The 72089-nt window shown below is 39.0% G+C and overlaps 1 protein-coding gene across 1 annotated transcript; it reads right to left on the reverse strand.

The window, feature by feature from the left end:
* Positions 1–39449: 39449 nt before the first annotated feature.
* On the reverse strand, positions 39450–40076 carry LOC133779753 (uncharacterized). The gene is made up of 2 exons (XM_062219670.1): positions 39873–40076; positions 39450–39821 (listed from the first exon to the last, which is right to left on the reverse strand). Exons 1-2 carry the CDS (start codon positions 40074–40076, stop codon positions 39450–39452), a joined length of 576 nt encoding a protein of 191 aa, XP_062075654.1.
* Positions 40077–72089: the final 32013 nt, after the last annotated feature.

Consider the following 72089-nt stretch of genomic DNA (forward strand, 5'->3'; position numbering starts at 1 on the left):
TTAAATATGTTGTTTAAATCTCTGGGCCCACCACCTCGTTCTTTTCGCTGCGCACATGGTAAATTAGTTACCAACAACGCGTCGCTTGCTAGGGTTTGAGAAACCCTAAGCATCAGGCGATGATACGCCACTTGGGTGGTAATGCATCACCACCCTCTCTGTTTTTGGACCCCTCCAAAGTTCCTAAAATTGCTCCAAATGCTACAAAAATTTTTAGGGACCCTTAGATACCTCCGTGCATTACTTTGGACCCAAATACACATTTTTAAAGTAACTACAATTGAAATTCAAATTTCACATCTTCACTATGTGAAATTCACTAAGTATTTATACCTTGCTTGTATTTTAACACTTATCTTTTTCTATTTAACTATTCATAACAATATGTATTCTATGAAGGGACTGCATGGAGGACAATGATCCTAAGAACACCATAGCACATTTTCTGTTTTATGAAATACATTTATGGTATTTTTGTGGGACATATATTATTAAATTGCATGTTTTAGCATTATCTTTTTGGAAACTTGGATCCAAATTATTTATAAAGTTTACTGTCTTTCGCATTTGAAATGTTTATTCAAAGAATATGTCCTTGTTAAATTTGGTGTTACATATGGTATGAAGACATAACATACACAAGCAAAGAAAAAAAAGTGACTAATTGTGTGTTTTATTTTTTCATAGTTTCTCAAAGGGTTATACAAAGCTAAGCTTGGGTTGAGGAAGCCTGTTATTGATATGGGCTGCTTTCTCATTCCTTCAGCCCAAAATATGCACGACACATTCTTTGCATGTAACATACTTCGACAAGTCTCAACAAGGTGTTAATTCTTTCTTTCTGCTACAAAATTTTGATGTGGTGTATGCAGACACGTCAACTGATGACGTATCTTATACTTTTGTAAATATTGAGAAAATTCATCGGATGTATATTCTCCCTCATCATCAGTGTGCATGCATCAATTTTTTCTTCCTACTACTCCTTCTACTTGTTCTTTATATTCCTTAAACTTTTCTAGAGTATGAGATTTTTCTTTCATGAAGAAAATCCAGACATACATGTAGAATTCATCAATGAACATCACCATGTAGTGTATTCCTCTAATTGAAGATTGCTTGACTTGTCCAAAGACATCAGAATGAACTAGCTCCAAAGGGGCTGCAAACTTGAAGTTTGACTCCTTGTATGGCAACTGGTGCGCCTTCCCATATTGACAAACGGCACAAACAATATCACTTTTGACATTAAGTTGTAGAAGACAATTTAGCACCATTTTCTCCATCGTCTCCTTTAATTTGTGGTAACCAACAGTCCTAGTCTAGCGTGCCATAAGTTTGATGTGTCATTCTTCTGAACCTTGTCTACGTAAGCAGTCTCAGTTGACATAACGTAGATAGATTCCAATCGTCGCCCTTCTATACATTGTTCCCAAAAATCTTAAGATTCTTATAACTCTTGACATCATTAGGAACAAATATGACATAATTTCCTGATGATGCCAGTTGTGCTACGGATAGTAGATTTTTCTTCATTCCAGGCACATGATAAACATTTTGTATTTGAACTTGTTTAGAACTAGAGCTAGGTACAACATCTGACTTACCGATGTGAGTGATTGACAACCTTGAATTATTCGCAGTTATCACTACACATTCTCCTTTATATTCTGTCGCATCTCATAGTTTTTCCTTATCTTTAGTTATATGATTTGAGCATCCTGAATCAATAATCCATTGGGTTTTTAATTAATTTGTTTTGGGATGATTGCTACCAATGCCAATTCTTTAGAGCTTGCATCTTTCTTCTCGGATTCTGGTACTACAAAATATGCTTTGAAACCCCATTCTTCTTCAGTATCAATTGTCTTTTTGGAGGTTACTGCATTGCCTTCGACGAGATTCTTTAAATAACAATGCTTAGCAATGTCCTATTTTCTTCAACAATTATAGCATCAGAAGTTCTTTTGTTTACTCGTCCAACTACTCTTATCATGATTCTTTTGAGCTCCCGCAGATTGAGAGCTTTGATTGTGTTGTTTATGTGACTTTTCATTACTTCTAATGTTATTGTGTCACCTGGGTTGCCCTTGTCTTTTGTTGCTGAAGAGTGCTTAATCTTCTTCACTCTTTAGTGAAACTCCTGACATTTGCTTAGCCAATGATTCTTGATCGACTAGCAAATTATGAAACTCGGCATTAGTTGGCCAACCTTGTATTGCAGCAACAAAACTTCTATATTCGGGCCTTAACCCATGAATAATTACTCTTTTCATTCTTGTTTTTGGAATTTTAGAACTAGGCTTGAAATCAGAGATCTCACGGCAAAGGGATTTTACCTTGTTAAGATATTTGTTGATTATCATCTATTGTTGTGAGACTGACAAGAGCTCATTCTCCAGGAGCTATAGCCTTGCATCATTCTTCTTTGAGAAAAGTGTGACGAAAGTTTCCCAAGCCTATTTCGGTGATTCAGCACGCTTAATGTGCTCGAACATTCATCTTTGATCGTAGTATTGATTGCAAACATTATCTTTCAAGCTTTGATCTTCCATTTCTTCAAAGCTCCATCATCTTCAGGTGGGTTTACTTCAATACCACCGACGACTTCCCAAAAATCTTGGCCTTGGAGGTATGACTCCGTCAATGTTGATCAAGTGTTGTAATTCTAGTTGTTGAGCTTCTTCATACCACCAATTACTTGAGTGTCACTCATCGTGATTTGGCAAACAAATTACCAAACAAGCTTAACTCAACTAGTAAGCTTCACAAACTTATTGTGCACGATAACAAGAAGCTCCATGAACTTGACGAACCTAGCTCTAGTACCACTTGTAAAGTAGAAAATTACAAAACTTTTATTATTATTGAAGAGTAATATAAGCTTAGAACACTTTGGACAAAGGGAATCTCTTAGACACTCTTGTTTCTCACTTACCCTTTAGGCACACACAACACTTGTATTTATAGGCTACAAAGGAAACATCCAAATCTTTCTAGAATTTTATAACTTTCTTTTTTATTTAACTAATTTCCACTTTTCTCTAAATGATTATGGAACTCTCTATACATTGTCTAATTAGTTCTAAGTTTCTTCAAAACCTTTCTAGAATATTCTACGTTTCTCATAGTATATTCTAGAACATTGTAGATACAATAATGACTTTCAAGATCTTTCTAGAATGTACTAGACTTCTAGAATTCTATGTTCTTCCTAGTACATTCTAGAACATTCTAGAATTCTAGAGCATTCTAGAAACGATAATGACTTTTAACATCATAATGTGTTTCTAAAGCTAACATTATATACAATATAGATTTGTAACCAAATGGTAGTGTTGTTGGTCCCCACTAGTGGTGGTGGTTATGGTGCTACTGTCGCCACTCTTCATGGCAAGGGTCGACACTCCTTCTCCATAAGGTGTACATGTATGTCCTATGGTGGGTTGTGTCGGGTTGGGGATTGAAAATAAATTATGGGGATCATTAACATTTTTAGAGATGCAATGATGTACACAATATCGATAACATGTAATAAAAAATATCCATCCAAAATTTATGTTAAATAATTCATGTTCTGGAAAAAATCTCCAACCTATACATCTTTTGTACTTAGGTTCCCAACTTTCAATTCTAACATTAAATTTTTTTCCTACAAACAAAGATAACTTCAAATTATTAAAAAAAAAAAAATTTGTATAATTGTTTTAATCGATAAATATATGAGAATAATTATAATATTTAAACCATGATAAAACTTTATTTTTTAATGTATTTTTAGCATAGTGCAATAAATAGTTATTATTATAATTTATCTTAATTTCAATAATTACATTATAAAAAATTCAAAAATTTAAAAAGATGAAATTTTAAATATTTTTTGTTTTGAATTCATAATAAAGAAACCATAAAATTATATTATTATTATTAATTTTAGTGATTAGATTTCATAACAAAATATTAATGTTAAGGACTTAAGTTAAAAATGATGTATAGATTGGGAATTTTTACCATAAAATTTTAATTTTTTCATAAAAAAAACTATATGAAAAACTGAAAAAATGACTAATGATACTAACTTTTTAAGAGATTGGGGATTTAAATACGAAAAATTTTAGGTTGGAGACCTAGTGTAACGCCCTGGTTAGTCAAGACCGTTACAATGTGTATTTTAAATAGTGCTCAACTCTCTAAACGAGTCATTAGGCCATAAATGTGCATCTAAGTGTGATTATTGGTCCATGTTAAAATTTTTGGTTAGAAGGAATGGATGTTTCATTAAAAACATTAAACTGTACATGGGATCCCATAATAACGTTTATAGTTCCAAAAAGGCCATTACAATTCAAAAGTTACAACCCGCCGACCTAAGCAGAAAAAATAGGGTTACACCCTAGTTCCTCTGAGAAACCTTGGCCATGGTGGTCAAGCAGCCACATATGTACATATCGCCACCTATGTTCTCAAACCCATGGCTAGTCCAGCTTTCCTTTCCCTTTATCTGCTCCACGTAGCACCCGTGAGCCAAGGCCCAGCAAGAAAACATAATACAAGTGCATGAACAATATATATACAGATTCAGATGTATATCTAGTATGCTCAGAAGTAATAACCTACTCATGCATGCATACATGTACAAATAAATAATTATGGAATCATTCTAGGGATCGCAGCCATATTTTGATCACCATAGGTTCATCCCGAGGTCCTTTGCCCTGAATAGACGACAATAGAGTCAACCTAGGGTCCTTTTCCCTGAATAGATGACCATAGAGTCAACTTAGGGTCCTTTGCCCTAGCCATGTGACCATAAAGTCATCCTAGCTCTAAGTAACTAATCATAGAGCTAGTCAAGCGCTTTGGTTTTCTATGACCCTTGGGTCGAACGAGCGTGTAATGCTCTCTAATTAGATCTATTCATATTGACCAGAGCTCAACATGTTATTCTCGCCCTTGACTCATAAGTCAATGCTTTACGACCAATTCTCAATGCTATTTCCATCCTGGACTGATAAGTCAATGCTTTTCTGATATATATAATGCAAATGAGCATTCATCATATAAAAAATATACATATATAGAGCACTCAACTTGCTTCATCAATAATCACAGGCATAGCCATAATCATGCGCATTTACAGGGGCCAATGACTAATCAAAACAATATTCAACATTCAGGCCAAGCCCTATTCATGTACATCACATAATGGGTGCAATTTTCTTACATCAAGTCCAAGTGTAATGAAAAATAAGAACAACCCTCGAGCATGATCATGATCCTGAGCCCCTAGTAATAACATAGTCACAACCAAGTATAGAATCCCATCAATAATGTAACGCCTTGCGTTTCGGGTACCTTTAAATGACTCGGGTCGGGATTTTTTTTCCCGAGTTAAGAATATTATTTTAAATAATATTATATTTGTTTGGAATTTATTTCCATGAGTTATTCCTAGCCAAATTATGAATTTTGTGATTAAAATTCAAGATAAGACTTTCGGTCTTGGACCGACACAAAAACCCTAATCGGATAAAAACCTCGGAAAATGAAATGAAAAACTATGGCAAATATATTTTCACCATAAAATACATTCATAAAAATTAATTTTTGGAAAAAAATAATAAGCAGAAGAGGAAATGTAAACTTTAGGGCGTTTTGTGTTAAAATTTTTAATTTTACCGAATTGGGGAATTTTATTCCATAAATGGACCTTAGGTTAAATTTTATTGTGTGATTAATTAAATTAAATGTGAGAGACATTTAATTTAATTATTATATGTTAAGTTTCTTTTTAAACTTTATATGAGCGAAAAATGTTATAGAAAGTCATTTTGGATTTTTCTTCTTAGGAAATGTTTATTAACCTTTCTATAAATAATAATAACAATATAAATGCATAAAAGGAAAAGAGGTTGCCGGCCATGTTAGAGTTTTAAATTGTGTGAACCAAATTAATTAAGTTTTAATTCCCATTTAAATTAGGGTTAATTGCATCAAGTGGTTAAAGGTAAAAACACTTGAGTGTTTTAGATATTTTAGAGTAGTCTAAACTCTTCCACCCCCCACCCCCCCCCCCCCCCCCCCCCTAAATCACTCTCATCTTGTTAAAAAATTCTCTCTCAAGTTTTCTCTCCATTTTCAACCATCAAGAACACTAAGAAAGCTTGGAAGCTTAGGCTTTGGTTTAGGAAGAGTTTTCCTAAAGTAAAGTTTTAAAAAACTTGACTTTTGTACAAATTTTAACCATAGATCTTTCAATAGCTAACTATATATGTTGTTGGGGGGGGGGGGGGGGTTGGTTAAGGTTTTGAAAACATCAAAACGTAAAGCAAGAACAAGTGGTAAAAATTTTACTTTTTATGGTTGTTATTGTATGGTTTTTATTTTTTTAAGCATTATGTTGACGGTGAGAACTCGTCAACGATTGATGGTTAGAAAACTTCGATCTCTATACTATAGGAAGCTATGAATCAGATAGAAAGAGCTCTAAACAACAAGAGAAAACTTAGGCAACCATGAATACCAGAAACATATATTTCTTAAGTCTCGTTTTTACATTCAGTTTTCCAACCCCTTAGCCTGAGGGGTTGGAGCCTATTTATAAGGGGAGGCTCTATTGGCCCTGGATACAAACAAGTCCCGGACCACAGGGACGTACATAGGTACTCTGATAATGTAGTGGCTCAGGGCGTAGTGGTGTCTACCCTGATGGTGTCAGAGTCGTGGCCTTGGACATAGTACTGTCGGCTCTGGCGTATGGTCGGGGGTGTCCAAGTGGTACCACAACTCTTCGTACAGGTCCGTACCACCACTAAACCTCAGACACAGATCATAGGATCGTGCCTCTGTTCTTTCCATAACCGTACACCCCGTGTCAGCGCACGTGTTCCGTACTCGGTTTTCCTCATCAATTCCCGTTCAATGCTCCATGTTCGTTTGGCATATCAACAAGGTTCCCCCAAGTGATCTCGTGCCTATGCCAAGGAGGCTTCAACCTATGCATGTCCTGAGAAGTCAAGGTGCCAAGGGTCAGGGCCGGCCTATGCGGATCGCATAGACACGAGGCTAGCAGCAAGAGCGTCGTGGCAAGGCCACACCCTCGCATAGCGAGGCTGGCCCTTTTCCCTCAGGTATGGGCATGGCACGGGCGTCGCAACAAGGTAGCACCCTCGCATAGCAAGGCTGCCTCTCCTCCTTCCAGGTGCAGCGTCGCGAGGCTAGGAGCACGGATGCCACAACAAAGCCCCCACCCTCGCATGGCGAGGCTGACATTCTTCCTCCGAGTGTAGGCGAGGCTTGATGCCTGATGGAACGGGGCGCATGCGGACGACCAGTTGGGGACCCTCGCATAGCGAGGGTGAAGTTCGGATGGGCAAGTGGCCGAGGGCCCTCGCCTAGTGATGGTGTCTCATAGAATAGAGCTTCATCCGTGAATAGAATTCTCAAGGAGAAATTTCCACATTTACACTTCCCCCCGAGTCTATAAGTACACTTTTAAGTGTGTTTGTAGACTCTCTCCACTTCTCTTGCTTGACATGCACGACCAATCTTGGGGGATTTTGCCTTGGCAATTTTTCCAACGCCTTTTGAAGAAGCATGAGGTGAGGCTTGGGGTTGTGTTTCTTTTTAGTGTCCAAAGAAACACAAAAGTCACCCAACACTTGGGGGATCCATGAAAGATCCTAAGATTGCATAAGGACCAATCATCCTCCATCGCGGATCCCAAGGTTACCCATACTCTTGATCTCCACCATTTATAGGGAAATAGATCCAAGGGCTAGGGAGCATTGACTTTCCCTATAAATACTCCAAGGCTTGAAACCACTTCTCTACACAAAGACTTGCTTAGCCTAGTGGTATTCCCTCTAAGCCTCTTCCAAGAGCTCCAAGGTTCTATTCTCAATAGAAGCATTTTTGAGGTACCCCTTCTTTTATTTCCATTCTCCTTTCTTTTCTCTTTTTTTTTCTTTGTTTTGTTTTAATAAATTTTTTTTTCTTTTTAACTTCGTGGTGACGCTGGGCATTACCTCACTCCTACGGTCTTGCTCCTGCTCCTTCCTAAGTCTGTCCTTGCGTCCCCTCAGCTTCGTATTCCCACAGGTATGTCTCCTTCATCTCTTCTCCCTTTTGTTTTGCATTGATTATACGAGGGTAGAATTGATGGTTGCATGACACTCAACCTTCAGAGTTTAGCATTTTCTTCGCATAGCCTTTCCAGTACCCATACACCGACCCTTTTCTTATACCTTCACACTCGTGTTGTAGATATTGAGTCACCCTTATGCGTACACGCCCTCGAGTCTTAGCTTGTCCATGGCGTCTAGGCGATGTCCCGAAGGTCCGTCTAATGTTGAATTTATTGAGTTATCCTCCTCCGACTCGGAGATCGACGCATGTAAACCCTCTAACCGCAGGGGTGTGCGGGCGCTCTACCTCAGGAGACTATCTTACCTTAGACATAAGGCGTACTGTCTAGAGAGGGAGCTAGAATCCCATCCCAGGGACGCGGGTTCTGATCTCTTCCCCCGGCAAGCGACATACATTTCCCAGCTACAATCCACCCTCCAGGATTGCCTTTCCGAAATTGCTTGCCTAGAAGAAAACTTGCCCCCTGAGCCTTTTTCCTTTTGTTGTGACGAGTCTCCCGATTACGTGGATTCCTCCTTTGAAGGCGGTAGACATGAATTGGTTGAGCCGGAGTTCCTTTCCATGGTGCCGCCCGTGTTCCCTCTCCTATCCCCTGTCTTGCGCCCTAGGGTCAAGCAAAGAGCTGGTAGACATAGGACATGTGGGGGATCTTATAGGACCCTAAGAAAGTCTGTTGCTCATAAACTGCCTTACTTTGTCCAGGTACCCGAGATGCCGAAGAGAGTCTTGGACACTTCTGATGAAGTTGGAAGGTCTAACGTTACCCTGAAGAAATTGGGCAACATGCTGAAAGCCCATAAGTTACCCTTGAACCTCAAGTTCGTTATACCAGAGCGTAAGGAACGCGCGCCTGCACCGCAAAAGGGGTTCGTGGCATTTAGTGATGCCATAATCCGATCTGGTGGAGCTCTGCCACTCCACTCTTTCTTCATCAAAGTGCTGGACTACTTTGAATTGGCGCCACTACAATTGTCCCCCAACTCCTGGGTGATGCTCAGCTGTTTGTATGTGTTGTACCATCAGGTGTACTCTAGGGGGCCTTCCACAAGTGAGGTTCATTACTTCTTCACCCTGAGGGAGAATACATCAGCCCCCGGGTTCTACCAACTCCAGAAAGCCGCGGCCCTTAAAGGGAGTTCCCTCTTGGAGGGATCTATTTCCAATAGGGGGGCGTGGAAGTCAGACTACTTCTATACTTACAGTGGGCAGACCCGATATTCTAGCTTCAACACCCCACGTAAGGCTATCCTCACCTTGACCCCATATACCAGGAATTTCTCTTATTATTCGACCTCTCTTTTTCTTTTTTTATAGTCCTTGTAACTATGGTTATTTTCTTTCATTTGATGGCAGGTCTCTTGGGGGTCGTTGGTCCCAACTTGAAACGGGCGGCTCATGACTGGGTAATACAAATCCTGGCTATGTCGAAGGCATGCAAACAAGCCAGCGCCCTTTTCACAGAGAGCAATCTCCACTTATGCGGGCTACTGACCCCGGACCAGAAAGTTACCTTATGCTCCATCTCCCCTGAATCTGAGGATCCGCGCCCTGCGTCACCCGACTCTGTTGATTTACCCCCAGCGGCGCCCGTACTTGAGAGTCCGTGGGTATATGGTCATGATGAAAGGAATTATGATGAAGCGGCCGATAGGGACTATGTCTACTCCCCAGGTGACCATATGGACGTTGAGGAGACTATGGTGTCTGAGAACTACTCCTGCTTGTACTCTGTTGCTGGCAGGGCTAAGGGTATAGCCGATGATGGTCACATTGGATGTGCTACCTCTCGGATGTCGCCTTTAACGCCTGGCGGCGAGTTTGCCTTCGATGCCCCTGCCCCTTGCCCCTCTGTGCCTAGAAGGAATTTTGTCATTCCTTCTTTTGATGGGGTTCCTTCACCCCCGAGGGGGCCTCCTAGGTGGGCCTCCACAGGCGTCTCTTTACCCCAGGAAGCGACTCCACACTCTTCTGCCCCCCGCACTACTGCAGATGGGTCGGGGCCTTCCCGGTCCCCCTCCTTGCCAAAGCGGGCCTCGGCAGGTACTCACGCCTCTCCCGGCCCAGCTCATGTTTCTATTCCTGGAGATCATCCTCTGGCGAGCCAATATGGGGAAGCCATGAGCCATCACTTAGGAAACTTTCCCAAAGGTGAATGGGGGACGCTACACGATGTCCCTGAGGCTCAGCTAGAGAGCGCCTACATGCGAGCCTCCCTGCAGGTAATTGTCGCGATACTTGGTTTATTCATTTGTGCTGGCCATATATATACTTTTTATATTATTTCTGGCATATCGTCTAACCCTTGAGGCTTTGCTTTATATTCTCGCCCTCACACAGGCTTCCATTTTGAACCATCGACTGCTTGCCTCCCACTCTTCATCAACCCAACGGTTGCAACACGAGCTTGAGGAGGCACTGGGGAACCTATCGGTGGCTCAGACTGCAAAGGATACCTTGTCAAGTCAATTGGCCGAGGCGGTATGCCAGAGGGATACCGCCTTGGCCCGGGCTGCATCAACCTCTCATGCCAACATTCAGCTGGAGGCTACCGTCCAAACTCTGAACGGGAGGATCGCTGTGCTCAAAGCTGAGCTTATGACCGTTGAGGATCGCATAATCGATAAAACGGTGCATGCTGTTTGGAGGACTAATCCCACTATTGAATTATCTTCTTTTGGGGACTATGCCGTCGAGAGGATTTCTGAGTGGCAGGGTCGAGGTGGAGATTTGTAGGTCCCCTTGTACTCAGTCTATGTATGCCTTGGGTGTGTAATCCCTTGCACCACTTCTTCTCTTTTTTTTTTTTTTTTTTTATCAAATTTAAGGGGCTCTGGCAAGTCCCTCTTATTACTGTTGTTCGTGGGCTATATGTTTTTCTTTGATTTGATGAAGATAATCTTTCTGGTGCACCTTGATTATACTTGTAAGGACACGTTAACCCACTGGGCTGTTGTGGTCCTTTTATGTTCTTTGCGCGCGCTTATTACTTTTTTGCGAGAAGCGTCCTTCTCGTCCTTATACATAGTACTATTTTTTTCCAAGGGTCCCTTGTAAGACCCTTTTTGGGCTAGCCGGCTTAATGGCCGATCTAGACTTATCGGGTGATTCCCTCCTTACAGCCTCACCTCTTGGGGTGTCGGCCTTTCGTTGGGGGTTATTCTTTTTTAACTGCTCCCTTGATATTCATAAGGGTAGCTAATCCTTTTGAATATAAGAGATTTTTTTTTTTTTTTACTTTTGTCGTCCTACCCCCCAAGTACCTGGTGAGATTTATCTTGGCGGGGACTTTAGTTGATGCTTGCACAAAGAAGTAAGTAACATACGAAGCGGAAAACAGTTTCATTCATAGTAGTCAGATTACAACGATATATAAATAGATAAAAGGCTTACATCTACTTGGGAGGTTATCTAGGTAACCTCTTTGATTCTCGTCTACTAAAATAGCATACCCTGCAACAAACTAAACATAGCTACTACCTGCATCAGGCGTGGGAGCCTTACTGCTACCCGGTTGGGTCCTTCACGATTCTGGGATCTAGTTCCTGTGGGTCTGTGCCCCCATGCACCACCATCGTCATCGGTTCTCGCAGTTTCGCAGAAGTGTGAAGGGTGGTGTTATAACACTCTCTAGCCTCTCTTTGTTCTCCCTTCATGCCTGCTACCCCACCAGGAGTTGGGAACTTGACGGTGAGGTGATATATTGAAGTGATTGCTTTCAATTCTCTTAGGGATGGCCTCCCCAATACCGCATTGAAAGCCGAAGCACAGTCTACTACGACGAAGTTTGTCATGATCGTGGTCTGTCGGGGTTGTTCTCCCATGGTGAGTGCTAATTCGATCACCCCTAAGGGTTGCATCGAGTTTCCCGCGAACCCGTATAAGGTGGATTGACAAGGCTCCTCTCGTAGATCCACGGGCGTCCTCTTTGAGGTGACCTCGATGTCGTTGCGAGAGCCACCATTGTTCCCTTGCCTTGGCCCCTGGGGTGGCCTCGACGGTCCGGGACGCTCCTGCGGCTTCTCCCTGGGGGTGTTGCAGGTGGAGTGTCTGGTCCTCCCATTGTCTACTGGGACAGTGGTTTCCCGACCCTTCTCTTTCCTCTTGGGCAGGGTCATGTTCGACTTACCTTGCAACAGGCCATTCAGCACCTCCTGCATGTTCTCTAGGGTAGTCTCTAGTCTTTGGTTTTTACGGTGCAGTTCACGAATCTCCTCTTCATAGAAACGAGATTTGGAACTTGAGCTCACGGAATGGACCCGGGGTTGCTTATCGTGTCTACGCGTTGAGGGGCCCGGGTCTTGCCGGCCGGAGTTCGGTACTTTTGGTGGTTTGGGAGGAGGGAACTCGTTGGCATTCCCGGGTGGTGCAGTAGTTGTCCTTGGAGGACTTTCACCGTGTGGGATGGCCGGTGACGAGGCCTCCTTGTCATTCTCGTGAAACTCAGGGTCCCTTGGGGGCTCTACGTCCCGGGGTGGAGGTGGATCCTTCATGGAGGCCTTCAGCTGGACTCCGGTAAGGTGGACCTCCACCTCTTGAGGCTCCCTGAGTCGCTTCGAACGTCTTGGCATTTCTCCTTGCCGGAAGTAATGGCAGAACAGTAGCTTGGTGCTTACGTTCCCACAGACAGCGCCAAACTGTTGACGGTGAGAACTTGTCAACGATTGATGGTTAGAAAACTTCGATCTCTATACTATAGGAAGCTATGAATCAGATAGAAAGAACTCTAAACAACAGGAGAAAACTTAGGCAACCATGAATACTAGAAACATATATTTCTTAAGTCTCATTTTTACATTCTGTTTTCCAACCCCTTAGCCTGAGGGGTTGGAGCCTATTTATAAGGGGGGGCTCTATTGGCCCTGGATACAAACAAGTCCCGGACCACAGGGACGTACATAGGTACTCTGATAATGTAGTGGCTCAGGGCGTAGTGGTGTCTACCTTGATGGTGTCAGAGTCGTGGCCTTGGACATAGTACTGTCGGCTCTGGCGTATGGTCGGGGGTGTCCAAGTGGTACCACCACTCTTCGTACAGGTCCGTACCGCCACTACTCCTCAGACGCAGATCATAGGGTCGTGCCTCTGTTCTTTCCATAACCGTACACCCCGTGTCAGCGCACGTGTTCCGTACTCGGTTGTCCTCATCAATTCCCATTCAATGCTCCATGTTCGTTTAGCATATCAACAAGGTTCCCCCAAGTGATCTCGTGCCTATGCCAAGGAGGCTTCAACCTATGCATGTCCTGAGAAGTCAAGGTGCCAAGGGTCAGGGCCGGCCTATGCGGATCGCATAGACACGGGCTAGCAGCAAGAGCGTCGTGGCAAGGCCACACCCTCGCATAGCGAGGCTGGCCCTTTTCCCTCAGGTATGGGCATGGCACAGGCGTCGCAACAAGGTAGCACCCTCGCATAGCGAGGCTGCCTCTCCTCCTTCCAGGTGCAGCGTCGCGAGGCTAGGAGCACGGATGCCACAACAAAGCCCCAACCCTCGCATGGCGAGGCTGACATTCTTCCTCCGAGTGTAGGCGAGGCTTGATGCCTGATGTCACGGGGCGCATGCGGACGACCAGTTGGGGACCCTCGCATAGCGAGGGTGAAGTTCAGATGGGCAAGTGGCCGAGGGCCCTCGCCTAGTGAAGGTGTCTCGTAGTATAGAGCTTCATCCGTGAATAGAATTCTCAAGGAGAAATTTCCACATTTACACATTATTTTGTATATTTAAGGCTTAAAGTTTCCTATTGGTGATGTAATAAGGCTATGGTAGTTGATTTATAATTTTTATGATGCTTGTGTGTTGATTTTTGAAAATAGGGACCAAAATCCCTAAGGGGTTTTGTTGAAAACCCTAAAACAAAAATACAAGTTTTGAGCTGTGACTTCTAAGGGGTCAAGCATCCACTGTATAATTATTTTGTAACATTAAATTGTACTGTGATGTTGTTGAGATGGAGTACATAAAATTGAGCTTTTTAAACACTCAAAAACGTTTAGAAATGAGTGAGTTATGCTATTTCAAAGTTTAGGTAAAAAACTGTTTTTTTTTTTGTATTCTTAAAATCGGGACCAAATTTGGACAGCCACTGTATAGGTCAAATGAACCCAGTTTTTTCTAAAATTTGGTGGAAATATTCTTGGCATAATCTAGCATTCCACTGTAAAACTTGGTAACAAAATAATGAACGGTTTGAGAGTTATTAAGTGCCACAGGTTGGAAAAAATAAGGACTTGAAAATATGGTCATTTTTACCTCAATGTTTGGAAAATATTTTCACCAATAAAATATGCTCTTTTTTACCTAAGATTTTACAAAGACCTAAAAGGCATACAAAATATTGAATTGGGAAATTTTGGTAATAATTGGGTAAGTAAATTTCATGTTATGACCTAACAAAGTATGTAGTTAAAAATGGGGAAAATGAGGATCTCACACTTAGTGTAAAAATGAGATTTTGGAACTTAAGATAAAAAGTACATTTTTGCATATTGCAAGATAAAAACTTGGTAAGTCTTAAAAACATTTTCACCTAAAATACCACTTTAAGATTAGTGAGAATTATTTTTATTAAAGAAATTTTATTCTTTCTAAAAATAAAAGATTTAATTTATTGTTAAGTTGATAAATTAAAAGAGGGTTTAAAAGCCCTATATTTTGAGAAAATAATTAAGTAAATTATTTTTCTAGTAAGCAAACTTGATTAATTGACTTAGGATAATTAACTAGTCAAGATAAGAAATTATTAACGGTTTTCCCTAATTAAGTTAAAATTAGGTTATTTTCTTAAAACGATTTTTAGAGATTAAAACTTTAAGAAAAATAAAAGGAACATTAAGATGTTATTTTCTTGAAAAATAATTGAGGAATTTAATTAGTATTTTCTGGATATAATACTGGCTAAAATCTTCTATTTAACCGGCTTGTTGAAAGTGCGGGTAATAGCAATACTTTTAAAGAACAAGATTTTTAGCTGATTGTGAGAAAATACTATTGCGATACCTGAGCCTATGTATCGAGACCATAGGATAAGTCTCCCCAAGACTTAGGGTTTAGTCTCAAATTTTTTAGTATGAATTTCTTGAATGAGTTTAAAACCAAATAAGGATCATTAATCCTTAAAAATGATTTTTAAAATGACCAAACTTCCCAAAATAATAATAATGAATTATGAAGTGCCATAATTAATCCAAGTATACTGCATGGATAATTACAGTATTGGCTAAGCATAACTGGACTATACATTGGAGGGTGAAATCTTGCAAAGAGCAAAGGACTCCAAGTAAGTCAACTTCTATTGTGTTGCTACAAGATGAAACGACTATTGTATTGTATGTTAGTATAGAGACACATGCACATATATACACTGTCGTAGAAAGTTTGCATAAAGACGTTAGTCTAGTGGGTGTTGATTAAGAAAATATGACCGGTAGATATCCGTCATATTCTAGATGGCTGATCCTCATCACACTACTTGATTTTATTATGTCTGGTTCACTACCATGACGAGTGGCCAAGAGGTGAGGATTGCTTGTTTAAACCTAAAGGCACCAAAATGAATGGGACCTAGGGGCTCTCATGCGTACTTAATCAGTGAATGGTTAGAACCCGAGCAAGTACTATGATAAGTTATTCCCGGATAGTAACCATGAATATTGGCCATTCAGTGAGAGTGCCTAGAGATACTAGGGGTTTCCAAATTTGAGTGAGGTTGAACACCCTAGGGACAACTGCTCACCAGCACCACTGATTAACATATAAATCTCGGTAAACCTGTGTAACTTCGATTACACTCTTGGATAGTAGTAATGCCCTAGGTAACTTGATGGTTACCCTTGTGAGGGATTTACTCTTGGATAAGTAGCGATGCCCTAGGTAACTCGATAGTTACCCTTTATGGGGATATTTATTGGCTAGATCTTAGTGTTGAGACTTGGTTCTCTCTTACAGATTAGAATTTATGCTAGAGGGCGTGATACGCCCGAATTGTTGGAAATTGTTGAGCGTTGGTCTCAAATTATATTGTAATATATTATATCTGCTTGCTCTAGGATTTTCTGAGTGTACGGATTTATTTGTTTATATGAAATATGTTTTCATTGGTTATCAGGCATAACCATAAGTTTGCCAAGACGCTTTTGCGTTCTTGAAATTGATTGCGTAGGGTTCGGATGGATCCGGAACCCTAATCTTTGTGAGCTATTGTTATCTGGGGACAGTAACTTGGTCAATAACCACGTGTCTTCTCTGCATGCTTTTATTTTAAAGTTGAACTTACTAAGCGTTTTCACTTACTTAGTTGTTTCATGTTGTAGGTAAGAACAAGGGCAAAGTAGAGTAGTGAGCACTGGAGTCTACCTTGTGAATTATACATGTGGATCGACCTTTTGGAAAGTCGTTTTGTTTTTCTGGAAATGTTGTGTTATTTTCATAAACTTGGCTTACTATACTCTTCATAAACTATATTTGTATTAAATTTTAATTATGGCCATACGACTTTTAAAAAGTTTTTTTTATACGGGTTTTTGAGACATTTTGTTAAATGAAAACGTTTATATTTCTGCATTATCGAGTCTTAAAAATATGGGTCCTTACAAATAATGAATAAATAAACGCTTTCAAACTGAGTCCTAGCCTCCACAATGTCGAATCCTACCAAACCGGGTAATAGGATCGATCCAGAGCCCTTAGGTTTAAGTTCTCATCACTAAAAACCATTTTGGCCATTTTTCCCCTTTGGGTCGTGGCTAAAAAAACCCAAGCCGCAACCTGCTAAAGAACAGGGGCTAACCCCTTCTTTGTATGCGCCGCAGGCCACGGTCCAAGGTGCCCCAATAGTAAAAAACCAAATTTTTTTCAATCCTGGCCTATGATACAGAATAAAAGGGCCGCGATCCAACCACGAACACAACCCAAGAACTCTGTTTTCCCACTTTAAATCCTTCCAAAAACCTACCCAAACATACCCAAATCTCAAAAACAAAGTTCCCAATCATCTTAATGGACCAAAATCCTCAAAACCCAAGCTTCAAACAATTCAAAAACTCCTCAAAACATAAAATCCAAATTCAAAACTTAAGAAACTTTAGGAAATGGAAACTCAGAAATTCAAAGCTTAAATTACCTCTGATTATGTCGTTTCTCGCTAAATCCTCCAACTAATAAGCTTCTAATATTTCCTAGAATTGTTATGATTCGATCCTTGCTTGAATCCTAGTCCTAAAACTCGAGTTTCCTTCAAAAATTCGACGATCGGTAAAAAGGGATAACAGGAGAGAGAGAAACAATGTTTTGAATGTATATCTATTTATGTCAGGTTACTTCAAGCTTAAGTAACCTTAAGTAAGACCTAAGGCTTGGGGTCCCAAAAACGTCCCCGGGGGCCAAATAGTTAAAATTCGAAGCATTTCCTCCTAACCTCCCATATATCATCAAATATTCATTCCCATGACCCAACAACTGGGTAATGTGTTAAATAGCCAATATACACCTTGTCTCACCCTGAGTCAAGTATTGGTCCCATTGTGCCTTTCCCGCTAACTTGCTCCCTAAGATTGCCTCCTATCGAGTAACCCAAATATATCCACATAATAATGTGTTCCCTCACATATATCACATACATGCCAAATATACCCATAACGGGCACAATTACAAAATTTCCCATATAATAATAAACAAGCCCACATGCTTAATTAACACACCTAAACATGCATATCAAGTCATATTATAATATAACTCACATAATCACATAATTACATGCATATATAACACATAAACATGTAATTTCCATAATTTGCCATCATGGCCCCCTAATCAAGGCCCTAAGCCTTATTAGGTAATTTGGGACGTTACAACTATCTCCTCCTTATAGAAATTCCAACCTCGAAATTATACCTGAATAGCTGGGGATACTGATTCTGCATATCTAATTCTAGCTCCCAGGTGGCCTTTTTGACCTTGCTGTTCCTCCATAGTACCTTAACGAAAGGTATAGTTTTGTTTCTCAGGACCTTGTCCTTCCTATCAAGTATCTGGACTGGCTGTTCCTCACAAGAGAGATCTGCCTCAAGCACCAGATCCTCATAACTCAACACATGAGTCACGTCTAACACATATTTCCGAAAGGCTGAAATATGAAATACATTGTGTATGCCCGACAGTGCCGGTGGTAAGGCCAACTTATAGGCCACCTGACCAATCCTTTTATGGATCTCAAATGGTCCTACAAATCTAGGGCTTAGCTTGCCCTTCTTCCAAAATCTCCTCACCCTTTCCATGGTGAGACTCTAAGGAAGACATAATCTCCCACTTGGAACTCCACATTCCTGCATTTGGGATCAACATAACTTTTCTGTCTGCTCTGAGAAGCGAGCATCTGAGCTCTGATCTTCTCAATAGTTGGTCTTCTGTACCGCCTCAGCACCCAAGTATTTCCTTTCTCCTGTCTCGTCCCAATGAATGGGAGACCTGTATTTCCTACCATACAACATCTCATAAGGAGCCACCCCAATGGTTGACTTACAACTGTTATTATAGGAAAACTCAAGCAAAAAGAAAATACTTACTCCAGGACCCACCAAAGTCCAGCACACATGCTCGCAGCATGTCTTCTAATAACTGGATCATCCTCTCAGATTGTCCATCTGTCTGAGGATGATAAGCAATACTGAACTTCAAATGTGCATCCATGGCCCTCTGCAAACTTCCCCATAACTTGGAAGTAATTGTGGGGTCTCGATTTGACACGATTGACCGCAGAGCCCCATGAAGGTCAACTGCATACGTTGTTCTTACTGGCAAGAAGTGAGCTGATTTGGTGTATCAATCCACAATAACCCACACCGAATCATGTTGACCCACAGTCCTGGGTAACCCCACCACGAAATCCATCATGATGTCCTCCCATTTCCACTATGGGATGTCTAGAGGCTGTAATAGCCTTGCTAGTCTTTGATGCTCAGCCTTGAAATGTTGACATGTCAAGCACTTAGCCACATATTCTATCACATTCCTCTTCATCCCAGGCCACCAATACAACGATCTCACATCCTGATACATCTTCGCGGTGCCTAGATGCAAAGAGTAAGGAGTAGTATGAGATTCATCCAGAATCTCCCGTCTGATAACAACGACCACCGAAACACAGATCTGACCCATGTATCTCAACAAGCCTATATCTGACACTGTATAATCCCTAGACACTCAAGCTAGTACGTCCTCTCTGATCTTTTACAGTTGTGGATCACCCAGCTGACCTTCCTTTATTCTTTCCAACAGTGTAGCCTGTAGCGTAATGTTGGTAAACTAGCCCACCAATAACTCTATACTAGCTCTGGTCATATTCTCTGCTAACTCTCTGGATATTAGTCTCGCACTGTATATCTTTCTTGGACCCTTCAGGCTTAAGGCATCTGCTACCATGTTGGCCTTTTCTAGGTGATACATGATTTCATAATCATAATCCTTCACCAACTCCATCCAACGCCTTGTCTCATGTTCAGGTCTTTCTGTGTGAAAAAGTACTTCAGGCTCTTGTGGTCAGTGTATATCTCACACTTCTCCCCATAAAGGTAATGCCTCCACACCTTTAATGCAAAGACCACTGCTACCAACTCTAAACCATGAGTTGGGTATCTCTGCTCATACTCTTTCAACTAACGTGATGCATATGCAATCACTTTCCCTGACTGCATAAGAACACAACCCAAACCCTAATGTGAGGCATCACAGTGAATCATAAACTTCTGATCTGTAGGGAGACTCAAAACTGGAGCCGTGATCAATCTCTTCCTCAATTCTTGGAAGTTGTTCTCACACTTATCTGACCACACAAACTTCTTATTCTTGTGTTTCAGTTCATTCAATGAAGTAGCAATCTTTGAGAACCCATCCACAACACGCATGTAGTACCTTGTCAATCCAAGGAAGCTCCTAATCTTTGAGGCATTCCATGTCCTTGGCCAATCTCTGACCACCTCAATCTTGGCTGGGTCCACCTTGATCCCCTCCTTACTGACAATATGACCAAGGAAAGTTAACCGAGGTAACCAGAACTCACATTTCTTGAACTTAGCAAACAGCCTATGCTACCTCAGTCTCTTTAGAACCAACCTCAGATGTTGCTCATGTTTTACTCTGACTGAGAATAAACTAGAATATTATCGATGAAGATGATCACAAACCGGTCCAAGTAATCCTTGAACACCCTGTTCACTAGATCCATAAAAGCAGCTGGGGCATTAGTCAACCCAAAGGACATGGCAAAGAACTCATAATGCCCATACCTGGTGGGAAAAGCAGTCTTCGGTATATCTCCCTCCTTGTTCCTCAGCTAGTGATAACTAGATCGAAGATCTATCTTTTAGTATACCATCCTACCCTGCAACTGATCAAACAAATCATCTATCCTTGGTAGAGGATACTTGTTCTTAATTGTCAACTTGTTCAGTTCTCTGTAGTCAATACACATTCTCAGAGAACCATCCTTCTTCTTTACAAATAGGACTGGTGCACCCCATGGTGGAAAACTAGGTCTAGTAAAACCCAAGTCTAACAGCTCCTACAGTTGTATCTTTAGTTCTTTTAACTATCATGGGGTCATTCTGTAAGGTGCCCTAGACACTAGCTCCGTCCTTGGTGCCAATTCAATCACAAATTCAATCTCTCTGTGTGGTGGCAACCCTGGTAAATCTTCTAGAAACACATCCAGAACTAACATACTAACCTGGTCTCCTCTGGTCCCACTAGCACGACCTGAGAAGTATCTACCACACTGGCTAATAATCCTATGCAACCACCTTGCAATTGATCTCTAGCCATCAATACATATATCATAGGTACACGGGGTCCATATTGTGCCAACAAACACAAAAGGATCCTCACCTTCAGGCTTAAAGGTTACCATTTTCCTTTTGCAATCTATGGTTGCCCCATACTTCAATAACCACTCCATACCCAAAATCATGTCAAAGTCGGTCATAACCAACTCTATCAAATCCACTGACAATTCTCTACCCTCTACTATAACTGGCAATGATCTGGCCCATCTCCTGGATGCTACTAACTCCCCAGTGGGCTATAAGGTCCTAAACCCCACAACATAACAATCACACAGTCTACACAATTTATCAATAACTCTACTAGCAACAAAAGAATGTGTAGCACTAGAATCAATCAAAAGAGTATAAGGGGTTCCAGCACTAAAAAGCTGACCTGTAACTACTGAGGGACAAGCCTCAACTTCTGCCTATGTCAACGCGAACACTCAAGCTGGGACCGAGCTGTCTGCCTTTCTTGGTTCTTCGTTTCTTGCCCTCGAGCAATCTTTCCTTAAGTGTCCCATTGTCCCATATAAGAAGTAGGAATTTTCCCAACATTCCCCAATATGGCACCTCTTGCATCTAGCGCACTCAGGAAAAGTCCTCCAGCCCTCACTGCCACCCTGGTTGCCCATTGTAACGCCACGTGGTCTCCTGTCAGGGCCTGGAGTTGAAAAGGCATAAGGAGCATTCCTTTTCTAATCACTGGAGCCTCCGCCTCTACCTTAACTCATAAATGGAGGTCCCACCCTTCTAGTGTCTTTTCTGGCCATGGTATTGTGCCAGATCTTATTCTCTACCCTCTCAGCTATGAGCGCCTTCTCAAAAACCTGTGCATAGGTAGTAACCCGTGGCACAGTGATAATGCGAACATCTCGGGCTATCAAATGTTGTAGCCTCTGGAGAAACCTCTCCTTCTTGGTCCCATCAGTGGGCACCAGTTCCCCAGAAAACTTTGCCAATCTATCAAATTTCAGGGCATATTCAGCACTGACATATTCCCCTAAAGTAGTTTCCTGAACTCTTCAACTTTTGCAGCCATGATGACATCATTGTAGTACTTTTCATTAAACAGAGTCTGAAACTCTTCCCAGCCCAGGGCATTAACATTTTTTATCTAGGATATCACTTCCCGCCAAATTTGGGCATCCTTCCAAAACATATATGTGTCACATGCCACCCTTTCATTACCAGAGACCTTCATAAAGTCTAGGATGGTGGTAATCATACTCATCCACTGCTCGGCCTTGGCCGGATCTGCACTACCCTCAAAGACTGAAGGGTGTTGTTTCCTGAACCTTTCATAAAGAAGTTCCCATTTATTCCCAGCCTCTAGTGGCTGCTTAACTATTGGCACCATAACAGGTGGTGCCTCTGGTAAAATGTTCCTTGCAGGAACCTGTTCCTGTATCAGGAGGCAGATTTCTTCTTCCAGTTCTTCGAAGCTGGCTGAGGGGTCCGACCTTGGTCACTATTCTGACTTTGTCTATCATTCTGGCCCTGATCTACCCATCTAGTTGAAGATCCGATCTACCTTTGAAGCATACTTCCAAGCTTATACCTTGCTGCAATAATCAATTTTTCCAGTTAGGTAGTGATAACTAACCCTCTTGTCGCCTCACGGTCAAAGATCAAGCACATAACCATTCACATTCAATAGTCATGCTAATAAGCATGTCGATTCATATTCATATTCAAGTCTGGTGCTAATAAGCACATCTTGATGTTCATAAGCAAAATCAGTGCTAATATGCACATTCTATTTAAATCATGTAGCAGTCAAGGGCCAGGCCCTATCAGTATATCTCATGCTAGTTAATAAGGAATGTAGATAAAGAATTTATATCTTATTTAAGCAATTAAGGACAAAACTACAAAAATAGTTACCGAACCCTGAGTCGAGTTTGTCTTTAGTGGAGATTGTACATGCCCAGCCTGTCTATAGGAAACCTTAACCTTGGCGCACTCTAATACCAAGTTGTAAAGCCTTGGTTAGCCAAGATCGTTACACTATGTATTTTAAATAGTGCTCAACTCTCTAAATGAGTCATTATTCCATAAATGTGCATCTAAGTGTGATTATTGGTCCACGTTAAAAATTTCGGTAAACAGAAGTGATGTTTCATTAAAAAAAATCAAAATGTACATGGGATCCCATAATAACGTTTACAGTTCCAAAATGGCCATTACAATTCAAAAGTTCCAACCCGCCGACCTAAGCGGCAAAAATTGGGTTACACCCTAGTTCCTTTGAGAAACCTTGGCCATGGTGGTCAAGCAGCCGCATATGTACACATCGCCACCTAAGCTCTCCAACTCATGGCTGGTCCAACTTTCCTTTCCCTTTACCTACACCACGTAGCACCCGTGAGCCAAGGCCCAGTAAGAAAACTTAATACAAGTGCATGAACAATATATACAGATTCATATGTATATCTAGTATGCTCAGTAGTAATAACCTACTCATGCCTGCATACAGGTACAAATAAATGATTATGGAATCATTCTGGTGCTCGCAGCCCTAATCTGATGACCATAGAGTCAACCTGGTGTCCTTTGCCCTGAATAGATGACCATAGAGTCAACCTAGGGTCCTTTTCCCTAGCCATGTGAACATAAAGTCACCCTAGCTCTGAGTAACTAGCCATAGAGCTAGTGAAGCGCTTTGGTTTTCTACGACCCTTGGGTTGAACGAGCGTGTAACGTTCTCCTGATTAGATCTAATCATATCAACCAGCGCTCAATGCGCTATTGCCGCCCATGACTCATAAGTCAATGCTTTATGACCAGCGCTCTGCACTATTGCTATCCTTAACTGATAAGTCAATGCTTTTCTCAAATATATAATGCAAACAAGCATCATCATATAGAAAATATCCATATATATAGCACTCAACATGCTTCAATAATAATCACATGCATAGTCATAATCATGCGCATATACAGGGGCCAATGCACAATCAAAACCATATTCATTATTAGAGCCAAGCCCTAATCATGTACATCACATAATGGGTGCAGGTTTCTTACCTCAAGTTCGAGTGTAATGAAAAATAAGAACGACCCTCGAGCACGATCCTGATCCTGAGCCCCTAGCGATAACCTAGTCACAACCAAGTATAAAATCCCATCAATAATGAGCAAATAAAGGCTTCTGGACCGAGTCCTAGCCTCTAGGACGTCGGATCCTACCAAACAGGGTAGTAGGATTGATCTCAAGCCCTTGGGTTTAAGTTCCCATCACTAAAAGCCCATTTTGGTCATTTTCCCCTTTTGGGCCATGACCCCAAAAACCTGAGTCGCGACCTGCTCAAGAACAGGGGCTAACCCCTTCTTTGCCTGCGTCGCAGGCCGCGGACCGCCTAAAAGGTGTTGCGGCCCAAGGTGCCCCAACAGTCAAAAACCACCTTTTTTTTCAAGGTTAGGCTGCAGCACTCAATAAAAGGGTCGTAGCCCAATTGTGAACACAACCCAAGAACTCCTTTTTTCCCACTTTAAATCCTTTCAAGAACCTATCGAAACATACCCAAATCTCAAAAACAAAGTTCCCAATCATCTCAATGGCCCAAAATCCTCAAAACCCAAGCTTCAAGCCATTAAAAACTCCTCAAAACATAAAATCCTAATTCAAAACTTAAGAAACTTTAGGAAACAGAAACTCAAAAATTCAAAGCTTTAATTACCTCTGATTATGTCGTTTCTCGCTAAATCCTTTGGCTAATAAGCTTCTAATCTTTCCTAGAATCATTATGACTCTATCCTTGCTTAAATTTGAGTCCTAAAACTCAAGTTTCCTTCAAAAATTCGATGAACGGTAAAAAGGGATGATGGGAAAGAGAGAAATAGTGTTTGGAGCATAGATCTATTTCTGTCAGGTTACTTCGAGCTTAAGTAACCTTAACTAAGACCCAAGGCTTGGGGTCCCAAAGACGTCCCCAGGGGCCAAATAGTCAAAATTCACATCATTTCCTCCTGATCTCCCTAACTCTGAATATATCATCAAATATTCATTCTCATTACCCAATAACCCGGTAATGTGCTAAATACCCAATATACCCTTTGACTCACCACGAGTCAAGTATTGGTCTCATTGTGACTTTCTCGCTAACTTTCTCCCTAGGATCGCCTCGTGACGAGTAACCCAAATATATCCACATAATAATGTGGTCCCACACATATATCACATATATGCCAAATACACCCATAACTGGCCAAATTACAAAAATTGCCATTCTAATAAGAAATGGGCCCACATGCTTAATTAATACACCTAGACATGCATATCAAATCATATTATAATATAACTCACATAATCACATAATTACATGCATATATAACACATAAACATGTAATTTCCATAATTTGTCATCCTGACCCCCTAATCAAGGCCCGATGTCTTATTAGTTAATTTGGGACGTTACACCTAAGTATAATATGTAGATTTGATTGAGAATTTATGCTGAAAATAAAGCTTTTAAAACCAGGGGTTTTTCATAAATACCGACTTTTTATGTTTTTTTTTTTTACATTTTTACAGTCCTTCATTTTTTTTTACATTTTTACTAACTCAAGTTTTCAAAAATACGATTTTTTTAATGTTTCAAAATTACAAAAATACGATTTACACTAAACATAAACCCACAAAACATAACGTTAAACAAATAACAAGAAAGCAACACGACAACAACCTCACAACAACACAATGCAACTCATTGCTTCCACACAAAAAAAAAAAAAAAACCAACAATCAACAATCAACACAAAAATAACATCAAAAAACTCATTATTACATTTTTAAAAAGCAACACACTTCAATACAATATCAAAAAGCAACTTAAATGCAACATGACAACAACCTCACAACAATAAAGTGTTGAAAAGGCAATTAGACATCAATTCATTGCATTAACTCAAAATAAACTAAAAAATAATAAAAAAGCAACCTAAAAAAAATTCCCTGCATTTGTAAATGTGTCTAAAATAAACTAAAAGTATATCTCAAAATAACTAAACATATATCCAAAATAAACTAAAAAAAAAAAAATTGGAAAACAACTAAACATTAACCTGCTACATACCAGCACTTTAAAAAACAACAATTGGACAACAACTAGAAGTCAACGCATAGCTTACTAACATGTTTTTTTTTTTTAAATAAAAATATATCTGAAAACAACTAAACAATAATTAGACATCAACACAACAACAAAACAACTATATAAAAACTTAAACAACTACAAAAATAACATGAAAACGTCTATACATAAATCTAAAGTACACAAAAACAACTAAACTGACCTGGAAAAAATTATCAAAAATTTCTCAATTTGAAATCAACTAGACATCAACCAAAATTATAGGAAAACTAAATATATATAAAATTTTCAATTGCTTTTGTCTCTTGTTTTGTTCCTACAAACTTGTGGTAGTCTTTGTGGCTTATATTAACGTTATCGTGTTGTGTTGCTGCTATAGTGACAGGTGTAATTGTAGTGGCTTGGTTAGTTTTTTCAAAGGTTCCATAGCTGCCATGTGTTAATAATAAAAATTAGATAAAATGATAACATGAAAACAAAAAAGACAAGTTGCATCAAATCACATGTAGACATTATTATACATATTTAGATTTATATAAATAAATACAATTGTTATTTTATGATTATATGTAATTGCTTAGGTGTTGACTACACATAGCAACTGAAACTTTAATTTTTTTTTGGCTAGACACTCCTTTTATCGATCACAATAATCATCATCAGTAGTAGGAGCAACAACAAGACCATCGAAGTTGCATAGTTTCACCGCTGGCCACCACCACTGTGGGAACTAAAAAAATACACGGTGATGATGATAATGTCGAAAATACTTTATATATATTACATAGTATAACTTATATATTTTATGTAATAAAGAGACTCTGTTTTACTTATTAAAACAGAAATATTGTGGCAACAAGAGTGACATCGGAAATCCTCTTTGCTCGGTAATAATCGGCCTAGATCGTTCCCTCCCTTGTAGACGAAGCAAAGCGTTGATAAATCGTAAAATTGTAAAAATTAATTGAAGTCCGTAATAAAGAAAAAAAAAACTCCGTTCCAACATATAAAAGAAAAGATTTGTGAAGAATTAGTATTTTCTGTAAATTTCCCTAAAATCTATTTGCTTTCTTCTTTTTTGTTTTTTGTTTTATCTTTTCTCAACGATTAATTAATTTTTTAAATATTTAAATATTTATAATCATATCTATTTAACTAAAATATTTTATTTATTAAAAGGAAATAAATAGTACATTTAAGTTTTTCTAATGGGCTAATTTATTTTAGCATTTTTGCTATGTTTATTTTAATAGGGTTTGTTTTATTTTATATCTCTATATTTAGTTGAATATTATTTTTAGTTCGTATCTTAACGAAAATCAAAACTGATATTTGTAATTGGCAAAATAGAACAAAATTAACATTTATTAACCTCGCCACGACCGCCCTATGAGTTACGTCATATCCTTAGTAACTCATTTGCTGTGTCGTGTTCGGCACTTACGCTAACAACCTACTATTTTTTCATACAACATACAAGCAAACATACAACAATCCATAACAGAACATAGTAACTCGTACTTTTCATAACACTTTAGCTTACCATAACTTATACCTTCCATAACACTATAAGTTTTGCAACATAATAGTTCATACCTTTCATAACATAATTCATAGAAAATTCTAGCTAGCTTTCTTACCTCAAGTGCAAGCAAAAATAAAGTGCGGGGTACTTCGCAACGAGCCTAGAATCACAACCAAACATTCGTCTTAAAATCATGTAAGATTACACATACCCAATATACATACCCCACGTCTGCATGGATCATGCACACGTGATACATGTTACACCATACTACAAACATTCAATAATTTCATATAAAATCATAAAAGAATAGTTGCAAGCCTCTGCTAATGAATCCTTAATGTTTGCAAAACAAGAATCACACACTTAATCAAATGGCGTATATTTGAACGTAAAAATAAATTTGCATGTGACATGAATACGTGAGAGTGTTCATTAAAATTAGAATTAAAATTGGTAAATTCTACTTTTTCATTTTATTGCCACTTTCCAAAAATTTCAGAAAGTATTAGTTTACCAACTTGTTAACATTATCATATTACCTCCTTAAGTTATAGGGTTTTATTCTAGATTTTATTTCACCAAAATTATTTATTTAATTACCACTTAAGTCACATTTGTTTTAAAATAATAAAATCTTAATTATTATTTTAAATAAAGATGAAATACGACAACCTTTCTATTTCTCACAAAAATAATTAATTTAACACAAAAAATATTAATTTAAGACATAAAATTTTAAAATAAGTTGGAAAATCAAAACTATACACCCATTTACTTAAATAAATTCCTTAGTCTCGTTTTAAAATAGTTTTACTTAATTAAATATAAAAAACTGCATTAATAAGAATGAGAAATTACATTTTTAAAAGTGTGGAAAAATACATTTTTCATATATAAAGGCTAAGGCCAAAATTAATCAAACATATATTTTATATGTTTTATTTTAAAGGAGACTTTCTCCATGAATTTAAAATTTCAGCAGGCATTATATTTCATTAATTCTAAGGCATGAGTTTTCAGAGCATATTTTTACTAAGCAAAATTCAGGAAACAATAATATTCATAACTCAAAATTTTCCATTGAACCATTTTAACATATTAACCTAGTATGCTTGACAAAAGACTCACAACATGTACATGTTATATATAATTTTCTTATCTTTTAAAACATGCATTCTAACATGAAATCCTAGGGTTTCGAAAACAAATGCAAAAACACATGTACAAAAATTTATACATTTTCTCATTTTAACATATAGAATGACTTATGACATAATTTAATCTCTTTCAAATCATCATTGCAAAATAACATTCTAAATCAATAAAAATCAGCAAGCACAAAATCTCATAGTATGCTAAAAAAATATACTCAATTCTTTTTTCAATTCAACATTTTACCCTAACATGTTTCTACACTTTGGACACCTTAACATTACAATTAGCATGAAAAACTATTCAACAACAAAATCAAACTACTTTAAACCTACCATACACATAAGACCGAAATGTACATGTTCCCTCATCAAAATAATTTTCCAAAATCTATCAAGTCCCTTTTTATGAAAATAAAGAAAATAGAATTAAATAATCAATAACACAAAAAATTAAAACATGCATAGAACATAGAAATACTCCTTGGGCCGAAAACCCTAGTGCTTATTTCTAATTCCAATTTCCATTTTCATTACACAAAACATCATGATTTAAAGAAACAACAATATTCCAATATTAATCTTTACACAATTAAAATCAATACTCTAGAGGATTTTCATGGGACCCTAACATGCTCCTATCTTCCAAATTCATAAACAAGTTGATAGGATATTAACTCAAATAAAATCATTCCTACATGCATAATTACACATATACATAAATGAATTTGTTCATAGAAAATACTCATGCATGTACTACCCATATAATCTTAGCATGTTTCTTTGAATCAAGAAAATAAAAAATATAGAGACATGGTGAACAATCATTGACACACATAGGGAAACAAAAAATATCACTACTACAGAATAAGCTTTTCTCTGCAGTTTTTTTCCATAATACACTATGGTTTTTAGGAGTATTGAGAACTACAATGTATACGACCGCATAGAAAAGTTTTAGAAAAACCACAGAGAAAAGACGTCATTTTCTCTGCGGTATGTTAAATAAACCACAGAAAAAAGTTTTCTTTATCCGCGGTTATCTTAAATAAACGATGGAGAAAAGTTTTCTTTCTTTGCAGTTTATTTAACATAACGACAGAGAAAGAAAACTTTTTTCTGCGGTTATGTTAAATAAACCGCAGAGGATAAGTTTTTTTTAATTATTTTTGGACGTGTTTCTATATATTTTCAATTCCAATTATATAATATACCTAATTTTATTAATTATCATTATATAACTAAATTTTATATAATAATATAAAATACCTAATTTGATAAATTATTATCTAATTAAAAGATAACATATTATTATATACATTCACATATTGTTTCTATTTAAAATATAATATTTTACATATATATACATGTAGTTTGTATATACATAATAAGAACATACAAATGCCATTTAACATAAAAGTCAAGTTAGCAAGTTACACATATGAACAATTAGACTTAAAAAAAATGACATTATTCTTGCTAACCAATCGCTTTGTAGTGGGAGTAGATAGTCTTTGACATTGTATTCCTTTTTGTCAAAACACTACAAAATTGAGAAATTAAAATAGATTATAAGATTAAATACTATATCCAGTTTTTCTTATGCAAAAAGAGTAAAAAATATAACATACTTTCTTCTTGATAACTTCTGCCGGATTCGGTGTATTTACAAGATCATAAATGTACCTCAATAAATAATAACCACATTCATGACTTTCAGGTTGTTTTGGACAAGAACCTCTCAACAATTTTGTAAATGTGCCAGTGTATTCATTTTCCGAACATCATGCGTATGCTCTACAAAAAATAGAATTAATTAACTACATATTATACTCTAAACTCTTAAAAATTAACAATGCATACATTAAAATTGAAAAACTCACTTTTCCATAACCTCCTTCATTATTGGTTGAGATTTATGATTTTTCAAAGGGTCAAAATTATGGCTGTCCCCTGCATCATCACGAGCACCAACATCCAATGTCGACTAAAACAATAATAAGTTATAATTATTATAAGATTAAAATCCAAACATAGTAGTGGTAATATTTAAGTAGTCCGTTCTTACTCAACAATCCAAGGAATGAAATATATTTGGCTTCTTCTATCCATAGTCATCATCCACTTGGCTATAAGATCCATCACATTATTTTTACTTTCATCATAGTCAATAGAAAGATGTTCAGTGTCAAAAAATTTGTATAGTTGTTGTGAATTTGGGGGCATTCTTTCTCAACTGCATCTGTAGAATCAATCATGCATATTACATATTCAAAAACATTTTCAATTAATAAATCAATATCATTTTCAATTAATATCATAAAAATATTGGCCAGAGTTTCCTCTGTTTCTATAACATATCCAAAATTATTAGTACCTATAAATTCAATTCAAACAAAACATACAACAAACAACATGCATGTTCTCAACCATAAGCCACCGCAGCACACATAATTCGCAAAACCCACTTCACTAAGACACACATGTTCTCAAACTTTTGTTATCTCCGCAGCACCCAATTTCATCTCAGAACCTACTTCACTATGGATGAATATCTAATATATTCAAACTCCTCTAACAGTTTATTATGACATAATAGATTGAGTTCAATTTGAATTGATACATACCTCATACCAAAAAACATAGCTGAGGATCCAATATTAGCCATGGAGGTTTCTTGATAAACGTCTTCTGATGTGATGAAGATAGCCTCGCGATCTCGTATAAACTCTGGGTCAATGGGAACTTGTACAACCTCATCTATTCTTTTAATGGAATAGTTCTTTCACTATAAATTTTAGACTAACATCAATTCTTTCCCATTGGTCATCAGTTAACCAATTTGAAGGTTCTGATTGAGCTCTTTCAGCAGGGACAACTATGTGAGATCCAACCGATGATACATGTGGGCTTGGTGAGAGGGATTTGTGTTTAGATGTTGATGGGCCCTACATAATATCATTTACCATATCAATACAGTGTACCCATGTAAAAATAGAATTTAAACACTTGAGCATGTAATTTTATACCTGACAAGCCACGATTAATTTTTTTGGGCAAGCCAGGAATGTATCTCGTGCATCCCCAACATATCATATGTTACCAAAGGGAATAGGGATCTCAGCTTCTTCTTGTAAGACATCTATAAGCCAAATCCTCACAACTGAATCATCAAGTATAACTCCATGGATTGTAATTTGACTACCCATGTTTGGTACAATGATAACACCCTCAGCCACTACATTGTCAATATTTTTGGAACACAATTTTACTTCATAGCTCGGCAGTGGTGGGGTCTCATAAATTGATTGATCATCTTCATCAAAAGGATTTGTTGCGGTTTGGTGGACATGTTGATAGAATTTACCAATAGGATAGTCTTCGGTTTGTGGGACATGTGAATATGTAAAGCACCCTATTCTATTACTTTGTAAAATGTCTCTCATCTCATAAATAATTAGAAAATACCATTTAACATATGAAATTCAGTGGGCCCTTGATAAAACATGCAAGTTGGGCCCAATGGTTTAAAATAAAAATAAATTGTTCTTTTGCAACTTTTAAAGGAAATAAAAATTTAAGTCTCACTGACAAGTTTAAAACCAAACTCCATAACATGATTCATTTAAAACTTGGCGCTTATGTTGATTGTTTATTCGTTCATAGGATACCTCCATGCCATACACACCCAGACATTGGAACTCCCCACATCACAGAGCGTGCCAGAGAGAAACCCTATTTATTACCTGAAAGGGGTAAAGGAAGAGGGTGAGCTGAAAGCCCACTAAGGAAGTACAAACCAATACAACAATATTCAAGGAATCACAGGAAGAACATATTCATATCGTTAAACTCATAGAATATCATACCATAGCCATATCATATTCTTTTCATAGTCACATTGTATCACCTTCATAATCATAATCATATTCATACATCATAATTCAACACCATAATCATAATCATACTCTTTGTGATCATGGCACCGCTATTTTCCATGTCATATCTTGAGGTAACCAGCAAAAGCATAAAACTGGAAAGACCTCTTCTATGGGTAAATAGGATCTGAGGTCCTTGAATAACCTCGGCGTGTCCACCCTATGAGTTACGTCATATCCTTAGTAACTCCTTTGTTGTGTCGCGTTCATCACGCTAGCGACCCTTTGCTTTTCATACATCATACAAACACATGTAATCCATTCCACATCAAAACAAAGGAAACACAAGTTGCATCATATACATCATAACATTTCAAGATAGAACTTCATTTTTCATATTACATGGTCTATCATCATACATAGCACATCATTTTCCTCATAGCATACAAATCTTACCATTCATAGCATAAACATAGAAATTCTATCTAACTTCCTTACCTTAGGTCCGAGCAAAGGAAAAATGAGAAAAACTTCACAACGAGCCTGTAATCATAATCAAACTTTGTCTCTTAGAATCACATAACAATACTCATGCCCAACACATATACCCCACGTGTTCATGTGTGGGTCATGCACACGTGGTACAAGTTGCTCAATAATTCCAAACATACACATTTTCACATAAAATCATATAAGAATAATGTTAATTCTACCTATTAACCATTCATGGTTACAAAGTAAAAACCATATGTTTGAACAATAGGCATATATTTGAACATAAAAATATATTTGCATGCGACATGGGAGCGTTGTTAAAATGTAACGTTTTAAAACGATAATTCCTACATGCTTATTTCTTGCCCTTTCAAATAAAATTCAGCAACATAATTCCAATACCATTATTTTCTTCTTTAAATCCCAAAGTTTGATTAAACAATTTAATACAATATATTTACTTTATAAAATAATTCATTTATCATTTTCCTAATTTTTCATAAATTAATAATTTCATTTATTATTTTAACAAGCATAGAAAATAACAAAATTTGTACCCATTTAGAAATATTTAATAAATTTCTTATTTCCTTTAGAAAATATCCTTTCTAAACCAATAAAAAAAATTACATGTTCAAATGTGAATAAATAACATTTAAAGTGTGGGAAAATATGTATTTTTACTTATATTATTTACGACTTGAATTATTTAGGTGTAAGACTCATTAATTTTAAACAAAATGATTATTTTAGCTTATTAACTCAAAGTTTCAGCATCTATTTATTTTGTTTTAAAAATCATAAGTGAATTAAACCATATTTTTCTTATTTAAAAAAAACCTGCACCTAAATAAAAATGTGAAAAAATACATTTAAAAATATCACATTTGTATACACATAACTTAGGGTATAATTTATTTAATGCACTAACATTATTTATCTCATTTAAAAGACATTTCTTATTTTTAATAAAAAATTCCAGCAACCATTAATTCATTCAAAATCACAAACTTGGATTAAAAACCAAATTTTCTTCATAAAATATACACAAAAATTTGAATGTGTTAATTTGATAAAAACACCAATTATATGTGAAATAAAAATGCCTTTTTGTTAGCATAAACTCATACCCCATCTTAAGGCATTACTTGAGCATATCAAACATTGTTTCACCATCATATTCACCAACGATTACAAAAAATCAACAAGCATAATTAACATGAAATTCATCTTTAAATCATGCTTTTTAAAAAAAATTGTCAAACCATAACCTTCATGTATCATCAAGTCATCATTTATAAAAGGCTTAAGACAAATTCTTAATTTAACCAAATAACCTAGCATATTTCTAATAAGTGTATGTGACATAAAATAAAATGACCAACATGCATCAATAACCCCTATAGGCTGAAACCCTCATAGCAATGTTTCAAATCTTTAATGTTTCCAAAACTCAAGAAAATCCTAGCATATTTTTAAGACCACAATATTCCATCATGACATACAAACAAAATTTGAATGCATCATGAAAAAGAAAATGATCCCTAGTTACCAAAAGCATAAGCACAATATGTATAAGACTCTAGCATGCCATCCAATAATACATCATAACCCAAACACTCAACCTCATAGGTATGCTTATCAATATAAATGAAAAACATCACAAACCCTAGATTAATACTAGGTCGAAACGCACCATAAAAACTACCAAGATCATCATAATTACCATACATCATATTTAGGCATTCTAAAAAACAACCTCAATCAACACATATCAAGAATTTAAACAGAAATCAAAACATCAAAAATCCCTTTAATATAGCAACAAATCAATAACAAGGCTTAGAGATCAACTACCTCCTTAGATAGAAATCAACTCACAAAGTTGATCCCCCTTGGCACCTATAGAATTCGAACACCACAAGGAGAAGAAAGAAAACCAACACTTAGAATTGAGGAGATGATGTAGACTTAAGAATAAAACCAAAACATACAAGACCATACCTATAGAATTCGAACCCCTCCTCTTACCTTCTTCTTCTTCTTCTTCTTCTCCTTCTCTCTCTAGCTCTCTCTCTCTATCTATCTATCTATGGTCGACAGCACCAAGAGCACAAATGGCTCTCTTCTTTTCTTTCTTTCCTGTTTATCTAACCTTAGGGAAATAACTAGCCTAATGCGAATGGGTAAGTTTCCCAATCAAACCCCTATTATCCTCACATAAATCAATTATTATAAATTGCAAAAATAATTAAAAGGAAATAGCATAGGATTTAAAAGGAAAAATCTCTTCTTCCTTTCCCATTCACATTCCTATCCCCTCATTTTTTATCATTTTATTTTCTTTTTAATTCATTTAATTAAATAAAATAAATAAAATAAAAGGAAATAATGTGTAGGAAATCTATTTCATGCTCACCATGCAACCATGCACATGCACACACTCAAGTGCAAAGGTGCACTACTACCTACCATGCACCTTGGTGCATTCAACCAAAACTCATTTTTTTCCTAATTAAAATAATAAATAATAAACAACTAACAATTAAATTCAAATAATTCCTACAAAACAATTCAAACAATATAAAATAATATATAACACTTAACAATTATTAATAAAACAAATCACAAAATTAATAAACTCCCATGTTGCTTTGTCCCGAAATTCTTTCTTACCAAATAACTCTTCGTATCTTTCTCTCATGTCTTTCTCCAACTCCCATGTTGCTTCTCGTTCTGTGCTATTCTTCCACAGAACCTTAACTAAGGGAATCCTTTTGGATCTCAGTTCCTTGATTCCCTTTTTGATAACACGCTTAGGCTGTTCATCGTAGCTCAGGTGCTGCTTCAACTATAACGGCTCATAATTCAGAACATGAGAGGGATCTGACACGTACTTAAGCAACATTGAGATGTGAAAATCATTATGCGTTTCGGCTAGTGCTAGGGGCAGCGCTAAATGGTACACAACTTGCCCAACTCTGTCCAAAATCTCCAATGGACCTATATATCTTGGGCTCAACTTCCCTTTCTTCCTGAAATGCATAACACCTTTCATTGGCGAGACTCTCAAGAACACAAACTCGCCCACTAAAAAACTCGATGTCCCTTATCTTAAGGTCTACGTAACTCTTTTGCCTACTTTGAGCGGTAAGCATCCTTTGGTGAATTTTCTCAATCACCTCGCTGGCTTCCCTAACTGCCTCAGGGCCTAATATTTGCTTCTCCCCAACCTAATCCTAGTGCAAAGGAGATCTACGCTTGCACCCATAAAGCATCTCATAGGGAGCCATCCCAATAGTGGATTGATGGCTATTGTTATAGGAGAACTCCATTAGGGGTAGATATCGACTCCAGTATTCTGAAAAGTCTAATGCACAGCTTCTCAACATGTCCTCTAGAATCTGTATAGTCCTTTCAGACTGCCCATCGGTCTAGGATGGAAAACAGTACTGAACTTTAACCTAGTACCCATACCTTTTTGTATTCCCTTCCAAAAGTTCGATGTGAATACTGACCCTCGATCAGAAATAATAGACTTTGGAACCCCATGAAGCCTTACTATCTCACTCACATACAACTCTGCATGTTGGTCCGCCGAGTATGAAGTCTTAGCTGGTAGAAAATGGGCAGACTTAGTGAGCCTATCCACTATTACCCAAGTAGAATCATGTTGTTTTGTGGTTCTAGCTAACCCTACCACAAAATCCATTGCTATATCTTCCCATTTCCATTCTGGAACGTAAAGCGGTTGAAGTAGCCCTTCTAGCCTTTGGTGTTCGGCTTTAACTTCTTGACATGTCAAACATCTGGCAACAAACTCAACAACTTCATTTTAGGCCACCAAAACAACACCTTAAGGTCTTGGTACATCTTTGTCGACCCTGGATGTAAGGAATAGGGTGATGTATGCGCCTCCTTCATAATACCCTCCTTAATCTCATCATTTTTAGGAACACTGATCCTATCCTTATATCGCAGCAATCCACCGGTAGACATAGTGAAGTCGTCGCTATCACCTTTTTGTACCAATGCCTCCTACTTTATTAGGGCTTCATCCACTTTCTATCCTTCTCCAATTTGTTCCAGTAGGGAGGATTGTAATGTGAGGTTTTCTAGGCCTCCTATCATGAACTCAATACCGGCGTTTATAATCTCTTTCTGCAGAGGCACCTCTATTGTGCTCGGAGCTGAGACATTCCCATATCCTCGCCTACTCAATGCATCGGCAACTACATTGGCCTTGCCCGGGTGGTATAGGATTTTGCAATCACAGTCCTTCACTAACTCTAACCACCTTTGCTGTCTCATATTCAGTTCTTTATGAGTGAAGAAGTATTTCAGACTTTTGTGATCGGTGTAAATTTCACACTTATCCCCATAAAGGTTATGTCTCTATATCTTTAGTGCGAACACCACTGCTGCTAACTCAAGATCATGGGTGGGATATCGTTCCTCATAGTCCTTGAGTTCTCTAAAAGTATAAGCTACCACCTTCCCATCCCGCATCAACACATATCCTAAGTCATTCTTTGATGCGTCACAATGCACCATGAATTTCTCGCCCTCTGTGGGAACACAAAGGATAGGTGCAGAGATCAACTTATCCTTCATAGTCTGAAAGCTTTCTTCAAATTTCTTGATTCATGTGAACTTCTAGTGTTTGTAGGTCAAGTTAGTTAAGGGTGTGGCAATCTTTGAAAAAATCTCGACAAACTTTCGGTAATAACCCGCTAACCGTAAGAAGCTTCAAACGTCTGAGGAATTCTTTGGCTGGGGCCAGTCTATAATGGCCTCGATCTTTGTCAAATCCACTGCTATTCCATTCTTGGACACTAAATGCCCTAGGAAAGTCAATTCTTCCAACCAAAACTCACACTTAGTGAACTTAGCGTATAACTGATGCTCTGGTAGTCTATTTAGGGTCAACCTTAAGTGTTCCTCATGCTCCTCCTTGGCCTTTGAGTAGATAACGATATCGTCTATAAACACTAATACAAACTTATCTGAGTAGTCCTTAAAACCCTTTTCATCATGTCCATGATTGTTGTTGGGGCATTGGTGAGTCCAAAAGACATAACTAGAAACTCATAGTGCCTGTAGAGAGTTTTGAAAGCCATTTTAGGAATGTCTCCCTCCTTTACTTTAAACTGATGGTAGCAGATCAATCTTTGAGAATACTACAGCCCCTTACAGTTGAACAAAAAGGTCATCTATCCTAGGCAAAGGATATTTGTTCTTAATGGTAACCTTATTGAGTAATCGGTAATCGATGCACATTCTCATGCTTCCATCCCTCTTTTTCACAAATAGGACTGGTGTCCCCCATGGTGAATGAATAAGTCTTATGAACCCCTTATCCAACAATTCTTGTAGCTATGTCTTGATTTCATTCAACTCTACAGGTGCCATTCGATAGGGTGCTTTAGATATTGGTGTTGTTTCTGGTGCAAGTTCAATCACGAATTTGATTTCTCTGTTCGTGGGTAAACCTGGTAATTCATTGGGAAACACTTTCGGAAACTCGAACACGATATGAACATTCTCTGGTTCAACTATATCTCCTTGGATTTATCCACCACACTAGCCAGATATGTCGAACACCCATGTTGGATTTATGGGTGTACGAAAAACTCGCCACTTTTCCCTAAAAAGAAAAGAGTTCTCCTTCTTTTGGTCTGAACTCCACGGTCTTTTTCCGACAGTCAATCGTCGCTCCATGTTTGGATAACCAATCCATGCCAAGTATGGCATCCTATTCTTGTATGTCTAATTCTATAAGATTTGTCAGGCACTCCCTGCCCTATATTGCTATAGGTTCTGACTGTAACAACCTTGTTGACAACATTATGTCTCCTGACGGTAACATTGTACTAAAACTTTGCTCAAACAGTTTACAAGGCATACCCAATTTATCAATCCTATTTATAGCAACACAAGAGTGAGTCGCTCTAGAATCAATAAGGACTCTACACATCATACCAGAAATAGAGAGCTGACATGTGACCATAGTGTTCCTGTTGGCTGCTACCTTTTGGGTCAATGAAAAAACCCTCCCTGGCACTAGGTTACTATTACTACCCTGCCTCGCTTTCCACTATGGGCAATCCTTCTTCAGATGGCCTGCTTAACCGCACTTGTAACATTTGTTGGTGTTGGCCTGACACTCTTCCACGTGTCGTCGCGAGCATTTAGGGCACCTGGTGTGCTTAACTCTGTTGTTTTGGTGATTCCCGCGGTTACGATCATTATTGTGACTGTTACGGTTGTTGTGGTAATTATGACTATTGTGATTGTTGTTATTTGTGGCTGGGGGTCTAGGCCTCTTATCAGTGCCATTATTCTACCCTTCATTAGCTTTCCTCTTATTGCCTTCATGGAAGCCCTTGTTTCTATTGGCCTCCCTTCTAGGAGCAATGTCCGTCCATATACGATCCTCCAAGTATTCCGCTTCGAGTGCCTTGTCCAATACCTCAGCATAACTGACCACCTCAGCACTGGTCATCTTGACATCTCTAGTAATCATTGGTTTAAGTCCTCTCATAAACCTTTGGAATCGCATGTCTTCGGTTGGTACTACTTTAGGTGCAAATCTAGCCAACCTATCAAACTTTTGTGCATAGTCAGTAATAGAGAGGTTCCCCTGAACCAAAGTCACGAACTTGTCCACCCTGGTTGCCAATACAGCTTCACTGTGGTATTTCTTGCCAAATTCCTGAACAAAGTCTACCCAAGTCATAGTATTCAGATCACGAGTCTATTTTACCACATCCCACCATATCCTTGCATCCAACTTGAGTAGGTAGGCTACACATGAAATTCTCTGATGATCGTTCAACTGCATGTGATCAAAGATGGCCTCTACTGATCTCAACCAATCCTCTGCCACCATAGGGTTAGCTTTCCCTTCGAAGCTAGGTGGGGCTTGCTTTCTGAAGCGCTTATAGACTAGCTCAAATCCATAAGCCATAGGCAGTGGTACATGTGGTGGTATTGGTGTTGGTATTAAATGATCAAATTAAAGGTATGTAGTGCAATATATGGATCCATTTTAATAAATATTAATACCAGCCATGATCATATAGATATATAAATATTAAATCTCATACAATAGATCAGGGATTACCTCTTGTAGCCTATCAAGTGTCCTTGAGTCTTTTTGTATAAATCATCGACCTTCCAATCTAGTGTTCTGAGATCTCACACCCTGATCTTCCAGACCAATCCTCAAACACACAAGGACGTGTGTGAGCACGTAGAATTCAAAAGGTTGATTTATGTGACTTTCTAAATGTACTCAACACATGAGATCTAGGGAGTTTTGACAAAGAGAAGGTTTAGAATAGTTTTCAGGTTTAGAGAAAACTATCGCTTTAGAGAGAGAGTCTGATTAATCGTTATTATCTAAAAATAACGTATCTCAGATTTATAAAGATATTTAATCTAATTAAATAATCTTTATTTAATTAAAATATAATTCAAGTTAAAACTGATTATATATTTTCATTTAATTATCTATTTAAAAATAATAATTAAATAACAGATTAAATAAATTTATTTGAAATTCAAAATTCAAATTCGAGGGATAAAAACCCTGATGCTAGGCGCCAGACACTACTGTATAGTGTGTGTCGCCCAGCCCTATTAGGGTTGCTCTAATTTTCTCATTTGTTTATTTAATCAACTTTTAAGACAAGATATTTATTCCAACATAAATATTAGTTAATTTAAAATTAACTTTATCTTAAAATATCAGTTTTAAAATAAATAAATATCATATTATAAATAAGATATTTATTATTTTCTATCTTTATATTAATCCAAACAAGATTAATATTAATTTTAACATATAGTTTTTCAAAATAAAAACTATATAGTTAAATAATTAATTAATTCACAACTTAGTCCTTTCTCTTAACAAATCTTTCTTTTGACATCCTTACCCTTAACAGTGTAGGACAAAGGCGATCTAGTAACCATAAACCTATAATATGAAGCTCCAATAAACTAGATTATTAATTAAACTCTTTAATCTAATAATCTTATTTATTAATTTCATGATTACACCACAATAAATATGGAATTGCACTCTAAGTATTTATAGAATTATATTTACAGAGTTTTCTCTAGTAGTCCATTGATATAATCAATGTATGCAGTTTCGTCCTCCATTATTGGTTCATTAATTATAGTTGGTCAAAAATACAGTTTTACCCTTCTAATTACCTCTTGATCCATAAGTACTATTAATTCACTAGCGAATAATTAACCTATAATCTAACTATAGATTTGAGTTCAATAACTATTCAGTTTCAGAATCAACCCTTAAGGGAACTAATATTCAATCAGTTAGGAAAGTGTGGATTCCAATATTGTAATTCATGTTCCCAGCCATCGATGATATTGAATCTCCAAAACAAAAGTAATTAGCCTCATTATTCTAAGAGACCTTAATGAGTGAATCAAAAGATTCAATAAACATAAATAGGAGTTCATGAATACTCAGAATTTAGACTGATCTACAAATGATCATCTGTTATGATAAGAATTAACTCTTTACGTCAAAGGGCAAGTTTTTAAAGATAATTAATACTCATCAGTCCTGTCATATATAATCTCTATTATATACAGCACATTTACTCAGATGTCTATCCACATTAGTAATCTGAATCTAGATTACTTGCTTCTCGCATGCTTAGTAAACCGTACTAGTAACTATTCATTAAAGATTCCTTGCTTTAATATGTTACTGACTATTTATTAATTATATATGATCTTAATTCTCTCATACTAATAAAAGATCATATTCTCATGAATGAATAAGGAATTTTCTTGATATTATTATATAATTAATTCAAACAATAATTATAACATTCAAACATAATAAAATTGTACTTTTATTTAAAACCAATAAAATGTCTTTATATGCTTTTAGGGCATTAATCCTAACAATCTCCCACTTGCCCTCAAAGCAAGTGAGGCATTTCCCTTAAACTCATATTGTGCATGTGACCCATGAATTACTTTGCAGGAAGTATCTTGGTTAACGAGACAGCCAGTTTTTATTCTGACGCTATCTTCATAACAGTCACATCACCTCGGTGTACAATCTCTCTTACCAGATGGCATTTCCTTTCTATATGCTTCCCTCTCTTGTGGCTTCTAGGTTCTTTTGAATTAGCTACGGCTCCACTATTGTCAAAGTACATGATTATTGGCTTATCCATATCTGGAATAACTTCTAGATCAGTGTAGAACTTCCTCAACCAAACCGCTTCCTTAGTTGCTTCACAAGCCGCTATGTATTTGTCTTCCATTGTTAAATCAGCTAAGCTAGATTGCTTAATGCTTCTCCAGACCACAGCTACTCCACCAAGAGTGAAAACGGACCCAGAGGTCACTTTTTGACTGTCTTTGTCTGATTTGAAATCAGAATCAGTGTATCCAGTAGGATTTAGCTCACCCCCTTAATATACCAGCATATAGTCTCTTGTTCTCCTAAGATACTTGAGAATGTGCTTTACAGCAATCCAATGTTCCAAGCTAGGATTTGATTGATAACGACTTACAATCCCAACTGCATAACATATGTCGGGTCTAGTACACAACATAGTATACATCAGACTCCCAACTGCTGAAGCATAGGGATACTTTCTCATATCCTCTTCCTCCTAAGGTATCTTGGGACATTGTTCCTTGGAGAGAGCAATTCCATGTCTGGTCGGTAATTGACCTTTCTTGGAATTCTCCATAGAGAATCTTTCAAGCACCTTATCTATATAATGAGCCTGAGAAAGTGCCAAGAGCTTGTTCTTCCTATCCTTTAGGATTCAGATTCCCAGAACGTAGCTCACCTTGCCCAAATCTTTCATTTGGAACTTTTCAACTAACCATTTCTTTACGTTTGACAATGCATGTACATTGTTCCCAATGAGCAAAATGTCATCAACGTAAATAAGTAAGAAAACCACCACTTTTCCTTTGATGTATTTATACACACATGCTTCGTCAACATTCTGTTCAAAGCCATATCTTTTAATTGTTTCATCAAAAGTGATATTCCAAGATCTAGATGCTTGCTTTAATCCATAAATGGATTTCATCAACTTGCACACCTTTTGATCTTCCCCTTTCTTTATGAACCCTTCTGGTTGTACCATATAGATACTTTCATCAAGATAGCCATTCAGAAATGTTGTCTTGACATACATTTTCCATATCTCATAATCATTGGCAGCCGCTACGGATAAGAGGATACGAATGGATTTGAGCATGGAAAAAATGTTTCTTCTTAATCAACAGCTTCTCTCTGAGTGTAAACTTTGGCTATAAGCCTCACTTTGAAAGTCTTTACTTTCCCATATACACCTCTTTTCTTCTTGTATATCTACTTACACCCTATGGGCGTGACATCTTCAGGTGGATCCACAAGTTCCCTGACAAAATTGAAATACATCGATTCTAATTCTTGGTTCATGGCTTCTTGCCATTTCTCATTTTTAGGATCATCCATTACCTCTTTAAAGGTTAATGGATCATCCTTGTCTGTATCAGAAACAAGGACATGTTCCTCATGTTCGTAGCGAACATGTTGTCTCACAATTCTCCCACTACGACATTGCATCGGGGTTTCTTTTCCAACAATCATGGTTTCCTTGGTATTTCATTTATCATTTAATGATGAAGATGATTGTGATGGAATCTTATCAGCTGTGAATTCCTCTAATGATGAAGATGATTGTGATGAGTGTAACGTCCAGCGTTTCAGGTACCTTTAAACGACTCGGGTCAGGATTTTTCCCCGGGTTAAGAATATTATATTTTTTTTGTAAATTATTCCATCAGTTATTGCTAGCCAAATTATGAATTTTGTGATTTAAAAGTCAAGATAAGACTTTCGGTCTTGGACCAACACAAAAACCCTGATCGGGTAAAAATCTCAGAAAATAAAAATGAAAAGCTATGGCAAATATATTTTGGGCATAAAATACATTCATATAAATTATAGTTTGGTCAAAAATAATAAACCTAAGGGAAAATGGAAATTTTAGGGCATTTTGTGTTAAATACTTAATTTTAGCGAAATGAGGAATTTTATTCCATGAATGGACCTTAGGTTAAATTTTATAGTGTGATTAATTAAATTAAATGTCATAGACATTTAATTTAATTATTTAATGTTAAGTTTTGTGATTAAAACTTAATAAGAGTGAAAAAGGTATCAAAAGTCAATTTGGACTTTTCTTCTTATGAAATATTGATTAACCTTTATAAAAAAAATATATAAATGGATATATATAGGATAAGGTGGCCGGCCATGTGAAGAATTAAATGGGGATGACAAGATTTTGATTAAGTTTAATCCCATTTATTTAAAAATTAGGGATAATATCAAGTGGGCAAGTGGGTAGTAAAGCACTTAAGTGTTTTTAGGAATTTTAGAGTTTGATAAACTCTTCTAACCCTCCCCAACCGACCACACCTCTGTCCTATTTCACTATCATTTTTTTTTTAAAATCTCTCAAAGTTTTCTCTCCACCTTCAACCTCAAAAACACTAAGGAGACTTGGAAGCTAAGTATGGTCTAGGAAGGGTTTTCCCTAAGGTAAAGTTTCCATAATCTAGACCTTTGTAAAGTTTTATTCATGAGTTTCAAACAGCTAATTATCTATGTTGTTGGGGGGAGTTGGTTAGGATTTTTAAAAGGTTTTGAAGGAGCCAAAGCTAGTAGGAAGATCCACAACTTAAGCAAGAACACCAAAGAGTTAAAAGGTTTGCTTTTATGGTTGTTATTGTATGATTTTTAGTTTTAAGCATTATTTTGTATATTTAATGCTTAAAGTTTCTTATTGGTGATGTAATAAGGTTATGGTAGTTGTTTTATAATTTTTATGATGCTTGTGTATTGATTTTTGAAAATAGGGACCAAAACCCCCAAATGTTTTGTAGGAAGCCTTAAAACAAAATACATGTTTTGAGCTATGACTTCCAAGGGGTCTAGCATCCATTGTATATTTATTTTATAAAGTTTAATTGTACTGTAATGTTGTTGAGATTGATTACATAATATTGAGCTTTTGAAACACTCAAAAATGTTTAAAAATGAGTGAGTTATGTTATTTCAAAGTTTAGGTAAAAAACTGTTTTTTCATATTCTTAATTTCGGGACTAAGTTTGGACAACCACTGTATAGGGAAAATGAACCCAGTTTTTTCTAAACTTTGGTGGACAAATTATTGGCATAACCTAGTATTCTACTGTAAAATTTGGTAAGAAATACTGAACGGTTTGAAAGTTATTAAGTGTCAAAGTTTGGAAAAATAAAGACTTGAAAATAAGGTCATTTTTACCTCATCGTTGGAAAATGATTTCACCCTTAAAAAATGCTCATTTTGACCTAAGATTTTACAAAGACCTAAATGGCATACCAAAAATAGAATTGGGAAATTCTGGTAACAATTGGGTGAGTAAATTTCAAGTTATGAACTAACAAAGTGTGTAGTTAAAAATGTGAAAAATAGGGTTTTCAGACTTAGTGCAAAAATGAGATTTTGGAACTCAATGTAAAAAGTAAAAATTTGCTTATTGCAATATATAAACTTGGTAAGTCTTGAAAACATATTTCACGAAAATTACCACTTTGAGTAGAATGTGAATTATTTTTTATTAAAGAATTTTTATTCTTTTTAAAAATAAAAGATTTAATTTATTAATAGTTAATAAATCAAAAGAGGGTTTAAAACCCTATATTTTGAGAAAATTATTAAGTGAATTATTTTTTTAATATGTAAACTTGATTAATTGATTTTGAAAAACTAACTAGTCAAGATGGGAAATTTTTAATAGTTTTCCTAATTAAGACAAATTAGGCTATTTTCTTAAAACGGTTTTTAGAGATTAAAAACTTAAGAAAAATAAAAGGAAAATTAAGAGTTTATTTTCTTTAAAAATAATTAAGGAATTTATTAGTATTTTATGGATATAATACTGGCTAAATTCTTACATATTTTAACCGACTTGTCGAAAGTGCGGATTAATAGCGATACCTTTAAAGAATAAGATTTTTAGCGGATTGTGGGAAAATACTATTGTGATACCTGAGCCTAGGTATCGAGACCATAGGATAGGTCTCCCTGAGACTTAGGGTTTAGTCTCAAATTTTTTGTATGAATTTCCTTAATGGGTTTAAAACCAAATAAGGATCATAAATCCTTACAAATGATTTTTATTAAAATGACCAAACTGCCCAATATAATAATAATGAATTATGAGTGCCATAATTAATCTGAGTATACTGTATGGATAACTACAATATTGGCTAAGCATAACTGGATTGAACGTTGGAGGGTGAAAACCTGTTGAGTGCTAAGGACTCCAAGTAAGTCAACTTATATTGTATGGCTGCAACATGAAACAATTATTGTATTGTATGTTAGTATAGGGATACATGCACATACATAGACTGTCGTAGAAAGTTGCTTAGAGACGTTAGTCTAGTAAGTGCTGATTTAGAAAATATGAACGAAAGATATCTGTCATATCCTAGACGGCTGATCCCCGTCACACTGCTCGATTTTATTATGTCCGGTTCAGTACTGCAACGAGTGGCCAAGAGGTGAGGATTGATGGTTAAACCTAGGGGCACCAAAATGAATGGGAGCTAGGGGCCCTCATGGTTACTTAATCAGTGAACGGTTAGAACCCGAGCAAGTGCTCTGATAAGTTATTCCTGGATAGTAGCCGTGAATATTGGCCATTCACTGAGAATGCCTAGAGATACTAGGGGTTGCCAGATTGAGTGAGGCTGAACACCCTAGGGGCAACTACTCACCAGCACCACTGATTAGCATAGAAGTCTATGTAAAACCGTGTAATTTCGATTACACTCTTGGATAAGTAGCAATGCCCTAGGTAACACGATAGTTACCCTTGATAGGGATATTTATTGGCTAGATCTTAGTGTTGAGACTTGGTTCTCTCTTACAGATTAACATTTATGTTGGAGGGAGTGTTACACTCGAATTATTGGAAATTGTCAAGCGTTGGTCTCGAATTATATTGTGATATGATATATCTGCTTGCTATGGGATTTTCTGAGTGCAGAGATATATTTGTTGATAAGATATAGTTGTGAAATAATATATCTGCTTGCTCTGGGATTTTCTGAGTGCAGGGATACATTTGTTGATAAGATATAGTTGTGATATAATATATCTGCTTGTTCTGGGATTTTTTGCGTGCAGGGTTTTATCTGTTTATAGGAAATAATTTATCATTGGTTATCAGGCATGACCATAAGTTTGCCAGAATGCTTTTGCGTTCTTGAAATTGATTGTGTAGGGTCCGGATGGATCCAAAACTCTAATTCTCTGAATGCTTTGTTTTAAGGTTGAACTTACTAAGCGTTTTCTCTTACCTAGTTGTTTGATGTTGTAGGTAAGAGCAAGGGAAAAGAAGAGCAGTGAGCGCTGGAGTCTACATTGTAAATGTACATGTGGACCGACCTTTTGAGAAGCATTTTTATTTTTGGAAATGTTGTGTAATTTTCCTAAACTAAGCTCACTCTACTCTTTATAAAATATGTTTGTAACTAAATGTTAAGTATGGCCATACGACTTTTTAAAACGTTTTTTTATACGGGTCTTTGAGACATGTTGTTAAATGAAAACATTTATATTTCCGCATAATAGAGTCTTGAAAATCTGGGTTGTTACAGTTGGTATCAGAGCCAGAGTTGAGCAGGTTCTATAGAGAACCCACATGTACATTTCACAAAGATAGACTGATACTCACTTTAAGTATTGTCTCTTCCTTTAGTGTGTTGTTTTCTTTTTATTTACCTCCATTCTATAAATTGTAGGTTATGGTCGATATACCTGAGATAGGTGACCCTGTGATAGGAAAATATACCCATTATCCCTTCGACTAGAATCAATTTTCTATAGACTCTTTAACGATGAGAATTCCTTGCCACTTCGAGTACGAATGACGACATTGGCATGCCATTTGGCAATGTACGTTGTACATCACGGAAGTCTTCGGTAGAGCCAGAGGAGGATCCCGAGCAGTCGGACGAGGATACCGGCATAGAGCTGGATATGTTGATGGACAACTTAGATTAGGTTATGATGTGAGGGTCTTGTTGATACTTTTTGTAAAGACCTTGCAAACCTACTAGATTGTAGGACTTTGGTGTAGTTGTAGCGGAGAATCTGCCAATGGAGGAAGTGGCTGACGACGAACTCAGCAGCAGGGGAAATTTCTTATGAAGAGCCGATGGACTAGAATGAGGAAGATCTCGAGGAGGATCTTGAGGAAGATCCCGAGGAGGATCCTGCGGAAGATCCCGAGGAGGATCCTGAGGAAGGTTCTGATATGGCCGCTGACAGTGACATCAACTAGGTGTTAGGAGCTGCATAGGTGTTAGAGACCCACCTACTTTTGAAATATGTACCTACCTTGTATATGATTAAGGAAATTAGTAACTGGTCTAGCAGGGTTATAAGTCTGTTTTTTTAGGGCTAATTTTGTAAATCCCTTAGATTGGCCGACCCAAACTTGAAACATTGTTGTATATGGTATAGGTTCTAAAATGAAGTTTCTAACTTTTGTTAAAAAGTGTTGATTGCTTGTTGTGCTTGATATGTTTGGCATCCTTAATTAGGTTGATTAACTATCTGTGTCAATATTAACTTCTTGTCCGTATGCGCTTAGGAGCTTTTGATTTAAAATCAAACAAATGGCAAAGACAAGAGCTCAAAGAGGAAAAGGTGTTGCTGGCCGAGGCCAGGCCACACCTGCTGATAGAGCTCAGAACGAGCCTGCCGCTAGAGCTCCAAACCAAGCTGCTAGAGTTTTCGAGATAGCCGAGCAGATGAATAATCTACAAAGGCTAGTGGAGACGCAGGGAGCCCAAATAGAAAGAGGGCAAAAGAGACAGGAGGATGTTGATGCCCTCCAAGCAGAAAGGTTTAACACCCTCTTGGGATGACTCCCCATGCCACCCAATAATGCTCAGAACAACGAAGTACCACCTGAAAATAGTGAAGAACAGAACCTTGGCCTACAGGTTATCATTGAGGAACTTGTACTACTAGTAGAAGCACCAAGAGCTGCCCAAGCAAAACCTATATCAGAATGGTTCGGCAACCAGAATCCACCTATATTCGAGGGGAGCAGTGACCCTTCAATGGCAGAGGAATGAATCAGTATTTTGGAAAGGATCTTTGACTTCATTGGAACTACCGAGAGAGACAAGGTAGTCTGTGCAACCTATATGCTGAGAAAAGATGCCCGCATTTGGTGGGACGCAGCCAAGAAAGGGCATAACGTTGCTGAGATTGAATGGCTAGAGTTCTTGACCTTGTTTAATGGCAAGTACTTTAGTAAGGTAGTGATCGAGCACAAAGTGAATGAGTTAACTAATCTGAAGTAGGGAACGTCGAGCGTGCAGGACTACATTTGAAAATTTAACCAACTGTCTAGGTTCGTGAAGAACCAGGTGAGCACTGAAGAGAATAAGACCTGGAGTTTTATGAAGGGCCTACGCAGAGACATTTCCAGGTGTGTAGACACTGGTAGAATTGGCCCAGAGACGTATGCCGAAGCTGTGGAACGGGCTCTTCGCCAAGAGCCTTGGGATGTGTTAGACAAGCCAGAACCACAGAAGAACGAAGATAGGAGGTACACTCCCAACAACCCCGGGCAATTTTAGGCCAATCAGAATGGCCTAAGGGGAAATTTCAACCCCATGTTCAGCCAGAACTTGGGGCGAACAAATAAACCAATAAGCACAAGACCGAATTTTGGGGGAAATAACAAAAGAAAAGGGGGACCTCCCAATAGGGCAATGGCTACTCACAACAAACAGCCAAGACGTGAGTTTGAACAATGGCCATTGTGCAACAAATGTAACCAACGCCATCGGGGCGAGTGCGGCGTATGTTTTAACTGTGGAAAGCCAAGGAACTTTGCTAAGGATTGCTGAATGCCAGCCAAGGGCAATGGAAATGACCAACAGAAACAAATTGGATCTCCACCTCGAGTTTATGCGCTTACATAAAGCGACAAAGGAGCTGGCCCATCTGATATGGTGTCAGGTCAGATTTCTATCACCCAAACCTCAGCATATGCATTAATGGATACCGGTGCATCACATTCTTTTGTATCAGCATCCTTTGTGGAAAAATTTAATAGAAGTCCTGAGCTTATGCCTGTTATTTGTGGGGTAGTCTTGCCTTCAGGAGAGGATATGCTGGTGCGGACATGGGTTAGAGCCGTACCAGTTTGGGTTGAAGGTCGTGAGCTAACGGTGGATCTGTTAGTCTTGGACCTACATGAATACAATGTCATATTTGGGATGGATTGGTTAACCAAATATGGAGCTGTTATCAATTGCAAGCGCAGAAAAGTGGTCTTCACCTCAGCAGGAAAAGAACCATTCAAGTTCAAGTGTCCCATGATTTCTGCGATGAAGGTGAGAAAAATGTTGAGTGATGGATGCATCGGTTTTCTGGCAAATATAGTGGATAAGGATAAGGAGATGAGCCAACAACCATCAGATGTACCGGTTGTGTGCAAGTTTCTCGACGTATTTCCTAAAGATCTCCCAGGGATTCCACCAGACCGAGAGATTGTGTTTGAGATAGAGTTGATTCTGGGAACTGTGCCGATCTCAAAGACTCCTTACAGAATGGCACCAGCTGAACTCAAGGAGTTGCAGTCACAACTGCAAGAGTTACTGGACAAGAAGTTCATAAGGCTAAGCCACTATCTGTGGGGAGCCTCAATCTGATTCGTTAAGAAGAAAGATGACTCGATGAGCATTAACTATCGGGAGTAGAACAAAGTGACGACCAAGAACCAATATCCATTACTGAGGATCGACTATCTTTTCGATCAACTACAAGGAGCGTCAATATTTTCCAAAATAGACCTGCGATCAGGCTATCATCAGCTCAAGGTTAAAGAGATGGATATACCAAAGACAGCCTTCAGAACACGCTACAGTCACTACGAGTTCTTAGTGATGTCCTTTGGACTAACTAATGTGCCTGCAGCATTCATGGATCTCATGACTCGCGTATTTCGCGAGTATTTGGATAAGTTTGTCGTCGTGTTCATTGACGATATTCTAATATACTTGAAAAGCCAGGAAGAGCATGCAACGCATCTTGAACTGGTCCTCCAGCGTCTGCGAGATGAAAAACATTACGCTAAGTTTTCGAAGTGCGAATGCTGGCTATAGAAAGTAAGTTTTCTGGGGCACATAGTGTCGGGAGACGGAATTTCGGTAGATCTCTCCAAGATAGAAGCTGTTAAGTAGTGGAAACCTCTGAAAAATGGTCATGAGGTTAGAAGTTTTCTTGGGTTAGCGGGATATTACCGACGATTTATGGAACGATTTTCCAAAATAGCCGCACCAATGACTGCCCTCACTCGCAAAAACATCAAATATGAAGGGACTGACAAGTGTGAGAATAGTTTTCAGGAGTTGAAAACAAGATTGACGACTGTCCCAGTTTTGACAATCCCTAACGGCACAGAGGGATATACTATTTATAGCGACGCCTCAGGCCGAGGGTTGGGAGCAGTGCTGATGCAGCACGGAAAAGAAATTTCTTATGCTTCTCGACAGCTAAAGAATTACGAGAAAACTACCCCACTCATGACCTGGAGCTTGCAGCAGTGGTTTTTGCACTAAAAATATGGAGGCAATACCTGTACGGGATACACTACGACATATACATTGATCACAAAAGCCTGAAGTATTTCTTCACTCAAAAGGAATTGAATATGGGACAGCGTCAATGGTTGGAATTGTTTAATGACTATGACTGGGACATTCTGTACAACCCGAGAAAAGCAAACAAGGTGGAAGATGCATTGAGTCGACAACCAAGTGCTTACGTGATGACAATGAAAGATATTTCGCCGCAGTTACAAGCCGACCTTGCTACCTTGGATTTACAGATAGTAGTTGGTCAATTGGCTAACCTCTCGATCGAGCCTACCATTATGGAAGCTATAAAAGGCAGGCAGTTAGTCGATCCTTGGGTTCAAGGATTGATGCACAAAGTGAGGAACGAGAGGGGACCAGGATTCCATATCTCTGAAGATGGAGTATTGGGGTTTAAGGGCAGAATATGTGTTCCGAACTTTGGCTGGTGACTGCATCTTGATCAGTTCTCAAATCTTTTCAGGATTGGCTTCGATTCCTCGCGAGTTTACTATGAATCCCAAAAAATTTCCTAATCCAGCACCAAAGGAACACTTTAGAGGATTTAGCTTCATCAGATATTTGTTCAGGATGTTGAAGCATTCCTGTAAATCCTTGATGTGTTCACCGACCTTTCTCGACTTGATCAGCATATCATCGACATAAACCTCCATGTTGTTGTCGATTAGTTCTTTGAACATGTGGTTGACTAGTCATTGGTAAGTCGCACCAGCGTTTTTCAAACAGAATGGCATTACTTTGTAGCAATAAAGTCTCGTATTTGTTTGCAAGCTAGTGTGGTCTTCATCTGATGGATGCATACAAATTTTATTATAACCGTAGCACGCATCCATGAATGACAAAACTTCATGTCCTAATGTGGCATCAATCTACTGGTTGATTCTTGAAAGTGGGAAACAATCCTTCGGGCAGACTTTATTAAGGTCTGTGAAATCCACGAACATCCTCCACTTACTATTTGGCTTGGAAACTAGTATGGGATTAGAGACCTCAGATGGATAAAATGCTACCATGATGAATCCATTTTCCTTCAGCTTCTTAATTTCTTCTTTTAGGGCTTTAGATCTGTCTTTGTCGAGCAGCCTTCTTTTTTGTTGCACTGGTGGATGATTTTTGTCTATATTCAAGACATGACTAATCACTAATGGGTCTATCCCAACCATATCTTTATGAAACTAGGCAAAGACTTCTTGGTGTCTCCTCAATTTGTTTTTTATTGTTGTTTCTAAGTTTTTATCGACTTTCACAACCCTTGTCAGATTTTTCTCTTCTAGTTGGACCTCCTCGAAGTCCTCCACGAGCCCAACATTTTCTTCTAAATCCCCAAAGCGAGTATCTAAGTCCCTATCCTTACTTTGGGCAATGCCCTATTTGGTGACTTGTTCACTTGATTGGGCTTGTCACTCATTTACTACCAGCAACCTTTTCTCTGCTACGCTCCCTGATCCACTTCATCTTGCCTTCATGATCATAGAGTTGTAACATTATCTAGCCTCTCGTTGATTTCCCAACACGCATCCAACACCCGCATCGGTTGGAAACTTCATAGTCAGATGCCAGACCGAAGTTACGGTTCGCAAATCGATGAGTATGGGTCTTCCGATCACGACATTATATGCGGACGGACAATCAACTACTATAACAGTAGAAAGCAGTGTCCTGTTCGCAGGTGCAGTTTTAGTTGTGACTGGGAGTCTGATAGACCCGGTTGGTGCTAGCCCTTCACCAGAAATACCATAGATGGTTTGGTTTCATAGCTCTAAATCTTGCACTGATAATTTCATTCTTTCAAGTGAAGATTTGTATAAAATTTTGACTGAGCTTCCTGTATCTACCAACACTCATTTTACCATCATGTTGGAGATCTGAACATCCACGACCAGAGAATCTGAGTGGGGGAATCGAACATGTTGTGCATCTAGCTTAGAGAAAGCTAGTAATTCTTCCTCTGTTCAAGCTTATTTGGGAGTTCACTCCTTGACGTTTAGCATTTCGATGTCCTGATCGTGACGTAGGGTTCTAGCATATCTCTCTCTCACCTTACCACTGTCACCTAATATATGTGGTCCTCCACAAATAGTCAGCAATGTACCAACAACAGGAGTTGCCTGCAAAGGAGGCGAGCGTTGGCGCACAGGTACCTGCTCGTTGCCTCCATGAGCCTCCTGCTCATACATATCTCCTCGGATGTCCTTACCAAATAAGGAACTCGATCTCGTCCTTAACCTAGTTACATTTATTGGTATCATGGCCATAGTCGTCGTGAAAATGACAAAACTTAGTTGTATCCCTTTTGGATATGTCTTTCCTGATCGGGGTTGGTCACCTAAAAGGAATGGTGGTATGACTGGCCTGATACATTTTAGTTCGGCTATCGACCAGGGTAGTGTAATTGGTGAACCTTGTTTCATATTTGTTGTGTTTAGGGCGCTTGTTATTAGATGTAGTTGGTTCAGTGTTTGCCCTTTTTCCCCCATTCTTATTGTTACGTTTGTCGTTGCCATTGGGTTTTCCAAACCTGCGGGTGGCTTTGGTCGAGTCTTCCTTCTTACCCTGGTCAGCCTTTGGGGATTTTCCTTCATTGGCTATGGACTCCTTGAGCTTGATATGTCTACTCAAACCAGAAATTCTTGAGTGCTCTTGACTCCATTCATCCACAGACTACTCCACGGGGGAGAATGGCATTGCACTACAGCTATGATTGCCATCATCTTTCCCTCATCTCCAACAGTTTTGGCCTAAGCAGCTGCTCGCATAAACCACTGTATATACTCCTTGAGAGTTTCTCCTTCCTTTTGCCGAATGTCGACCAGCTGATTAGCCTCTTTGAGATGTACTTGACCAGCATAAAACTATCTGTAAAACTCCTTCACAAACATCTCACAGGATACTATACTGGCCAGAGGGAACTTGAAGAACCATTCCTGAGCAGAGTCAAACAAAGTGGCAGAAAAAATCCTGCACCGAGCATCTTCAGACACGTTCTGGATGTCCATTTGTATCTCAAATTTGTTTGCGTGAGATACTGGGTCTTCTCCTCCAGTGAAGTTGGGCAGGTTTGTCATTTTGAATTTTCTCGGGATTTCCACCACATCAATTCTATTAACGAATGGGGTGCCCTTTCTTTGATCATACTCTATGTGGGACATTTTATTCCCGACCAGCTACTACACGGCCTGATTCAAGGCATCTATTTGAGCCTGAACAACATCTAGTATTGCAGGACCAGCTAGAGCCGGGGGGAAGTACTCGTCGTGTCTTTCCCTTCGGTCGTTGAGCACATCCCTCAGATCTTCATCCCTACATCTATGCTCGCTAGCACCTAGTCGGTCAAAGACATTGGGTTATTTAGGCTGTCCCCCAACATTTTGGCTTGTTGGTCAGTTCTCCAATGGGGGAGGATTTCGTTGTCCGTCCCTTTTCTCTTGTTACCAACCATTGTTCCTCCTATCAGAGTCTGCCTCATTGTAGTCCTGGCCTTCTCTGAATTGCAACCTGTGAGTGTGAGACCTGTTGTACGCATTGTTCCCCTCTCTTCTTCCTAGTCCATCTCGATAAACAAGTGGGGGCCTACACTGGTCGTTGGGTCCTTTGACATTACTATGTCATGGGGAATCCCAAACCGCAGAGCCTGAGTCCACCTGCCTCTTGCTTCCTGAGGGATGTTGTCCCCTGCCAGGAAGGTTATGTTCCCTTGTTGTTTGTCGTCTAGGGCTTCTGGGATGCTGCTTGTTCCTATTTGGCATGTGTTGCTGAGTGCTATCTCGACCAGATCGAGAGGATGGTTGTTGCTCATTGTTACTGTCAAGATTTTGGGTTTGCCTTTCCTGCTAAGCAGCGGGAGGTTGTTCTGGTCTTTGCAGAATCCTTGGGTGTGGTGGATTGTGATGATATTGGGGATGATCTGACTGCAGATTTTGATGAGGGTGAGAGTTTGGTGGCCGATCTAACTAAGAGGTTGGTGCAGGTTGTCCTCGAGCCAACTGAATGGCTGCTTCCAAAGCTACCGTGGCATCTCTCTACCGACGGTCCATGTCAGCCTGTCGCTCATTCAGTTCTCGGCGCTGCCGGTCAATCTCCATTTGTTACAGCACCATAGTTTCAACCACATTCTCCTGGTTACATTTCAGAGTAGCCAATTCCTCTTGCAACACTATCAAAGTTGTTCGCAAGGTTTCAGTATCCATTTCTTCCTCTTCTAGTTCCACTTGTGGCTCATCCTCCCCTACACCTTGTGGAGGAGGTGGATTTGGCACACTTTCAGATGTCTGCTCAGTTTGACCCTATAATGTCTCAAATTCCCTAATGTGGGTTATGCTTGGATTAGGGGGCCATAATTGATTTATTATGCAATTACGTGATTAAATGGATGATTATGTGATGATATGATGATAATTGTATGCATGTAGGCCCACTTCTTCATAGAAGGGCATTTTCGTAATTTTGATCTGTTAAGAGCATATCTGTATATTTATGTGCATGTTTATGATTTATGGATGAGACCACATTATAATGATGATATGTTTGAGATATTCAGCATGAGACAATCCTAGAACGCAAGTTAGCGGTTTGGTCATAACGAGATTAATTTCCAAGCTCGGGGTAAGTGTGGGGTAATTTGATGTTTAGTACATTACCGGGAATTAACGGGTAATGGGTTATGATTTAATTATTATTTGAGAATATTGGGGGATAATGGGAAGTGGAGGATGTTAATTATGATTTGTGGGATAACCAGGAATTGACTGTTTTGCCCTTGGGTGGCTATATAGGAATTAATTGGGCTTAGGGGCATTTTGTTCTTTTGATCATGGGATATGTCTAAACTTAGATGGCTGGTTGTAGAAGGTTTAGGCAGTGAAAATAGAGTAGCTATTTTCCTCTTCCACAATCAATTCTTCTTCTTCTCGGTTGGAATTTTGAAGCAAGATTGAGGATTCGAGCAAGGGAATTAAAGATTGAGGGTTTAGGCTAGTGATCAGCCATTGAAGGGGATTCAAACCTATGTTCAAGGTAAGAATCTAGCCATAGTTTCTAGTTTTTCTCTGTTTTAAGGTTAGTTCTTTAGCTTGAGGTTTTGGTCATGGATTTGGATATGTGTTGTTGTTTTGGGTGGTTTAAAGCTTAAGATTTGTTGTTAAATTGGTGTATATATTGTGTTGATGCTTGGGTGTGATTTTGGGATTTAATTGATGAAGGTATGGGCTGGTTTGAATTGAGAAATAGGCAGGGGAGATGGGTTCACTGGGTCAAGTCACGACCGATTTCATGCAAGTCATGACCTGGACCCAAGCCAGAGCCTCCCCTAGGCTCTATTAAGCAGGAGCGTCGCGACCCACTAGGCCAAGTCGCGGCCCGCCGCTGGTACCCCAGACAGAGGCTCTCTGTCTTGGGGGTGCACCGCGATCCACTGGGTCAAGTCGTGGCCCACCTCTTCCTTTTGTGCCAGGAGGGGTTTGTCATGAGGTTTAAGTGCGGGTTTTCATTTCCTAAGGCTCATGATCGAATATACTAACCATTTTAGTACGATTCGAGGTCCCAGGAGTGGGGTTTAGACCATGAACCTTTTTCTATTTATTTTTATTGATGGGATTTCATATTTGGTTATGACTAGGAGACCGCTAAGGGACTTAAGGACCGATCATTCTTTTATTATTTCACGATCTAACCAAAGGTAAGAAAATTGCACCCAGTATGTGACCTGCATGGTTATTGATGAGGCATGTTTAGTGCTCTATATATGGACATTGATTGCATAGTAAATGCATAGCAGTTTTGCTTATCTGTGTATGGCACTGACTTATTAGTTAGGAAACGACAATGGTTTTTTGTATTGATCGTGAAGATGTGACTTATTAGTCAAGTTCAGCGATGATACTAAGCATTGGTCGTATGGTATTGGCTTAAGAGTCAAGAACAACATTAATGTGTTTAACACAGGCTGAAATGATTAGATCTAATCAACATGAGCATGAAATGCTTGACCGGCCCCCAAGGTCGAAGAAAACTAAAGCGCTTGTCTAGTCTAAAGGCTAGTTACGTAGAGTCAGGGCCAAAAGGCTTAGGTGACTGAACTTCACGTGGCTTAGGGAGCAAATCCTCAGAGATGGACTTATTAGTCATCTATTCAAAGAGTGACTCTTTAGTCACCTATCTGATTAGGGTGCGGAGCCCCAGAGTGTGACTCTTTAGTCACCTATCTGATTAGGGTGTGGAACCCCAAAGTAGGACTCACTATCTGATTAGGGCTGCAAGCCCCAGAATGATTACCAGAATCATTTATTGATATTACATACATGCAATAATAAGTTTTCTTGCTAAGCCCAAGCTCACGGGTGCTATGTGGTGCAGGTAAAGGGAAAGAAAAGCTCACCCAACCTTGAGTGGAAAGCATAGGTGGCGATGTGTACATATGCGTCCTCTTTACGACCACGTCCAAGGTGTTTCTCAGAGGAACTAGGGGTGAACCCTATTTTTGCCGCTTAGGTAGGCGGGTTGTAATTTTTACACTATAATGACCATTTTGGATTGTAAATAACTTTGTAAACATTTTTATGGGCCCATGTATAGTTTAATGTTTTCAATAAAATATATCCACTCCTTTTAATCAAGATTTTCACCTCTAGCCTATTAATAATAAATAGATGCACATTTATAATCAAATTACTCATTTAGCGAGTTAAGCACTGTTTAAAGTCCACAGTAACGATCTTGGAGTAACCAGGGCGTTACAGATCCGCTCTCCTGGAGTTCTTTGCCATTGCTTATCTTGAAATCCTTAAGTTCAGCTCTCAACGAAAGCCCTGAAATGTTTACTAGCGATTTATTCAACGACATGGAGTCACTAAAAACGATAGGAATTAATAAACTGATTGCAAGAACTAAAACGACACAAAGTTTTTATACTGGTTCGGTCCCAGAGATTGGTAATAATTTACGTTCACTTAGTGATTTTATTGATGTAAACTCTGAAACCTGCGATCAACAAACTAGGGTTCACTAAGTTTCACAAGCTCCAAAGTGTAATACAAAAGTCGTGTATAAAAACACTTGATCTCTCTGAATTCAAATTATTGTGTCCTCTTCAATGAATCCCATAAGTCCTATTTATAGGCTCAAGGATGTACATATGAGCCTATGGGTCGTCCTTAACTTGTGCTACAAGCATATATGAATAATAACATAAATAATGATATTTGCATATAAAAGGAAACAAATATCTAGAGATATCCGACTCATAACTGTATTTGAATTCTAGCTTCGTTCCTACGAGCATAATTGGTCGTAATAGTCAGCACATCTTCCTCCTTGTTGTTCAGCATATTCCTTGCGCCCATCGAGCAACTTAATTTTCCATTTAATAACCTGACCGTTGCTCAATCAGATCTCTATCAATAATAAGTCATGTGTTATCCATGTGCGCCTCGACCGTGCCACGTCATCATGCAAATATTTTGGGTAAAAACATAATTATACATATACATAAATGAATTTTTTCATAGAAAATACTCATGCATGTACAACCCATATAATCTTAGCATGTTTCTTTGAATCAAGAAAAGAAAAAATATGGAGACATGGAGAACAATCATCAACACACATAGGGATACAAAAAATATATCCAAACAACCATGAACAAGATCACAAACTTCTGGATAAACTCGCTTAGCCAAAAACTATAGAATCGTGTCTCTTGACACCCTTGCCACTTATCACAAGAACCTAGAAGCGAGACACCTTAAAGTATCCATATCTTAGAAATCTTGGAACGAAAGGTAAGGAGAAGGGAAAGAGAATAAGAAAACAAAATCTACCATTATACATCTTCCAATTTTGAGAGCCTAAACCTCTTGGCTTGGTGGTCGACTTCACTATAAGGGCAAAACTCATGAACCTCTTGCTATTACCACCACAAAGATCCTAGTTCAAAGAACCCCAAAAAAATATTCTTAGGTTGGAACATAGAAGAAGAGATTGAGATAATGGAAAAATATAAGAATAATCACCTTACCTCGACTCTTTGGAGCTCACGAACCCTAGCCTCCCTAGTGTTAATGGCAAGAATGAAATGAGAGACAAGTTCTCTATATGGTGTTGGGCGGCCACCAAGGTGATGAGAGGAAGAACAAGAAACGCGAGAGATTAACAGGAAAGGAAACCTATTCTTGTGCACTTCCTAGCTGAAATCTTAGTGCTCTTTCTAACGACCCGAATTTGCTAATCGGGCTTAGGGCCTTGATTAGTGTGCCTGGAGGGCAATAAATGATTGAATATGCTAATATGTGGATTTATGTGTATATATGATTATGATGCATGTTTAGTTAAGTTAAATATGCATGTAGACCCCATCTGGATATTAGGGGTATAAATGTGATAAATGTTATATGTATGTGATATGTCTGTGCAGCACGGACCAAGACAGTCCTGGTGAGCGATTAGTCAGAAAGTCACAACAGGGTTGAGATTCGGACTCAGGGCGAGTCGAGGGGTAATTTGGGTACTAGGGGTGTTATGTGGTTATCGGGACATGAAAATAAATATTTAGAGATATATTTGTGGATAGAATGTCTAGGCGGGAATATTGGGGAAATTTACCATTTTGCCCTCGGGGACGTTTTGGTACCCCGAGCCTTGAGGTAACCATATAGACTTAAGCTGAATAAAACAAAAAGGAGGAATTACTTAGAAGATTTGGGGAAACCGACATACACATTCTCTCTTAACTAAAATAACTTTCATTTACTTTTCTCTTTCACTCTCTAAGGAAAATTCAAAGGGAAACTTAAGGGAAATTAACTTAAAGCTAAGGGATTTCAGCTGGGGGATTTAAGGGAACTTGAAGCTTGAAGATTGAAGCATAGGGGGAACTGGTTCTGAAGCTTAATTCAGCAAGAGGTAAGTTCTAACTACTAAGGTTTGGTCTTGAATTTCTGTTGGTTTTGTGGATTGCATGTTAGTCAAGCTTGGTCTACCTTTGGGTGCCTTAGCTGAGTTTTGGAGTAGGATTCAATGTGATTTTTGTGTTGTTATTGAGCTGAAATGATTGTGCTGGTTACCTAGGATTGTTAGCTAAGCTTAGGATGAATTGGCTTGAGGAAAGGTATAGAAAAATGGTGAGAAAATCTGGGTTCGGTGGTGAGGGCCGCGGCCCATGTGCACGCGCGGCCATGGGAGGCCGAGAAGCTCATGCGCGCGCCACGGCCCGTGTGGGGGTCAGTGTGGTGCTAGCCTCTGTTTCAAGGCTAGCCACGACTCTTAGTGCCAAATTGTGCTTTTAAGGGTATTTAGGCTTGGGAACTCATTGGGTAAGGCTCGAGATGGATTTTATCACCCGGATTGATAGAATTCAAGGTCCCGGAGGTTAGGGTTATGGCTCGAAGTTATTTATTGGATTAGAATTTGATGGATTAACATTGTTAATGTGTTGTGACAAGGGTTTTGGCGAAACTCATGTTAGAGGACTGTGCTCGGGGCATCGGTGCTCAGAAAGCTCAGAACTCAGGTAAGAAAACCCTTGTTCCCACAGAACTTGTGTGTAGGGCTGAGCCCAATGTGTTTAAATAGAATTGGAATGTAGGGTTGAGCCCAATATGTTAGAACTGCGGGGCGTAGCCCTTTAACTGAATATGCTAGAATTCTATGCTTGCTTACTATGCTATGTATGTTGTTGTGTGAATGATCGGCAAGAGCCGGGAACGGTGTAGGCCGAGAACGGCAGAGGCCGGGAACGGCGAAAGGCACGCTGAGTGCAAGGCCGGGAACGGCAAGGGGCCGGGAGCAGCGTTAAGCACGTGGAGTGCGAGTTGCTAGGGCGAGTCCCTAAAAGGATACCTGGGATATCCTCACGGCGTGGTCCGCGAATCTAGGGCTTGGTAAACGCCTGGGACGGCTAGGTCGTATGTGTTTAAACCAATGGTGGTCTGTTTGTATGATTGGTGTATGTGTTGCATATGTTATCTGTTTGTGGGTTTTCTGGCTGGGCTTCGGCTCACAGATGCTCTGTGGTGCAGGTAAGGGTAAAGAGAAGATCAACCAACCATGAGTACAGCGGGCGTGAGGCGGCGTGTACATGTTTGGCCAGCCTGGCTGCCACAGCCAGAGGATTTTGGGAGATGCTTGTAAATAAACCTAGATTTTGTCGTTTAGTCGACATGGTTCAATTTATATGTTGTAAATATTTCTAAACTGTATTTTGGGATCCCAAATGTAAAACCTTTATAATTTTCTCTGGAAACTATTATCTCTAAAAAAAAATTCCTTTGTTTATGGCGTAATTACACTGTTTGACCTAAAACCTCGATTAGCGAGTTAAAAGCCCGTTTTTAAACTCACTTAGTAACGGCTCTAAGGAGGCAGGGCGTTACAACTTGGTATCAGAGCGAGCCAAGGCTATTGGTTCTAGAGAATGACCGAACATGTACACACGCAGTCAGTGACAGGCTTAACTCAGGTTGGTTGGTACGATTGGCTAATATGTCTGAATATGTGTTTGAATGCCTTGTTTACCTGCTTATTTTTTTAGAGCATGATGAATGAATTAATATATGCATGATGCTAGGGCATGGCCTGTTGTGTGCTATATGCTTTATGAGTTATTATTTGTGGATGACTGATGTGCCTGGGAGGTGGTTTTGGATGTTGTTATCATGCCTGATGAGCGGCGTCATTGGTTGCAGGCATATTTGTTGAGATGCCACGACAATCAGCTAGACTCCGCGGCAGTAGGGCCGAGGATGACAACCAGGGTCAGGACCCTCCACCTGCCCCACAGAACTGGAAAGAAATGTTTGTTGAGATGGAAGCGAGATTGCAGCGAACAGAGGAAGAGTTGCAACAGATGAGGCAACAGGCCCCGCCTCAGGTTACTAGGCTGCCAGTGCAGCAGGTCGCAGCGCCAGTGCCAGTGCAGCCTGCCATGGAGAATAAGTGGGAACCTTTGTATGAAAGGTTCAGGAAGCAGCATCCTCCCACCTTCGAGGGTGGATCAGACCCACTGCGGGCAGAGCAGTGGATGAATATGATTGCCTCAATTTTGGATTTCATGAGAGTTCAGGGGAACGAGAGGGTAGCCTGTGCTAGCTACATGTTCAGAGAGGATGCCCGCATCTGGTGGGACGTGGTAGTTCAGAGAAGGGATGTATTAGCTATGACATGGGAGGAATTTAGAAACTTGTTTAATGAGAAGTACTACAGTGTGGCAGTACGAGCTGCGAAGGTTGATGAGTTTATCAACCTGACTCAGAATCGATCGACAGTGACAGAGTATGCCATTAAGTTTGATAGATTGGTGAAGTTTGCGCCAGATCTAGTACCAACTGATGCGGCTAGGAGGGATAGGTTTGTGCGGGGGTTGAATGTGATGATTGCCCATGATGTGAACATTACCTTGGATCCAGAGACTACTACTTATGGTCAAGCCGTGGATAAGGCCCTTACTGCTGAGAGGGCCAAAGATCAGATTTGGAAGGATAGCGCTGTTAGGCGCGATGCCAGGAGGACAGTGCCTCCTTTAGTTGGATTCAGTCGTGGTGGTGGTTCTAGTGAGCAGAAGAGGAAGGCCCCAGATTCCTTTGTTCCTCCTAGCTCAGATAGGAGGGGACGGGGTGCTTCTATTGGCCGTCAGGGTGGCAGTGATAACTGGAGGAGTTTTCCTATGTGTCCACGGTGCAGGCGTCGACACCAGGGTGAGTGCAAGATCAGGGCCTACTTTGTTTGTGGGAGTGCCAGCCATCTAAAGAGGGATTTCCCTCAAGTTAAAAAGGAGGAGTAGAAGCAGAGTGACAGTCTTGCTCCTGCCAGGGTATTCACTTTGACACGGACTGAGGCGGAGGCTAGCCCCTCAGTTTTGACAGGTCAGATCTCTAGTGCTGGTTCTTTGTATACTGCATTGTTTGATTTAGGGGCTACCCATTCATTTGTATCTGCTAGGGTGATAGACTAGCTTTCCTAGTGGTGTGTATGCTAGGGGATTTCAGACCTTGTTGCCAACAGGAGAACTGGTAGTCTCTAGGAAATGGATTAGGGCATTGCCAGTAGAGGTAGATGGTAGGGAGTTGTCTGTTGATTTGGTTGAGCTAGAGATGGATGATTTTGACATAATTTTGGGAATGGATTAGTTATCCAAGTATGGGGCAACGATTGATTGCAAGCGCAGAATGGTGACTTTTGAACCAGAAGGGGAGGTACCCTTTGTGTTTGTGTGGTCCATTAATGGATCGCGTGTACCAATAATTTCAGCCTTGAGGGCTAGAGACCTGATGCAGAAAGGTTGCATAGGATTCCTAGCGAGTGTTGTGGATACTTCCAGGGTGGTGTCGGTTGGACCGGGTGAGACCAGATTGGTGTGTGAGTTTCCGAATTTGTTCCCAGCGGATCTGCCGGGGTTGCCGCAGCAGCGGGAGATTGACTTTGTTATTGAGTTGGTACCAGGAGAGGAACTAGTATCTAGGACACCCTACAGAAAGGCTCCAGCGGAGCTAAAGGAGTTGAAGATTCAGTTGCAGAAATTAATTGATTTGGGTTCATCAGACCGAGTTTCTTGCCATGGGGTGCTCCAGTGTTGTTCGTTAAGAAGAAGGATGGGTCCCTTAGGATGTGTATTGATTATAGGGAGCTGAACAAGTTAACCATTAAGAACAAGTATCCACTGCCTAGGATCGACGATTTTTTTTATCAACTACAGGGAAGAACAGTGTTTTCCAAGATAGATCTCCGATCAGGTTACCATCAGTTAAGGATTAAAAGAGGAGGACATACCAAAGACCGCTTTCCGAACAAGGTATGGACATTATGAATTCCTGGTTATGTCCTTTGGATTAACCAATGCCCCAGCAGCCTTCATGGATATGATGAATAGGATTTTCAGGGATTATCTGGACAAGTTTGTGATCGTATTCATCGACGACATCTTAGTGTACTCCCAGTCAGAGGCAGAGCATGAGCAGCATCTGCGGTTGATACTACAGCGGTTGAGGGAGCATAAGTTATATGCTAAGTTCAGTAAGTGTGAGTTCTGGTTGCCACAAGTTACATTTCTGGGCCACATTGTCAGTAAGGAGGGGATTCTGGTTGACCCAAGCAAGATTGAGGCTGTCAGAGATTGGCCTAGACCTAGCAGTGTTCCTGAAGTAAGAAGCTTCCTGGGTTTAGCAGGGTATTACCGACGGTTTGTTGAGGGGTTCTCCAGGATAGCTACGCCATTGACAGAACTAACAAAGAAGAAGACAAGGTATGTTTGGACGGATAGATGTGAAAACAGTTTTAAGGAACTGAAGCGGCGACTGATTACTGCGCCAGTGTTAAGCTTGCCGACAGAGAATGAAAAGTTTGTGGTCTACTGTGATGCATCTAGGCAGGGTTTGGGGTGTGTGTTGATGCAAGCTGGCAAGGTGATAGCCTATGCATCGAGATAGTTGAAGGAATATGAGCAGAGATATCCTACGCATGACTTGGAGTTGGCAGCGGTGGTGTTTGCACTTAAGATTTGGAGGCATTATCTCTATGGTGAGAAGTGCGAGATATACACCGACCATAAGAGCCTAAATTATTTCTTTACACCGAAGGACTTGAATATGCGCCAGAGGCGGTGGCTGGAGTTGGTTAAGGATTATGATTGTGATATCCTTTACCATCCTGGGAAGGCTAATGTAGTGGCTGATGCATTGAGTCGGAAGGGCCCAGGGCAGTTGTTTAGCTCGAGACAGATATCTGATAAGTTAGCTGAGGAGATGACCAGAGTAGGTATAGAGTTGGTGGTTGGTCAGTTGGCCAACATCACTCTTCAGTCTACACTCCTTGAGAGGATCAAGGAAGCGCAAGGAAAAGATTCTCAATTGAGAGGACATAGGGAGAGTGCCTTAGTTGGAGCGACAAAGGACTTTTCCATTTCAGAGATGGGGCTACTGAAGTACAAGGGTCGGATCTGTGTTCCGATGGATTCTGGTATCCAGCAAGAGATCTTGAATGAATCGCATACCACTCCCTATTCTTTGCACCTGGGTACGATGAAGATGTACCAGGACTTGAGAGCTCTGTATTGGTGGTCGGGCATGAAGAGGGATGTGGTGGATTATGTGGCTAAGTGCTTAACTTTTCAGCAGGTTAAGGCTGAGCACCAAAGGCCAGCGGGGTTGTTGCAGCCTTTGGGGATTCTAGAGTGGAAGTGGGAAGATATTACTATGGATTTCGTAGTTGGTTTACCGAGAACTGTGGGACAGCATGACTCAGTGTGGGTGATTGTAGATAGGTATACCAAGTCCGCCCACTTCTTGCCTATAAAGACAACTTATACTGTGGAGTAGTATGCTGAGTTGTATGTGAAGGAGATTTTTCGACTTCATGGGGCTCTGAGGTCGATAGTATCTGATAGAGACCCCACCTTCACCTCCAAGTTTTGGGAGAGTCTGCAAAAGGCTATGGGCACACAATTATGGTTTAGTACCGCTTATCATCCTCAGACGGATGGGCAGTCTGAGAGGACGATTCAGATATTAGAGGATTTGCTACGAGCCTGTGTGCTTGATTTTGGGGGATCGTGGAGTAAGTATCTCCCTTTGATCGAGTTCTCATACAACAACAGTTATCAGGCGATCATTGGTGTGGCTCCATACGAGATGCTTTATGGAAGTAAGTGTAGATCACCTATTCATTGGGATGAGACAAGTGAGAGGAGGTACTTGGGTCAAGAAATGGTTCAGAGGACCAATGAGGCAGTTGAAAAGATTAGAGCGCGTATGCTCGCCTCCAAGAGTCGACTGAAAAGTTATTCAGACCTGAGACGCAGGAGCGTGGAGTTTCAGGTTGGTGATCATGTGTTCCTTAGGGTTTCACCCATGAGGGGTGTGAAACGGTTTGGTGTTCGGGGTAAGTTGAGCCCCAGGTTTGTTGGCCCCTTCGAGATTCTGGAACGGGTTGTAGAGGTAGCTTACAGATTAGCGATGCCTCCAGCTTTATCAGGGGTTCATGATGTATTCCATGTATCTATGCTCCGGAAGTATATGTCAGATTCAACGCATGTTCTATGTTTTGAGAATCTGGAGCTTGATCAGGATTTATCCTATGAGGAGAAGCTGGTTCAGATTCTTGACCGAAAAGATAAAGTCTTGAGGAACAAGACCATCACCTTGGTGAAAGTTCTATGGAGAAACAGCAAGGTTGAGGAGGCGACCTGGGAACTTGAATCAGAGATAAGGGAGCAGTACCCCGAGTTGTTCAGGTAATTTCGAGGATGAAATTTCTGTAAGGAGGGGATAGTTGTAACGACCCGAATTTGCTAATCGGGCTTAGGGCCTTGATTAGTGTGCCTGGAGGGCAATAAATGATTGAATATGCTAATATGTGGATTTATGTGTATCTATCATTATGATGCACGTTTAGTTAAGTTAAATATGCATATGGACCCCATCTGGATATTAGGGGTATAAATGTGATAGATGTTATATGTATGTGATATGTCTGTGCAGCACGGACCGAGACAGTCCTGGTGAGCAATTAGTCAGAAAGCACAACAGGGTTGAGATTCGGACTCGGGGTGAGTAAAGGGGTAATTTGGGTACTAGGTGTTATGGGGTTATCGGGACATGAAAATAAATATTTAGAGATATATTTGTGGATAGAATGTCTAGGCGGGAATATTGGGGAAATTTACCATTTTGCCCTCAGGGACGTTTTGGTACCCCAAGCCTTGAGGTAACCATATAGACTTAAGCTGAATAAAACAAAAAGGAGGAATTACTTAGAAGATTTGGGGAAACCGACATACACATTCTCTCTTAACTAAGATAGCTTTCATTTACTTTTCTCTTTCACTCTCTAAGGAAAATTCAAAGGGAAACTTAAGGGAAATTAACTTAAAGCTAAGGGATTTCAGCTGAGGGATTTAAGGGAACTTGAAGCTTGAAGATTGAAGCATAGGGGGAACTGTTTCTGAAGCTTAATTCAGCAAGAGGTAAGTTCTAACTACTAAGGTTTGGTCTTGAATTTCTTCTGGTTTTGTGGATTGCATGTTAGTCAAGCTTGGTCTACCTTTGGGTGCCTTAGCTGAGTTTTGGAGTAGGATTCAATGGGGTTTTAGTGCTGTTATTGAGCTGAAATGATTGTGTTGGTTACCTAGGATTATTAGCTAAGCTTAGGATGAATTGGCTTGAGGAAAGGTATAGAAAAATGGTGAGAAAATCTGGGTTCGGTGGTGAGGGTCGCAGCCCTAGGAGGGGCGCACCGCGGCCCGTGTGCGCGCGCGACCATGGGAGGCCGAGAAGCTCATGCGCGCCGCGGCGCTTGGTGCGCGTGCCGCAGCCCGTGTGGGGGTCAGTGTGGTGTTAGCCTCTGTTTCAAGGCTAGTCGTGGCTCTTAGTGCCAAATTGTGCTTTTAAGGGTATTTAGGCTTGGGAACTCATTGGGTAAGGCTCGGGATGGATTTTATCACCCGGATTGATAGAATTCAAGGTCCTGGAGGTTAGGGTTATGGCTCGAAGTTATTTATTGGATTAGAATTTGATGGATGAACATTGTTAATGTGTTGTGACTAGGGTTTCGGTGAAACTCACGTTAGAGGACTGTGCTCAGGGCATCGGTGCTCAGAAAGCTCGGAACTCAGGTAAGAAAACCCTTATTCCCACAGAGCTTGTGTGTAGGGCTGAGCCCAATGTGTTTAAATAGAATTGGAATGCAGGGCTGAGCCCAATATGTTAGAACTGCGAGGCGTAGCCCTTTAACTGAATATGCTAGAATTCTATGCTTGCTTGTTATGCTATGTATGTTGTTGTGTGAATGATCGGCAAGAGTCGGGAACGGTGTAGGCCAAGGACGGCGAAAGGCACGCTGAGTGCAAGGCCGGGAACAGCAAGGGGCCGGGAGCAGCGTTAAGCACGTGGAGTGCGAGTTGCCAGGGCGAGTCCCTAAAAGGATACCTGGGATATCCTCACAGCGTGGTCCGCGAATCCAGGGCTTGGTAAACGCCTGGGACGGCTAGGCCGTATGTGTTTAACCCAATGGTGGCATGTTTGTATGATTGGTGTATGTGTTGCATATGTTATCTGCTTGTGGGTTTTCTTGCTGGGCTTTGGCTCACAGATGCTCTGTGGTGTAGGTAAGGGTAAAGAGAAGATCAACCAACCATGAATACAGCGAGCGTGAGGCGGCGTGTACATGTTTGGCCAGCCTGGCTGCCACAGCCAGAGGATTTTGGGAGATGCTTGTAAATAAACCTAGATTTTTTCGTTTAGTCGATGTGGTTCAATTTATATGTTGTAAATATTTCTAAACTATATTTTGGGATCCCAAATGTAAAACCTTTATAATTTTCTATGGAAACTATTATCTCTAAAAAATTTCCTTTGTTTATGGCGTAATTACACTGTTTGACCTAAAACCTCGATTAGCGAGTTGAAAGCATGTTTTTAAACTCACTTAGTAACGGCTCTAAGGAGGTAGGGCGCTACACTCTTGGTCCCCAAATTATGTTTGATTGATTGCTTATTCGTCCTTTCTAGCCATTAAGATCATTGACCTATCAAGAAATAAAGAAAAAAAATAATCTAAATCCTTTTTCCTTGGCTGGTCGTGACACACACTCATACAAGATCACTCTAGCTCATGATTTTCATATCCTCTCATAAATGAAAGAGCCATTTTCCCTTATCCCCTTTCACAAAACAAATCGGAGACTTCTCAAAACTTTAACTAGATGTCTTGCTCTCCACTACAACTCATAGCCGAGTACACACCATAATACCATAGACATACATGGCAAGACAACACTAAAAGGGAAAGAAAGGATTTCAAGTAATTTAAATAATAATCATTCCAATTAAAATAACACTCAACCAAACAAATAAAATTCTACAATTAACACTTAATAAAACAAATATAAATCATACAAATAACCATTAATTAATTTAAACAATAAAATAATAAATAAGAAAAATATTTGGTGCGCTACAGTTTTCTCACAATTTATCATCAACAAATGATTAGTACTTGAAAATGTAATTTTATTAATGTTCAATGTTAGAATAAATTAAGTTTTTCTTGATATTTTCATGAATTTTATATGATATATTTTTATATTGAAAATATTATATTTTAATTTATGTTATTTTGCAGGAACTAATTGCATTTTGGCATAAATAAAAAGAAAGAAGAAAGAAAAACTAAAAATTGAAGAAAAAAATGAAAACTTGGCATTTTTGAAATCAAAAGGCCCAGACCTATTTGAACCATTTCCCTTAGCCTGCCTACCTCTCTCCTCACACCAGCAGCTGCCAAGTGGTAGCCTCCAGTCATGCCACGAGTCCGCCCAGCTCACGAAGCTCCACCTAACATGGACATGCATGATCCCTCTGCGCCTGCACCAACGGCCTAGCATGCCTAGCCTCCTTCCAACCAGCCTACCACACACCACTTGGTGCTCAACGATTGTCTCCGCTTGGTTCCCTACCACCCAACTGTGCACACCACTTATCATCGTCCCATTTTTCACATCAGTCAAGAGTTAAAACTGCCTTTTTCTACTCAATAAAAGCCACCAACACACAATGTTTCCCATATATTTCTCACACTTCTCCTACATGTACAACTATAGAATGCCATATTCTACTATCATTTGCAAACGACTACTAATCGATGTTTATTTAGAAAAATACCACAATTTTCAAAAGGTCCAGCGAGGCCTTATTAAAACATGCATTATGGGTCCATTTGCTAAAATCAAAATATAAAGTCTTTCATGCAAATTTTAAAATAAAAATAGCAAAGTCCCACTAAAAATATAATCAAACGTAATAAACTCATAAAAATGTTCATAGACATTTCTAAATCATTTTCTGTCCATTCACACTCCACGACATACATACTGTGACCATGGAACGCTCCATATCATCATGCGTGCCAATTAGAAAACCTATCGCCTACCTGAAAGGGGAAAAGTAAGGGGTGAGCTAAAAGCCCAGTAAGGAAGTACGGACAAGAACAATGATTCACATAAGTACAATACAAAACTATTATCATCGTACATAAACTTAAATTTGCATAACATAGACATTTCATAATCTCATACACTTTATCTGAAAATTCATCATAACAAATAAAGCAAACAATTCTATGAGGTGACAAGTAAAGCATAACCCGGTGTGCCATGATCATTGTGAGCTACAAACATAGAAACACAAACACGTGCCTTCAACAGAATAAAGGCATCAAACACAAGTGCATCTAACTCAAAAACAAGCACGTGTATGATACATACATATATTTAATAATGTACTTTAAACAATACAATAGTAGATAACACATTTATGGTTTGACTCTTATATGTATGCATATCGCACTAGGCTAAACAACACAATAATGATTGAAAATTGATCCGTCAGAAAACAATTTATGGCATGAGGCCTATCAGGGTAAAAGCACCTTAAATGATACGAAGCCACAATGAACCCACAATGTTTTTAAATGATGAAGCCAAACAAGATATTGATATAAAGTTTCAGAATCCAACTGAGATTAAAGATTCAAAACCTGTGATGGATGCCGAGATAGTGAGACAGATGTTGAGTACAACGTGACAGAGAGGTCTCCATCCTCCCAAAACTTTGGCTCAGCGGCACCAGCTTCGATGGAATGGGCAGCTTCGATAGATGGGACAAGTTCCCTATGAATCATATATGAGATAGATGGAGAGAGAGTGGAGGCGTCTTCAAAGGGAAGCATGACGGCTTCGATAGAGGAAACCAAGCGGCTTAGACAGAGGAAACAGAGCAGCTTCGACATAAGGTGCTGGTGAAGATGAAAAAAGTATTGATGCAAAGAAGGTGAGAGTGAAGGCGACTAATGGTGTGAATAACAGTGAACAAAATGTTAGGTTAATTGTTAGGGTAGAAATTGTCTTTAATTTTATTTTTTCAGTAATATATTTAGGTTTTCAGTATTAAGTTTTTGTTTTAAAAAAATTAGTTTTTGTTTAATATGATAACACGTCATCATATAAATTGTAAAAATGTAAATAAAAAATTATAATAATATTGTCATATGACATGGCATATATATTCCAGGGGTGCACTCTTAATGGTTACTACCCATGGATGGTTACTTTAATATTAACCATTGGATTAAGATCAATGATCCATATTTATAGTTGTTAATTAATATTTTTAAAAATAAATTTTGATTTTTTAAATTTTTGGAAGGGTTACCTGATGAAAAACGTGTATTTATTATGAAAATATAATATTGTAAACTTTTCATTTT

Source organism: Humulus lupulus, chromosome 5 (genome assembly GCF_963169125.1).
Source record: "Humulus lupulus chromosome 5, drHumLupu1.1, whole genome shotgun sequence".
Lineage (NCBI taxonomy): Eukaryota > Viridiplantae > Streptophyta > Magnoliopsida > Rosales > Cannabaceae > Humulus > Humulus lupulus.

Coding starts and splice junctions, on each gene's coding strand:
- LOC133779753 (XM_062219670.1), bottom strand. CDS start 40,076: ATGGCTTATGGATTTGAGCTAGTCTATAAGCGCTTCAGAAAGCAAGCC. Junction 39,822..39,872: donor CAAGGATATGGTGGGATGTG/GTAAAATAGACT, acceptor GACTTTGTTCAG/GAATTTGGCAAGAAATACCA.